Source organism: Ylistrum balloti, unplaced genomic scaffold (genome assembly GCF_031769215.1).
Source record: "Ylistrum balloti isolate Yb309-2 unplaced genomic scaffold, AGI_CSIRO_Ybal_v1 Utg370006, whole genome shotgun sequence".
Classification (NCBI taxonomy): domain Eukaryota; kingdom Metazoa; phylum Mollusca; class Bivalvia; order Pectinida; family Pectinidae; genus Ylistrum; species Ylistrum balloti.
In genome coordinates, this window is record NW_026782081.1 from 2,155,885 (window position 1) to 2,216,832 (window position 60,948).

Below are 60,948 nucleotides of genomic sequence, written 5' to 3' on the forward strand. Positions count from 1 at the left end.
CTTCAAATAATAACGATTATTTCATCGGGACTAATACCATGTAAGTATCTGGATCGTTGTTATTTTATTTTCTATCTGAATTTTCATTTAATGATAATTTATACCACTGTTGAAGATAATACGGCATGTCCCGGTGTACTTGTAGATATACAATTCCCACTTGATTAAATGTAGTTTTTAGTATATCATTAATCAGATGAATATTGACTACCTACAATGTCTTTCTATATCGAGTTGTGAGTGTACCTTCACGGAAAAATTGGTAAGACCACTGGTACAAGACTAGGGGCACTGTCGCGGGTAAAGTGTAGGGGCTCTACCAGTAAAAGTGCAGGGGTATATATGTAAAGGTACAGAGGCACATACAGGTGTAGGGAGCAAGATGAATTCAACACTATAGTAAGTAAATCTCCTAAATAACAGGTATTACGTAATAGGTTTCGTCTAGTTACAGAAATATGGAAAGAATGTTTGTTGTTAAAATTTCTTCATGTACCAAGCTAGTACTAAAACCATCACATAAATGTTGGACAGTCACTGTAACCTCCTCTAGGTTAAGAATGTAGGATATGTTGTAATGCAGCCCCGATTTTATAAATGTTGGACAGACACTGTAACCTCCTCTAGGTTAAGAATCTAGAATCTGCTGTAATGCAGCCCCGATTTTATAAATGTTGGACAGACACTGTAAACTCCTCTAGACTAAGAATCTAGAATCTGCTGTAATGCAGCCCCGATTTTATAAATGTTGGACAGACACTGTAAGCTCCTCTAGGTTAAGAATCTAGAATCTGCTGTAATGCAGCCCCGATTTTATAAATGTTGGACAGACACTGTAAGCTCCTCTAGGTTAAGAATCTAGAATCTGCTGTAATGCAGCCCCGATTTTATAAATGTTGGACAGATACTGTAACCTCCTCTAGGTTAAGAATCTAGAATCTGCTGTAATGCAGCCCCGATTTTATAAATGTTGGACAGACACTGTAAGCTCCTCTAGGTTAAGAATCTAGAATCTGCTGTAATGCAGCCCCGATTTTATAAATGTTGGACAGATACTGTAACCTCCTCTAGGTTAAGAATCTAGAATCTGCTGTAATGCAGCCCCGATTTTATAAATGTTGGACAGACACTGTAAGCTCCTCTAGGTTAAGAATCTAGAATCTGCTGTAATGCAGCCCCGATTTTATAAATGTTGGACAGACACTGTAAACTCCTCTAGACTAAGAATCTAGAATCTGCTGTAATGCAACCCCGATTTTATAAATGTTGGACAGCCACTGTAAGCTCCTCTAGACTAAGAACGTAGAATCTGCTGTAATGCAGCCCCGATTTTATAAATGTTGGACAGATACTGTAACCTCCTCTAGGTTAAGAATCTAGAATCTGCTGTAATGCAGCCCCGATTTTATAAATGTTGGACAGACACTGTAACCTCCTCTAGGTTAAGAATCTAGAATCTGCTGTAATGCAGCCCCGATTTTATAAATGTTGGACAGATACTGTAACCTCCTCTAGGTTAAGAATCTATAATCTGTTGTAATGCAGCCCCGGTTTTATAAATGTTGGACAGTCACTGTAAACTCCTCTAGACTAAGAATCTAGAATCTGCTGTAATGCAGCCCCGATTTTATAAATGTTGGACAGACACTGTAAACTCCTCTAGACTAAGAATCTAGAATCTGCTGTAATGCAGCCCCGATTTTATAAATGTTAGACAGATACTGTAACCTCCTCTAGGTTAAGAATCTAGAATCTGCTGTAATGCAGCCCCGATTTTATAAATGTTGGACAGACACTGTAAACTCCTCTAGACTAAGAATCTAGAATCTGCTGTAATGCAGCCCCGATTTTATAAATGTTGGACAGTCACTGTAAACTCCTCTAGACTAAGAATCTAGAATCTGCTGTAATGCAGCCCCGATTTTATAAATGTTGGACAGTCACTGTAAACTCCTCTAGACTTAGAACGAAGAATCTGCTGTAATGCAATCCCGATTTTATACAACTTTTCTCCTTCTGTTTCAGACAGATGATTTTACCATAAATATTTGTAATGAAATAATCATAATATTAATTTCAGTTCATATTTAATTTGTTTGTGATACTAAGGTCCGGTTTTGCAAGTGCTGCTAGGGGAGATGTAGCAACATATACGTGTGCTGAAATTATGAATAGGAGTATGTATTGCTTCTGTATAATTACTTGGTAGATAAATATTCCGAAGCTGCCCTGCACCAAGACTGAATCCGGATAATTGAGGTCGGGGTGAAGGAATGTATCCTCACTATGACACTAGTGTTGTATATGTCCATGTTAATATCTATAAGTTATTATCATTGTTGTTAAAATGTGCCTTATTAGTTCATTTATATATACGTAGGTGTGAGAATATGATGTCTGACATCACTTGTTATGTGGTTATGGGGTTAAACCATTATCCTTGATTTTGTAGATTGAAGAAAAATAAAGTAAAACGATTATAAAAACATGCATGAATGGTTGTTTACTTTAAAATGTCTCAGTTTTACAAAACTGGTTTTCGAAGAGTCATTGTCATGAATTCACATATATAAATTTAATTAGGGAAATTGAATATGTATGCATGCCCATGAAAGTGTAGAATAGATCGTACTGGTTATGTACAGTAACAATATATTAATATATATATATATATAATTCTGATTTTTATAATGTAAACTCGAAAAACAAATGTGGATAATATAAGATGAGGAAACACTAAAAATGTGGGACATATAAGCTAGAGAAATAAGCGGTATTTCCAAAATAGAATACAAGAAATTGGGAGATAGGAAAACAGAAAATATGAACTATAGAGACAAAAAATGTGATAGGGAGATATTAAAAAGGAACAAAAAAAACCCCATGAAATATAGAGACATCAGAATAGAAAAACACGTGTAAAATAAAGAAACATTAAAATAGAAAACCATGTGAAATATAGAGACATTAAAATAGAAACAAAGGAAATATGAAATAGATACAATAAAACAGAAAAAAAAAGGAAATGTGAGATAGATACAATAAAACAGAAAAAAAAAAGGAAATGTGAGATAGATACAATAAAACAGAAAAAAAGGAAATGTAAAATAGATACAATAAAACAGAAAAAAAGGAAATGTAAAATAGATACAATAAAACAGAAAAAAAAGAAAATGTGACGAGAAATCGAGTAAAAACCAAATACCGATAGATAAAAAGAGAAATTTAAAAAAATGAAGACAAAATATTCAGAACTACCAAGAAAAAGGCAATTTACATAATAAAAAAAGACATTGGTAGACATAAAAATAGGAGACGAAATATACAATAGGCATACAACAAAAGAAACCATGTGAAATAGGAGAACAAAAAACGCAAACAAAAAGTAAAAAATAAGCTGCTATAGAGAATTGACTAAAACAATGTTCAGTGATAGAGAGTTTATCAATAACGGACGCAACATAACCGAGAAGCCGATATAAAACTTGAAACAAAAATAATAGGAATTAGATATCAAAACAAAACTGGACACCCAAGGAAGAAAGACTGAAACTGGGACGCACCAATAGAAAAGAACAACGAAACAAAACGGAACGCATCAGTAGGAAATCAATTTGAAATAAAACGACACTAAGAGGAACCAAGATTGAAACAAAACAACACACATCAATAAAAAAGATTAACGAAATGAAACGGAACGCATCAGGAGGAAAGTAGACTGGCCAAATGGATACCAAGTGCAAACTTATGAAAAAATAATGATCTTTAGTTGAGAAGCCACGGAAAATATGTGGACTCAGGAGACGATCAAACGAAATGGGGGTACATGCCAAATGAGATAGGTAGGTAATGATTAGAGAATACTTGAACATTGTACATTAACAATAAAAGTAAAACGAATTAGAGTGTTGCAAGTTAGATCAAATGAACTGTACATTTACGGACTAGAATAAACAAAAAAGGAAGTCAAACAAATAATGACAATATCAGTAATAGAGAAATGACGCACAGATAGCTAGATAATCTAAATTGTCCTATAACAAAACCGCTCCATAATATACATATATTATAACACGATTTTTCAAAACATCTACGCATCCCTCATCGTCGGAAACCCACAAGACAGAGCAGAGTATCGTGGGTTTTCGACGACTCGCCTCCTTCTATGTTTAGTGCAGTCGATGTGTCTTAAAAACCGCACCGCATTCAGGAAAGCACGGTAATCTAGGAGGAGTTAGCTCCCATGGCAAGATTAAATCAAAAAGTGTAGCACCCGAAAAAATATTATATTTGAGACATTTCTTCAAATTCATTTAATTCAACATACACATCTTCAAGTCTTATCAGCACTTGCAGAATGGTGTAATTTAAACCAACTGTATATAGTTATCAATATATTCTACATCTGATACAACACAGGTTGTCTATTATTTGATTTCAGTCTTAATAATTGTAGGTTAATCAAAGGTCGATAATCAACACGAGGAAGGAGAACGCTATTATTTAGCCTCGTCATCATTAATTGGTCACATTTTTCATGTAATTACAATATAGGAGATATATATATATATATCGAAGACATACGGATATATATGTTATATCATACGTCTCTATATCTCTGGTAAATGATACTTATTTCATTACAAGGAGCGGAAATCAAATTCGATCAAACTTTAAGGCAAGTATTTCTATTTAAAAGATTAGAAAAAAAGTTTTACAAATAAATTAAGATTATCTCTTGGCCGATGCAGGAGTCGAATTCAAAAGGCTACGTTTACAAACGTGTACAAGTGTCCCTTTGAAAGCATCAAGCTTCTTAAAATCTTCATGTAGACTTAAAAAGGAGTTCTTAATAATTGTAGGTTAATCAAAGGTCGATAATCAACACGAGGAAGGAGAACGCTATTATTTAGCCTCGTCATCATTAATTGGTCACATTTTTCATGTAATTACAATATAGGAGATATATATATATATATATCGAAGACATACGGATATATATGTTATATCATACGTCTCTATATCTCTGGTAAATGATACTTATTTCATTACAAGGAGCGGAAATCAAATTCGATCAAACTTTAAGGCAAGTATTTCTATTTAAAAGATTAGAAAAAAAGTTTTACAAATAAATTAAGATTATCTCTTGGCCGATGCAGGAGTCGAATTCAAAAGGCTACGTTTACAAACGTGTACAAGTGTCCCTTTGAAAGCATCAAGCTTCTTAAAATCTTCATGTAGACTTAAAAAGGAGTTCTTAATAATTGTAGGTTAATCAAAGGTCGATAATCAACACGAGGAAGGAGAACGCTATTATTTAGCCTCGTCATCATTAATTGGTCACATTTTTCATGTAATTACAATATAGGAGATATATATATATATATATATCGAAGACATACGGATATATATGTTATATCATACGTCTCTATATCTCTGGTAAATGATACTTATTTCATTACAAGGAGCGGAAATCAAATTCGATCAAACTTTAAGGCAAGTATTTCTATTTAAAAGATTAGAAAAAAAGTTTTACAAATAAATTAAGATTATCTCTTGGCCGATGCAGGAGTCGAATTCAAAAGGCTACGTTTACAAACGTGTACAAGTGTCCCTTTGAAAGCATCAAGCTTCTTAAAATCTTCATGTAGACTTAAAAAGGAGTTCGCCAGATCAACCTGTCACGGTACCATGAATTGTTTTAATCTTGCAAATGTATGCGAAACCCACATGATATTTCTTTACTTTTGGTCAATATTTGAAGTTTCGAAATATTTCTTTGAAACATATTCGAAATAACATTCAACAAAACACAGAACACCGTCTTTATGATATATCTATATTTATATACAGCAGAAATGATTATCAGTGTCTTTTTTTAAAGATCATGTCATCCTTGATTGTACAACTGAATCACACATGTATATTTGTTCGATGTCAGAAATTACAAACAAAACATTCCTGTCTACAATTTATACTCCTAATATCTCGTGCATTTAGTTTAATCCAATAATGTTCAAATGTTCAATGACTGGGTCACGCTGCGGAATAACACCAGACAGGAAAAAAAATTCCATGGGTGATCACGTGACTGCTTTTTCTACGTGACGTCACGTTCTAGAACTCCGTCTGTATCGAGAATGACTTAGGACTAGGTCCAACGTGTTGTATTTCTATTCCCGGAGAAAGCATGGCAGCAAAAATGAAGACTTTGAAAAATATTACAAGGACTAAAAAATACCTTGATTTGTATTCGACATACACTCCACAGCCAGTGTCTATGAAATTATTCGTAGATTTCGGTAAGTAAAACTGATGTTTACAAACGTAATCGTGCTTGCGTGACTTGGTTTATATCCATAATGGAAACCTAACGACAAAACGCATCAGATCGGGATTAATATATTGTAAATAATGCAACTTTCATAACTGAACACACAAGACGGGTTTTTGTTTTGGTAAAAATGTGTCCGTAAACCTCGAATTCCTAATTCGTGTTTCGTTTGAAAATCGTATATTTTTCCATTGGGGGTGTGTCTATTCATAATGTTTTCATTGGCTTTCGTCAAAATCAAAAATAGTTCAACAGAATACCACCTTTTCAAATAATTCAAATCTTCTCGGAATTATCATAATTTCTTTGCAAGAAGATCCAAAGTGTGTTATGATATGAAGATTGTGAATTGCAACTTTTGTTTCGTGGATATTGGCTTGTTGTGATGATTTTGAGGGGGTCTTTTTTGTGAGGGTAGTTTGTTGCATAGACACACAAAACATTAGCTATCGGTGCAAAGTCGTGATCTTGATGAACAAAATGGACTGAAAATGGATGTTTTGATGTTTACAGGTTAAAGAATGATACTCATTGATTTATAGAGTTTCAAGTATCGGTTATGGTAATTCAATTTGAACTAGCAGTTGAGATTGAAACTAACGTTATGATGTAATCTTCCAAGTGGTCAAGAATAACATAGGAAGGAAACAAAGTGATATTTGGATAAATGACGTCATTGAAACAAATAACGTATATTATCTGATAGGCCCGAATATATGTGTCAAGTTTTTTTTTCCAAAATGCGCATTACAAGAAGATATTTTGGGGTTTACAAAGGGGCTTTTGACAAATATGCATCGTTTAGCCCATCGCCGATGTCACTGAAAAAATTGTTGGAGTTCGGTAAGTTTATAATTGATTCTACTTTGCAGTTGTGTTATACATGCATTAGTATGATTAATTATAATATGCATCTTCCATTTCTACTGATAGAGTATGAACTGGTTGCCTTGTACGTTTCCTGATATGGCATATATTGTTATCGGTTGTAAATATTAAACAAAATTAGATGCATGCTGTTAGACCAACATGGAAAAAACCTGCAAAGTACCTGAGTTGGCTAGCAAAAAGTATCAGTTAAAGGCAAATTCAAACAGCTGAATATTCATGTAAGACTGTGATCTAGACATGCACTCTATTTTTTGCACTACTTCCTCTTTCACTTATTTGTCTTTGCCCCCTCCTCCACCAAATTTGCTTCCAGACAAAAGCATCCAGGCCAATCAGTTCACAAAAATATCCGTACTTTCTTTTCCTCATAGATAACACTTGAAGTAGTCAATGGTAAATGACACAAAATATGTAATAGTATGGGAGTATATGTAAAATGACTTGTGCTTCTATTATATTCAATTCATATGCCTAGTTTAAAGTGCTGAACAAATCAGACTTCAGCTTTATCCCTACTTGCTTTCTACTAGGCTCCCCAAGAAAGACACTTTCCTGTCAAGTGCTGTGACAGACTGTATGTACAGTGTATACCACAGCTGACTGTCTCTTTTACACTGACTAGTATTCCCTCTGATTTCTTGAGATTGCCCAAATCTCATCCCAAGACTCTTAATTCAACAGCCTATGGAATTTTGTTGCATGTCAAATAAGCAAGCTTCAACATAACAGCCAAGGCCATATGCAACTTCATGGCAGAATCATTTTTTGGTCATTTTGGGATGTGGTATAGCTGCCATATTGAAAAATACATTTTGTGAACTTTCACTATAGCACATTTAAGTTGAAATTAATAAGGGATGTAGGAAAACTAAAATGATGTTTGTAACAAAAACTTTTACCCTTTGATAATTGGTCCCACTACCATTATTGCTATTATACCGTTGGTATGACTTTATTAAGGCTCAGAGGCCTCTTGTTAAATTTAATGCATTGTTGTAATTTTTAAATATAACATTATCACCAACTACTGAAGGGGGCATTGAAGATCACTAATTCCACCTGTTTTCACTATAATCATACCGCCATCATATCGTACTACATTCCACCTTGCAGGCAGTTCATATTACACTAGAAAAGTCATGTGATTATCATACCATCACACGCACTCATACACTGAATGCAAATTCAACTTTATTCTTCTATTTTCTTTTTAGATAAAGGTGACTGTGCAATATTTAAATGTCGTTTGTGATTTTCAAACTGGTTGCATAATGAAAACATAGTAATGGATGAGATACATCATATAAAAATGGGAAACTAGTCAGTCAGACCTTCAACATGCTAATAATAATACTTACATGTCATTTATTCAATATACATTATTTACTGGAAGAAAATGCTTGACTATAAGCGATATCAGGACAATTTAATTGTAATTGAAATCTCATTCTGAATGAAAGATACAGACAGCTTTTTCAGAGTATTAACATCACTATACATATCTGGTTTTGGTATGTATATGTACTGAAAGATCATAACTTGTAGCTCCAACACAAGTTTTACTTCATTCAACTTGCATGTACAAACAATACAGGGCTCTCACACCCCATTTTGGGACTGGGGCCCGGGGCCCTTAGAATTGGGAAAAATAATGGTGTTTTCCTTAGAATTGGGAAAATGTCGGGTCTAAATTGGGAAAAAAGATACTATTTTGCATTGGGAATAGGGCAGAATATCGGCCCCAAATCTGGCAGATCGAGAGCCCTGCAATATATTTGTACATCATAAGTTTGCATGCTGTAAATACATTTAAATTGTATATTTTTTTCATGATGACAACTAAATAATTGAGGTAAAGGCCCAGTCATATCAGCTTCAAGACAGGTCGATGTTAGTTCCAGGCCAGATACAGTCATCATTGCCAACCTGCATGCTACATGCATGATACCTGCATGGGAGTTGCCTGTAGTAGTATATAAATACAAGTGGAAGAGGTGGTGGGGAAGAAACATCCTCATTTCTTGGCCAGGTCATGTTAAGATGCCCTGCCAGTCAACCAAGCTGGGCACCAATGGCAGGAATATCTCATTGGTGTCTTCAGAGGGCTCCTACAAACTGCTGTACAGCCAGAACAACCAGAAGTGGTGGTTGACATCAATCATCCAAATGAGGCCCAGTGTGAGGAGGTCCTCTGTGCCACAGAGCAATGGACATCAAACAATCCTTTTGAGATGGAAGTCCTGGAGATAAGAGAATATGAGGAGTCAGAAGGGGCCTACAAGGTCTTCAAAACCAGACTGACTACTGAAGGAATTCTGATGTGACTGTTTATATTGAAAATTTCTCACAGAATGCCAGCAAGTTAGCTGTAGCTGACCCTCAGATTACTAAAAAAACAAGGCAGTAACTGGACCTCATTATGTCATCTCTTTCCTCCTATAACTCACTTCATGCCTCGTGCCTGCAGAAATGACAGGTCACATGGGAGTAGATAGTACCAACACCGTTCTTTGACATGCAGACTGCCTTGAAATGGCTTGCATTTGCGTGACATAGCCAGAGGTCCTCAACCAGCCTTCTTTCTCCGAGTGGGTTAACTGCCTTTGACTAGCATAAACTATGGGCCTCCTGCTTGTTTTCCTTGTGAACCTGTACCAGCAAACTCCCGCACTTGAGCAGTAACAAGTTTTGAGCATGTTCAAATCTTGGTTGTTGGCTTCTCATACTTCTTTGCATATCTGTGGGCAAGTCCAGGCAAGATTGATGCAAGATACTGGATGGTGTGGGTAATTTGTGGAGAGCTCTAGTTAGTGAAAATTGCCTCATATAAGTTGTATGCAAGGTTGGTGTGACTGGACCTTGAGACTTGGGTCTTAACAGATTACTGTTTCATTTGTAGTTGTGTATGAATTGATTGAGAAAAGAAAATAATACTTAAAAAAATCACTTATTTTTTAGGCAATGATAAAAATTTTGCATTTTGGTCTCTTTTTATCCTCACTGGATTGTTGATATAACAGACTACTGTTTGTATGAATATAAGAATAGAACAGGAAAATGTCACTTAAGGCTATGTATTGTTGATTACTGAATGAGATAAATGTACTTCTAGTTTGTTTTGTGAAATGTGTCCTTCTGTAGATCCTTGCAGCTCTGCATTAACATCTACAAATATAAAAATATCATCAATGGACAGCTGCTTCAAGCCTTAATACATCACAGATTTTAAATGACAGCTAGGCTGTATATTATTTTATATACAGCATTCATTGATGCAGTTTTATCAGCTTTCATAAAACTGCTTCTACACTTCATATGAACTGTATATTTAATATTATTTAGGCATTCAAAGGCATTAAAAAATATATGAAAAGGTATATCATATTAGTTGTATGTCATATAGAGAATCAATACCCCCCACCCAACAAAGTTGGCAGTAGATATTCAAATGGCTTCCATCTGCCTGTCCTTCTGTCTGTTCGGGTGTTTCTTTCTGCACGATACCTTTTGAAGGACTGGTCGGAATTTGATGAAATGGTTTTGGTATACTAGATACCTGAATCCCTTGGCCAGGTTTGACTAACAGCAGATTCTGCACACTTTTAATCAGGCTGCTGTGACCTGATTGACTGATTTCTTAAATCACTCTATAGGAAATTTTTCTCCCCAATATCTTATGAAGGAATGATAAGATTTTTAGGAAACTTGCTTTGTTGACTTATCACCCGAGTTTCTTGTTCAGGTTTAATTATTGGCAATTTCTGTGCATATTTTATGAGACTGCTGTGACATGATTGGCTGATATATTTTTCCAGTTTTCCATGTTGCTCACTTTAAATGTATATATTTTACAAATGAGCATGGGCGGGGGATCTTGATTACTATGTCACTGTTCATACTTGATTCTGCAAATTTGATCTTACCTGAATTTTAATACCCGACACATTGACTTGCACATGCATAACAGGAAGTAATGTCATTCCAGTCTTCTGCATTACCAATACAACATTTTAGTAGTAAAGTTTTCATGTACACATTTCAAACATGGATGATTGTCTGGTGATGAAATATAGGTATGAGAAAAACAGAAAAATGAGTGAGGTGTTTTACTAGAATCAGTCCATAGACAGAAGACATAATCTTTCGTATATCAAGGGGTACCTGGGCCACATCTTTGAACCCAGTTACTCCTTTAACCCAATCTGTGTCTAGGTACTGTTTTAAGAGCTCTAATAAAAACTCACATTCATTTTGGATATTTGAATAACACATATTAAGAATGATTTGAACCTTAGCTCAGTGAGGATATGTCCGGTCATAGGATATGCCTCCATTCTCCAAATTACAGGGGTAGATTATCACAACATCTATAAGCATCGGTCAGTTTTAGTGTTTTTGGAATCAGGAGCCATTCATATTGGAAACCCTAGTCAAAATACTCATTACAAGTTTATTATGGCAAACATAATCTCAAGTGAATAAAAAAACCATGTATAGTAGTTATGTACAATGTATGTCAAATAAATGCAAATTTGGCAAATGTCCGGTAAATATCTATATATTTGGAATGTTTCCAATATGAAACCGTATTGACATTTAAAAAAGAATAAACCTGTTTAATACATTCTGCAATAGAAGAAACAATATGTGTCCATTGAAACAACAGCTCTTGATTTGTAGTGACTTGTATATCTGTAGCTTGGATCAGCTCCACTTCAGTAACTTGTGACTGTGACGTTAGTATAATGATGATCATATTGTAATGTGTCATACATATAAACTGTCTCAGCCACGACATGGAAATGTTGGTAGTTGATGCAAGTTAAGTATAAAATCACCCTATATGTCTTGCCACAAGATGCATGTGCATTACATATATAGAACACAAAAACACCTAACACACAGCAGCAATGCTATATCCCTGTACAACTTGCTTCTAGAAGATAACAAGGCATTGCAAACCATACAAATTCCTTTCGTTTCAACTTTGACCGATGTCCAATAAATGATGGTCAAGTACATGAGGTGTAATCCATGTTTGGATTGCCATTAACATTTAACAAGCTACTCATCCTTCTGTCATTATTTCTTCATTGGTCAGATATATAAATTTTGTAATAACAAAATTCGATCCAGGCGATATTCGACTAAATACAACAAATTTTATATAGTTTATTGCATATGTACCAGTGTAATGTATGGACATGGATTCCAAAAGTCCTTTAGCCTTCTGCAAATCCAAACGATAACTATGCTACCATATTTGTGTACAACTACAGCTTCAAGTGATCAAGACCTAGTGCTAAATTCAATAATCCCATCAATCTAATTATGGTACGGCACATCAATAAAATATACTGGATAATTATATAAGCCAGCATATAGTCCCAAAGGATGCTGGTCACCAAATGACCATGGAGTTTGTTACCAGCTGGTACAGTTGACCATGCAGAATGTGGATTCTGTAGTATAACATACCAGGTATATGTCTTAATTATAAATCATGAATACTAAGCCTACAATCTATTACAACCTCAGAATTATTAGAGTATATACTGTGTATAGGTGTAAAAAATGAAACAAATTAACCAAAACAGAAGTTGCCAGAGTTGAAGTTGACCAGTAGGACAGTAGAGGATATATCATGTAGTGTTGGAAATAGGGCAGAAGGCACATTTATCAATGATGAAACAGTTTAGTGTGGTATCATGAAAGACCACCAAATGGGCTTACTCACACTTAAGGCCAATAACCACGCTCATTATATATGAATCATGTGAGCTGAGATCTTTCAAACTTTGTTGGCTTAATCACTTAAACAGGAAGTTATGTTTTCCTGAATGTCACTTTGATTCACCTATATTTGGAAGAGTTATAGCCCTGCGATGTTTTCTTTGTCTTAGAGATCTCCTCTTTCAGTTTTCGGCTGATTTCTTTCTTGGTAGTCTTAATCACAATGACATGAAGTTATTCAAGCTTCATAATTGGCAAACCAGCATAACTTTTTGACAAAAGCTGATTGCCAAAATTTTGAGAGGAACTAATTTCTGTGTTTTAGTTTTGTTTTATTGCTGTTCCTTTGTGCTTAGAGTGTACACATGTATGGGACAGAATTAATTAAGTGCCATATTTTCTGGATTATAAGCCACACCTTTTTCCTTGTTAGTCCAGCATGTGGCTTGTATACTGTTGTGGCTGACACATGGATCAAATGGAAAAAAAACTGGTAAAAAACCAGGAAAATACAGTACAAATATGGTATTGTTATTACATGTTTTGTTATTTGGATGAATAAACAAGAAAACAAGAAAGTAGAAATATAACTTTCTGTTTATTCACTTCCCTTTCAAAAAACATTGTACCATTTTAATAATTTGTGTTAATATTCCCATTTAAATTTTTAGCATTTGTCTTTTACCTTTTGGTTTGTTTAATGTTATTTCCTTTTGGATCGCTGTGTGTTTTACCGGTTGATGGCCCTAATGACCTTTGATGTGTTGACGGGCATGTCATAATAATAATAATAATAATTCAAATAACATATTAGATTACGCTGTTAGTACCATGGTGTACAGTGCTATCTTAGCCCATACTTCGTTCATCAGTAATCAATGTCGGGAAACTGATGATAACAACTTTATATTGGACACATTGTTTGAGTTGAAATTCAGATAGGTCAAAATATTTTTCACAGTTCCTTGAATTATGAAATAACAAGTCTTAACTGTACATTAGTCATGTAAATACGATGTGCAGTGTGCCAAATTCAAAGCCCTCTACCCCTAAATTACAGAGTGACTGACCTTTTTTAATATTTTTTGTCCAGAGCATAACTTTGCTCACATTTAAGCTGGATAATGAATCTTGATATATAAAGTGGTCATGCTAAAATGATGTGCAGTGTACCAAATTCAGGGTCCCCAACCCCTTAATTAGAGAGTTATTGTCCTTTGTTAAAACTTACGTTATAATATGCTTTGAAGTGAAACTTAAGTTGACCGCTTTCGCTGAAAAATATTTTATCATTTTTGCTTTAGTTCATTTGTATTATCTATGTGACTAATACATTTGTATTTGGGTGTATACAATACTATTGTTAGTAAAACAATTTTATCATTTTCTCTTTAGTGTCTATATCTCAGTGACACATACAAATTTTTGTTCAGAGTCATATGGCATACACTTAAAGTAAGGAGTACATGGGGGTGTTTAGACATTAGTATATATAGCACATGGTTGTGACAATTATCTCAAACAAACTCCAAAATAAGGTAAGTAGGTCAGACATTGCCACCTTGTACACAAACTCCTAAATAAGACAAACAAGTCCACATAGCCACATGGAACACTGTGAATCAGGTCACCTTGTTTACAGATCTGAAACATTATACACCCTAGACAGCAATATCATTATATAGGTCAGACCCTCAAATAGCTGCATCTTTAGAAGGTTATTTAAGTATACAGTAGACCCTCATTGTTAAATTTTATCTAGAAACCAGGGTGGGAAATTAAAAAAAAATTCAGGAATTTATGTGATGAGCAGTTTAATGTGGTTTAACAGTGTGTTTGGGTCATCGGATCAGATGCTAATACAGCTGTATATGATACATACCTGGTATATGAAATATATAAAATTTATGACTTTTAAGAACTGGCTACCTTATATCTTATTGTAACTACATAACTGGTTTACAAAATGTAGGATATTTACAGGTATTTTAGGAACTGGTTAACCTGTATCATACCTGTTGTTTAACATTTGTATACCTGTGATGGCGTATTCCTTCAAATACAGCTGGTGGTTCATCATAGATATTGACTCCTGTGCATAAATCTTGGTCTGCTGTAGGTCTGTGCTAACAGTCCCATTAAGTCACTCTATTTGGTAAATATTATTCAAGATTTATGAAGAACTTTATTACATTTATAAGTTGATAGCAAATAATCCAAGTCATAAAATTAAAACTTTAAAGAAAACAATACACATGCATTTTGTGTGCCAGGTATGCATACAGAGTTCGATTCTAGTTTGATGCTTGGACATCATTAACTAGTAACAGTTGATTACTTAAAATATGAAACCAGACTGAGAGAATGTCTGATTTGTAGATTTCATTATTAATCTGACAACAGATTTGTACACCAATCATAACAATGTACACTACTTGTTTTTACTTACCACTCAACTGTACCCACCTCTTAAATACATATATGCTTCTATTGCCTCGGAAATTGTTTGTGAAACATCCAATAAAAATTTGAAGGCTGGTATTAGAACATTTATCATAGGTCAAAGTTATTTTATTGTGAATAAGATTTTTTTATATGAATAGAATGACCTGATAGTGAACATAAATATTCACATTGTAAGTGACCAAACAATCAATAACTTGAAATGACAACTGTTAAAAATAACTTTTAACATACATATTATTTACAGGATGCTAACACTGCTGATGCAAAATCAAATACATTCTGATTTTACAAAAAAACAAGATTATATGAGGGTCTATGTAAAGGTTACTCATCATGTGAGGGTCTGTGTAAAGGTTACTGGGCATGTGAGGGTCTATATAAAGGTTACAATTCATGTGAGAGTCCATATAAAGGTTACTGGTCATGTGAATGTCCATGTAAAGGTGACTAGTCATGTGAGAGTCTATGTAAAGGTTACTGGTCATGTGAGGGTCTGTGTAAAGGTCACTCATCATGTGAGGGTCCATGTAAAGGTGAATAGTCATGTGACGTTCGATGTAAAGGTTACAATTCATGAGAGGGTCTAAGTAAAGGTTACTGGTCATATGAATGTCCATGTAAAGTTAACTGGTCATGTGAGGGTCCGTGTAAAGGTGACTAGTCATGTGAGTGTCTATGTAAAGGTTACTGGTCATGTGAGGGTCCGTGTAAAGGTGACTAGTCATGTGAGTGTCCGTGTAAAGGTGACTAGTCATGTGAGGGTCCGTGTAAAGGTTACTGACTAGTCATGTGAGTGTCCGTGTAAAGGTGACTAGTCATGTGAGGGTCCGTGTAAAGGTGACTAGTCATGTGAGTGTCCGTGTAAAGGTGACTAGTCATGTGAGGGTCCGTGTAAAGGTGACTAGTCATGTGAGGGTCTATGTTAAGGTAACTGGTCATGTGAGGGTCCATATAAAGGTGACTAGCCATGTGACATTCCATGTAAAGGTTACAATTCATGTGAGGTTCCAGGTAAAGGTTACTGGTCATGTGAGGGTCTGTGTAAAGGTTACTGGTCATGTGAGGTTCCATGTAAAGGTGACTAGTCATGTGAGGTTCCATGTAAAGGTTACTGGTCATGTGAGGGTCTGTGTAAAGGTTACAATTCATGTGAGGTTCCATGTAAAGGTTACTGGTCATGTGAGGGTCTGTGTAAAGGTTACTGGTCATGTGAGGGTCCGTGTAAAGGTTACAATTCATGTGAGGTTCCATGTAAAGGTTACTGGTCATGTGAGGGTCTGTGTAAAGGTTACTGGTCATGTGAGGTTCCAGGTAAAGGTTACTGGTCATGTGAGGGTCTGTGTAAAGGTAACTGGTCATGTGAGGGTCCGTGTAAAGGTTACTGGTCATGTGAGGGTCTATGTAAAGGTGACTAGTCATGTGAGGGTCTGTGTAAAGGTTACTGGTCATGTGAGGGTCTGTGTAAAGGTTACTGGTCATGTGAGGGTCCGTGTAAAGGTGACTAGTCATGTGAGGGTCTGTGTAAAGGTGACTGGTCATGTGAGGTTCCAGGTAAAGGTTACTGGTCATGTGAGGGTCTGTGTAAAGGTAACTGGTCATGTGAGGGTCCGTGTAAAGGTTACTGGTCATGTGAGGGTCTATGTAAAGGTGACTAGTCATGTGAGGGTCTGTGTAAAGGTTACTGGTCATGTGAGGGTCCGTGTAAAGGTGACTAGTCATGTGAGGGTCTGTGTAAAGGTTACTGGTCATGTGAGGGTCTGTGTAAAGGTTACTGGTCATGTGAGGGTCTGTGTAAAGGTTACTGGTCATGTGAGGGTCTGTGTAAAGGTAACTGGTCATGTGAGGGTCTGTGTAATGGTTACTGGTCATGTGAGGGTCTGTGTAAAGGTGACTAGTCATGTGAGGGTCTATGTTAAGGTAACTGGTCATGTGAGGGTCCATATAAAGGTGACTAGCCATGTGACATTCCATGTAAAGGTTACAATTCATGTGAGGTTCCATGTAAAGGTTACTGGTCATGTGAGGGTCTGTGTAAAGGTTACTGGTCATGTGAGGTTCCATGTAAAGGTGACTAGTCATGTGAGGGTCTGTGTAATGGTTACTGGTCATGTGAGGGTCTGTGTAATGGTTACTGGTCATGTGAGGGTCCGTGTAAAGGTCACTGGTCATGTGAGGGTCCGTGTAAAGGTTACTGGTCATGTGAGGAGCCACTTAAACTGATTCAGTACTGTATAGTATATATAGAGTTAAGTTATACCTGGTGAGGTAGTTATTAGTGTTCAAATGTCACATCTGGCAGTCATTACATGTTGTTAAGTGATCTGTTGCTACTTGTTATATATAATAAACACTCTCAGTCAGTGTTTCAGCGAGAAATTCATTCATTGACGTCATACATTGCCATTGATTCATGTTTTGTGCTTAACTTTAGATATTGTAGAAAAGGAACGACAATAACCAATTTCATTAAAAATATTACTGGTAGAAACAATAATGTTAGAAAATTGTTAATCATCAACCTAGGACTCTATAGACCAAGACAGATTTCAGTAAATAGACTCGGCTAATTATGGTGTAGTGTTACATTTAATGTGGAACACTGTCATCATTATGAAATATTTGTCTAGGAGAGTTTAAAAAACTGCATTGAGATAGATTCTTCTTTTAGTACAGAAAGACATTACGTATATATTCATTCATCTGAGAGCTAGATTGAGAGAGCTTTCTGCTGTTAAATTAGATGATGTGGTGCAATGAATTGATCCTGATATTGGCTCCAGTCTATTGATCTGATACAGTCTGAATATTTAACAAGTGTGGGGACTAGAATCAATATGTAATCAGTGAAGAATGAAATTTTTACCTGCAATTTTGATCTTGCCTTAAGTTTCTTAATGGAAGAAAATTTGTGTTTCATTGTTTAAATAATATTTTGTAGTAAGATAGACTAGAGTGATTTACTTTATTTTGAGCTAAATGAAAATTTCATATTGGGATCAGTATGATAATATACAGGGTTAACTCTATTTGTAAAGTCATCTAATTTTCCAAAAAAATAAATGACAGCTTACAAGCATTTAACTTATGAGAAGTGCAAATAAAACCTTGTTATGATATATAAACTCATATTTATATTGTAAATGCATAATCCTCTTCAGACTTTTAATATATTTTTTTCAGTTATCCAAAGTCACTGAATATACTATTGTATCTGTGGGTACTATATTGTCGCGTATGTTGATTTGGTAAACAGCCGTATGCATTGTGACATTGATGTCAACATTGCAGCAGTAAACCAATGTGTTTATTTCTATCAGGCCAAGGTTAGATCATTACTACTGTTGGGACTTGTTGTTCTATATATAATGCCTGGTTACTGAGCAATCTTATAAGATAAACTGTGTCATTGACCTACAGGTCAGAGTTTCAGATTGTATAAATAGAGACACGTTTGGGCTCACGTTTTTACTCACGTGGTTTTTATAGCGCACAGGCAGTTTTTAGGATGACCTATTGCATGACACACACAGTTGAAACTCGTCTCGAAATCACTTGCGTCGAAATTTCGTTTCAAGTCCCAATTTTTTTCCTTCTACTTCTTTGCAATTTTAGTTTGGAGTTGTTATTACATGTTTTGTTGTTTGAATGAATAAACGATAAAAGGAGAAAATAGAATAAAATTTATGTGTTTATTTACTGCCATTTCAAACACATAAAATTACGCTGCTTGTGTGCTATTGTAGCCCTACTGCGTACAACCATAATCAACATCAGGAAACTGATATCGTCAACCTTATTTATACACTTCATTTGAATCGAAATTCGAATAAGTTAAAATATTTTTCACAGTCCCTTGAATTTCGAGATAATGAGTTTTGACTATATAAAGTTGTCAAAACCGAGGTTGTTATTTGGGTATAATTTTGTTTGTGAATTTTCAGATCTGACTAGAATCATACATACTTTAGTGGCAGAAACATACCATTACCTGTGTATTATCAAAATGTGTTTTCGGCACAGTAGACACACATTCTTTAATTACTCTATTCCTGCATGTGTGTCCCTCTTTGAAAAAGGTCACTTTACCTAAAAACATTAATGTCTTTGCTGTAGCTATATATAACTGCAAATTATTTAGGGTTAATTCATTAAGATTAGGTCACTTCATAGTCCGAAAGATCGATGACGTTTGATATTGATTTCTTAACTAAGACAAAAGTAGAATTGCAGATAGAACCCCTCAAACTGGTCACTTCAGTGCTCTTCCCAGCAGGTGAAGACAATTTTGAAACTTTTATAAAAATCTGCCCATCATAATAACTGATTTTCATGTTCAAGGCATGTATATGGTAGCTACACATGTGAGAACAAGGGACAGACTTGGAGATCACATTTATAATTTATTGTTGGAATCACATTTGCTTTCCAGATTACATTGAAGCAGTAATGTTTTTTTTTTCTATTTCATTGTAGGCTCAAAGACTGGTTGTGAGAAATCATCCTATGTATTCCTTCGCCATGAGCTACCTGTTCGATTGGCCAATATCATGAAGGAGATCAGGCATCTCCCAAAAACCCTTCGTAACATGCCCTCGGTTAACCTGGTTCAAAGTTGGTAAGTTGTATCCCTGAAATAAATCCTAAATGTGATTGTTGTCTCAGAATCATCTGTACTATTTAATTGTTTTTCATTTAAAAATTTGGCTTTAGCTTTAATGCACACATAAATTATATAGATAGTACAGAGTTGATTATGATGATTATGAATCGTCCCTCAAATCCCTTTTGTCTTTTTCTTGTAAGCCTCCTTGAGGATACATGTCTTCAAATGTGGAAATAAATATTCATTTATTGAGGATGAAACTCATGAAAGACTTCAGCAAATTTATTATAAGATGATGTAAATTATTTTATTACAGGTATGATCAAAGTTTTGAGGAAATATTAGAATTTGAAGACAAGAAAGAAGCAGATAAGAAGGTGTTATCAGAGTAAGTGATATGTCTATGCATCTACTCATAAAACCTTTAATCGTCTTCCACTATTCAGACAAATCTTATCGAGGGACAGGCCACTTCTCATAGTACACAATCAATATGAACTCAACATAGGGAGATTAGATAGATATACTTTTGATCACTATCTCTTCAACATACACCATGTTTTTCGTTTATCATCTGTGTAGATGATAGACTAGTTAACTCTCATTGATATATATAAAGTATAGAAACAAAGCCATTTTATTCAGCCATTCTCCAGGTTCCTCCTTGTATTTTGAAAATAGAGTACAGTGTACCCCTAACGCATGAATTTCACTCATCTCCTATGAGGATGTTTGTTTTGATTGTGAGACTAAGGCACGTAAATGTTAATCACTCGAAGCTAGAACTTCTTGAAATGCAAATATGATCAGACGAAACCTAAACAGGTATATGATATACATTTGGTTCTAGACCTATCCTAGCTCTGACGGATAGGCCCAGGATTGTGCAATCCAGTCAGCTCATTGTGTTGTTTTATTCATGAACTTCAGCTCTTCTCATATGAGGTTTGAATCCTCAGTTGTCTAGTTTCTCTTAATAGTTTGAACATGACTAATATGTACATATACAACTCTATAGTGCACCACGATATTCATGAGATACTGTAATATTATTAATAATTGTTTTCTAAAGTTGTACAACATATTAAAATTGATGTTTAATTGAGAATATACCTTGTTCGGGAATCTTTTTGTTACAGAATCAATAATTGTATTCATTAGCTTACCTGGCCTAAAGGTTCAAGTGAGTTTATATGCTGTGGTGCGGTGTCCGTCTTCGTCTGTATGGTGTCCCCTTTTACCTTTGAACAACTTTTCTCAGCAAACATTCGGCCAATTTACCTTTGAATGACTTTATTCAGCAACCATAAGTCCATAATCATGATATATGATTGAAATAATCCTTATATGAAATCTGACAGAATTTGTGGAATTACAGGGTCACAGTGGCCAAATTTGTTAAAACTTTGAAACAACTTCTTTTCGGTCTTCAAAAAGCCTAGCTAAAGAATTACAATATTTGGCTTCAAGGTCCTAGGATAAATGCCAACAAAGTTCGCAAAAAGAAAGACCTTAAACCATATTCAGGATCACAAGTGTAAAATTTTTAGAAATCATTCAAACGCCTTCTTCTGATTAAATAAAAGATATACTGGCATGAACTCAGACAGAGTTGCAAAAAGAAAGGTCTTTTTGACCAATATTGAAGGTCACTAAGATCAAAGTTCTTTAAATTTTCAAACAACTTCTTCTGATTAACCAAAAGGCCAAGTGTCATGTAATTTGGCTAGGTTCCAGAGAAAAAGCTAAAAAAATTTGGGAAAAAAATGACTTATTATTATATTCAAGGTCATGGATGTCAAATTTGTTAGAATTAAACCTTTAGATGACTTCATTCTGACTAAAAAAAATGCCAAGAATTATGATATTTTGCTGGTAGGTTCTTGGATTGAAGTTGAGATATGTTTGAGAAAAGAAATTACCTTGACCAATATTCAAGGTTATAGGATAAAAATAGGATAAAACAACTTCAGTTTGATTAAGCAAAATGTCTAGAATCATGATACTCAATAGAATTCACAAAAAAACAAAAAACTAACCTTGAGACCTAAACTCATGTTCATTGTGAAAGGGAAATCAGTTTAAAACCTTGGTAGACCTTTTCTGATTAACCAAAGGGTCTCGTGTAATTATACTTGTTTGACAGACTCCTGGTCTACTCTACATAATTTGCCAAAAGAGATGACCTTGAATCATAATCAAGGCCACAGATGCTTAATAGCTTTAAACCTCCAAATGACACCCTTCTGATTAAATAAAATGCAGAGAATTATAATACCTGACTGATGACTGAGCCCTGATGAAGTTTGTAAAAATGTCTAAAATCATTACATTGACTGTCACTCCAGTAATGAAGCTGAACAAGATATGACACTAAGTTTGTGAAAAAAATGACCTTGACCCATTTTCAATAAGGCCGCAGAAATTTGAAATTTCAAATAATTGCTTCTAATTACCAAAACTTTGAAAGTCAATGATATAAGATGTAAATACATTTATGAAAAGCATTGGATACCAGGTGAGTGATGCAGGCCCATTAAGGGCCTGTTGTGTTTGAAAAGAAAAATGTGGTACCTCATTATGAGTAGAGCTGGAAATGGTGTGATGTTATGGAAGAGAAGATATTTTATGCTTTTCACAGGAACTTCCATTGCCACTTTGGTGCAATAATTGTTAGGGATAGGGACATGCCTTAACATCCATTAGTTGACTTTCAAATTTTACAGTTTCTCAGAAGGCCTGCAGAAAATCAAGAATCGCCATTCTAAAGTCGTGGAAACAATGGCCCAGGTTTGTATCTGTATAGAACGAACCTGGATTAACATAACATTTAAACAACCCTGTGTTAACCTGATTGAATTAAGTAGTGTATTTGATATTAACGTTTGGTGTGGAGCAAATGCTTTTATCACATCTGAGGGATATTCTGTCTTTAGAACTGTGTGATACAAGTTGTACTGAAATACAGATGTTGAGGATCAATAGATAAATATACTGACGCCCCTAGAAATGATTCATAACTTTGAGCTCAGGGCAGTTATCAAGTGAAAAATTATTTACCCAGCAATAAGCCCAGGGGCCATGCAACACATAATGTGATAATGAATTAACATTGGTTTGTGACATCATTAAAAAGAGATATACTGTATATATGGATAAGACTAATACCATGAATGGGGTTTATTGTCACATAATTACTAAAACTATGTGAAAAAATCCTTTTATACCAAATTACTAATAAAGAACACTGGATCCTTTTTCATGAAAAAAAACTCTCTAACAAATTACTAACATACACCGTGCACTAACAAAGTGACCATAACAAGCTACTAAAGCATAGGAAACAGGCCACAGACATTAAATGAAAGGTGTTTATTAACAAATTAATCGTAAAGTTGTAGGGTAGTCAATAAGTGTAATTTTCAGTCTAAAGTAAAGAGTGTACAAGTACTTGTCAGTCTCATAAGTTTCTTTCTTTTTCAAGGGAAATAATCCTAGCACTGCTTGTTGTTAAAGGAGAGAATAATTTAGATATTTAGGAGGGAGGCTTAAGATTGGAATTTAGCACTCACCACTATGTGTAGTGTACCTGTACTGATCTAGTCAAGTATGTGTAGTGTACCTGTACTGATCTAGTCAACTTCATGTAGTGTACCTGTACTGATCTAGTCAACTACATGTAGTGTACCTTCACTGATCTAGTCAACTTTATGTAGTGTACCTGTACTGATCTAGTCAACCTCATGTAGTGTACCTGTACTGTTCTAGTCAACTTCATGTAGTGTACCTTCACTGATCTAGTCAATTATGTGTAGTGTACCTGTACTGATCTAGTCACCTTCCTGTAGTGTACCTGTACTGATCTAATCAACTACATGTAGTGTACCTTCACTGATCTAGTCAACTATGTGTAGTGTACCTGTTCTGATCTAGTCAACTACATGTAGTGTACCTGTACTGATCTAGTCAACTTCATTTAGTGTACCTGTACTGATCTAGTCAACTATGTGTAGTGTACCTGTACTGATCTAGTCAACTACATGTAGTGTACCTGTACTGATCTAGTCAACCTCATGTAGTATACCTGTACTGATCTAGTCAACTACATGTAGTGTACCTGTACTGATCTAGTCAACTACATGTAGTGTACCTGTACTGATCTAGTCAACTACATGTAGTGTACCTGTACTGATCTAGTCAACTTCATGTAGTGTACCTGTACTGATCTAGTCAACTTCATGTAGTGTACCTGTACTGATCTAGTCAACTTCATGTAGTGTACCTGTACTGATCTAGTCAATTTCATGTAGTGTACCTGTACTGATCTAGTCAACTACATGTAGTGTACCTGTACTGATCTAGTCAATTTCATGTAGTGTACCTGTACTGATCTAGTCAACTTCATGTAGTGTACCTGTACTGATCTAGTCAACTACATGTAGTGTACCTGTACTGATCTAGTCAACTGCATGTAGTGTACCTGTACTGATCTAATCAACTATATGAAGTGTACCTGTACTGATCTAGTCAACTACATGTAGTGTACCTGTACTGTTCTAGTCAACTATGTGTAGTGTACCTTCACTGATCTAGTCAACTATGTGTAGTGTACCTGTACTGATCTAGTCAAGTATGTGTAGTGTACCTTCACTGATCTAGTCAACTTCATGTAGTGTATCTGTACTGATCTAGTCACCTTCCTGTAGTGTACCTGTACTGATCTAGTCAACTACATGTAGTGTACCTTCACTGATCTAGTCAACTTTATGTAGTGTACCTGTTCTGATCTAGTCAACTACATGTAGTGTACCTGTACTGATCTAGTCAACTTCATTTAGTGTACCTGTACTGATCTAGTCAACTATGTGTAGTGTACCTGTACTGATCTAGTCAACCTCATGTAGTGTACCTGTACTGATCTAGTACCTGTACTGATCTAGTCAACTATGTGTAGTGTACCTGTACTGATCTAGTCAACTATGTGTAGTGTACCTGTACTGATCTAGTCAGGTACACTGATCTAATCAACTACATGAAGTGTACCTGTACTGATCTAGTCAACTTTACGTAGTGTACCTGTACTGATCTAATCAACCTCACGTAGTTTACCTGTACTGATCTAGTGAACTATGTGTAGTGTACCTTAAATTAACTTAACGCGGCTTATATACAGGTGTAGCTTATAACCCGGCAAATATGATGCATATGGTCAACTGCTTAGTGTAATTGTATTCAGCTAGTTTTACATTGTTTACCTGAACAGAGCCAGTCAGGTACACCATGTACCTGTACCTATACAATAAAAAGTGTGGCATATACCATATTGTGTACAATTAATTAAATTGTAATGATACATGTAGTCTCTAGACGTAACCCTCCCACTATGTGTTAACTGAGACATTGAATTTTTACTAAACCTGATGACAGAATATTTTGATAATCTTACCTTGTAATTTGAAAAATTATTACTATACTCATGATTTATATTTTAATGAGAAAACTAAAATTATGTTTTTGTTTTGTGTCGCAGGGAGTGTTGGAACTGAAAGAGACATATCCTTCCTATTACAACTTCACAACAGTGAACAACAATACAACAGCCATACGATACTTCCTTGATCGCTTTCTGTTATCACGCATCAGTATACGAATGCTCATCAGCCAGCATGGTGAGGAAAAACTTGTTTTCACCAGGCCACTTGAATTCTGTACTCATCCAACTTTCTTTAAGTGGTGTTTTGATTATGGACTTTGAGGCTGTAATGATTTAGTCAGTAGAGCATTGGACTTTGGATATTGCATAGATGAGTGAAGTCCTGAATTTCTGTGGTTTGATAATCTCTGTTCAAGGCAGTTTGTACTTTTCAGGAAGTTGATGTCAAATTGACCTGTGCTGTTGTGTTTGTAGTTTGGGGGAGACACCCAATTTGCTTTGGATAGCTTGCAGCAAAACACTTTCATGTTATTCAGATGTAAACCACCCACCAATATAAAGGAGATCCTATCCAAAAATAACCCTAGCTGTTCAAGGGGAGACAAACCCAGCAAACAGATCAGTTAGGCACTTACCTAAGAATTGATTAGTGAGGTTGGTGATTGATCTAACTCAGGCTTCATAATCATTTTTTGTCGGAATGATCTTGTATAAATTTTGTTTAAGAGGTTTTAGTCAGATGAATAATGTGTTTTAAGCTAATTCTGTATTACATATCATTTTCAGTCTCTATTTCTGCTGTATTGACTCTGATGTAATTTTACTTTTAAACCTGTCATTAGGGAATCTTATATTATGACTTTGTTAAAGGGAGGTAATTTTGACAATGCAAATCTTGTTTTACAGTTATATAGTTGTTTAGCAGTAACAGCCATGGTGCATAAAACATCTCTGATTTTTTATCATCAATAAATCAATATTGTTGTTGTTTTGTCTGGCAGTATTCTCCTGGTAGAGTAGTGAGTTAATGTTGTCTCAACATAACTACTGATAACAATGATAGCCTTTGAAGATTTGTGTACAACTAAAGTATCATGTGTACTGAAACACACTGAATTTTTGTCACCATTGTATGTTGACATTATTTTATGACACGTTTGATCAGCAGTCAGTCTTGTTAAAGTAAATCCCTATAAGGCAGTTTTGAGTACAAAGTTTCAGTGCTACTTAAATGTGCTATAGCTTCAACTGTAGCACCTATTTTCTTGAATTTTTTCTTCAAGCATTCAACTTTGTCTTCCTCTGTAGTGAATCAGTTGTTATACACTTTTCCATTTGGTGATTCAGTGTAGTTTCAGGTAACTGCTCTGAAAGTAGGGCATAAGAACTCTATCTATCTCTCTTTTCTAGAGATTTCTTCTTCCCTATGTTGCCTCACTTTTGGCCTGTAGATGAGTGTTCGCCTTTGTGAGGAAGAATTTGGGCTCTGTACCTGGGCTAAGACATACCAGAGTCTTTTAGAATGGTAGTCTCTATATTTTATGGTTAACATTCAGCATTTTGGTAGAGTAACAACTGGTTTGCCCATTGTTAATATACTATAACCAATTTGGGTATCCTGCTGAAGGCTTTTGCAGTATGCTTTAGTGTGTGTGGTAGTACTATAAAGTTAGCTTAAGATCTTCACCATCACAAACAAGGTTACATTAACATATTGCAGCTTGTTACAAACACATGCACTTAAGATATACACACACACGTTGTTTACTCTGAACAGCCATAGGTAAACAACCATAGCTGTTGATAGGACAATAAAGAATAGAAACCAAACTTGTTAGATAAGGGGTAATACAGGTGGCTGACCTAACACCACCAGCTCTTAGAAGCTGACCTCATTTTCACTGCTTTGTATCCTGTGTAACAAGAAAGAAGAAATCAATAATTCAGTATAGTGTGATTAGAAAGGGTTCTTTTAACCTTTTACAATTCTAATGATGCTTCAGTCTGGAGACTTTCTGAGTCTCTTGACACTAAAATAACTTGAATCATTGAAGGATTGGTCCTATAATTGATCCATAGTTTGTTGTGTAGACGGACCTCATTATTAAGTACACTACCACTGGAGAGACTTTGCTATACAATGCAGCCTTTTCCAGGTCTATACTAGGAATTTGGTCAGGTGGTAAATGATGTTGCATGCAAAATGCAAGTTAACTTAGATTGGGTGATATTATACATTTCTTAAAACAATCTGAAGCTTGAGTACATATTGAAGTATTAAATGGGATGTAACTAGAATCTAGCACTACCTTAAAATATGGGTGGCACTGAGATGATCACAGTGTCACTCAGATGATGATAGTGCCACATCAATGATGGCAGTGCCACTGGAATAATGAGTGTTACGTCCATAATAGCAGTGTCACTTAGACAGTGATACTTAGATGGTGAGTGGCAATAAAATGATGATAGTGCCACTTAAATCATGACAGTGCTGCATCAATGATGACAGTGCCACTTAAATCATGACAGTGCTGCATCAATGATGACTGTGCTTCTTGGATGATGATAAAGCCACTAATATGATGACAGTGTTGTTTAGATGATGACAGTGCTAATTAGATACTAACATTGCCACATATAGTGTTACTGAGATGACAGTGCCACTTTGATGATGACAATGCTACTCAGATGATTTGATGTAATTTTTGGAGAATAGAGTTTAGACTTTGTTCGTCAATAGATGTTATTGATCTCGAGGTGGGCATGAGTCAAAGTATTGGTAGCTCATCAGCAAATTTGAATTTAGGCAAAAATAAGAGTAAAGGGTTGGATTTATTTGTGAAGTCACCACTTTAACCTCCCTAACACTCTAGTAAAAATGTTATGTTTCAGTGCTTTTGTATGGTTCCCGGACAGTAGATAACCCTCGTTATATTGGTGCAATAGACCCTTCCTGTGATGTCCTAGAAGTTCTACAGGGTAAGTAGATCTGGTTATCTAAACAGATTGTTACAAATTTGATATAGTACCCAGTACACGTATTTCCACTGTAAAGCATAAATGATAGTCAAGACACTACAAACGAAGTAATGCTCTCTCCATATTGTGATTAGATCAATGCAGTGTGAAGTGTAATTGAAATTACATTTGTATTTTTATTTTTTAAGATTTGATTTCATTTCAGAAGTTGACATACATCGTATTTGAAGTAAAAGTTCAGTGTGTTGTACTTTGAATTATTATTCAAGAATGGCTATAAATAATTTTATCAGACATCAGTATGATCATATTTCTCCTGTGGATGAACTGTGGGTTAGGAGTGTGGGTAGACTTACAGATATTTCACACAGAAATAAAGGAAGATCTTCTGTTTCAGCTGCCTATAGTGATGCTCGTTTCTTATGTGAAGGGTATTACTTAACTGCCCCAGACATGGTTGTGACGTGCCATAATCGTAAGTAAATTGTAAACTTGTCTTCTAAATGGCTTGGTAGGAAAAATGTGCCTGTATCTTAAAGCTTTATAAAATAAGACATGATATGAATAGGATTTCTATAACATTTTTGTACATCATTTGAGGTTGTGTTGAGAATCATTTCAGAGTCTGTGATCAGTCTTATCTCAATAAGTAATTGTTTGATCAAAAACTAGACAAGCTGAATGCAATGGTTTTCATCAAATTGCATAATAAGGAAAAGCAAAGTTATGTGAAAGGTTTAGACTGGCAGTAGCAGAAAGGGATGAACCCTGTTACATGCCTAAATTTATTGCTGTGTAGGTAAATATCAATATTGTGTAGAAAGGGGGAAAACAAATCTGTATATGTTTGTATTTTCAGCCTATGAGGATGGTAAAAAGGTACAGATCGCTTGTGTACCATCACATTTACTTCATATACTGTTTGAAATTTTAAAGGTAAGGAATTTTCTGATCAAAGAGAGACAAATACTATACAGTTGTAAGTTTGGTCAACAAATTTTGATACGTGAAGTATTGTTCATTTACCACTAGGATTTAAAATTAGGACACCTCTTCTAATGATGGGCTGATATAGCTAGTCGGTTGATTGAAATCACTGCGCTTGTGTCTGTTCCATACAAGACTGTGTAATGGCCATTTCTGTGCTTGATTATGTATAAGTATAACCAATTTTCTACAGAATTCCATGCGGGCTACGGTTGAAACCCATTCCAACAAGGACAACATCCCCAGTATATCAGTACTTATAACTAAAGGCAAGGAAGACCTCACTATCAAGGTAAATTTAATTACCTCCCTTCCATACCAGACTGTAGTGATGGACTTTTTTTTATTGAGTGGAAACCTCAATAGATTTTTCTTCTTTTACAAGTTTTAATGATACAAAGTCTCACCAATGTTTTACTGGATATAATAATTTAACCTAGAAATCGGTAAGAGGAGTATCTAATCACAATCAATGGTTCATAGACATCATAAGTGTTGATACAGTTACATGTCATTTTAAAGTTATTTGAAACTATACCTTACCATCTGATAATATCAATAATTCATTTTATTTAATTTATTCTTCAAATGTCTATTATTTTTACTTTCAGATATCAGATTGTGGTGGTGGTTTCTCCCAGGATATAAGAAAGCTAGTGTTTGAATACATGTATTCCACTGCGCCACGGCCAGACTATGTTGGAGAGGGAAACGCTCCAATGGTAAGATAGAAGAAAGCTAGTGTTTGAATAGGTATATACAACTACCCCTCAGCCAGACTTTATTGGCATTTGTGTTGCTGTGATACATTTAGTTCTATGAAGATTTTGAAGTGAGGTGAAGCCTGGTTTTGGTTTGTATTGTAGTGACTTCATTGTTGATAGTATTACAATTGAAGCCTTATTTGTATTTGTAGGCTGGTTATGGGTATGGATTACCTCTATCAAGGCTGTATGCAAGATACTTTGGGGGAGATCTACAGCTGAGTTCTGTAGAGGGTCATGGAACAGACGCATATATCTACCTTAAGGTATTGTATCAATTATTGCATGCTATTTTAAACCAATACTTGGAGATGAAAAATTGAAAGTCATTGTTTGAAATAGAAGTAGAGAAAGAATATCTAAAGAAGTGTACTTTGAAAAAAGAACATTTTAATGAACAATAACTGCATGCATGGTTGGATATAGATATATTTGAATTGCCCTCTCTGAGGATTGGAGATGGCAATATTTGAATTGCCCTCTCTGAGGATTGGGGATGACAGTATTTGAATTGCCCTCTCTGAGGATTGGGGATGGTAATATTTGAATTGCCTTCTCTGAGGATTGGGGATGACAGTATTTGAATTGCCCTCTCTGAGGATTGGAGATGGCTATATTTGAATTGCCCTCTCTGAGGATTGGGGATGGCTACATCTGAATTGCCTTCTCTGAGGATTGGGGATGGCTACATTTGAATTGCCCTCTCTGAGGATTGGGGATGACAGTATTTGAATTGCCCTCTCTGAGGATTGGGGATGGCTACATCTGAATTGCCTTCTCTGAGGATTGGGGATGGCTACATTTGAATTGCCCTCTCTGAGGATTGGGGATGACAGTATTTGAATTGCCCTCTCTGAGGATTGGGGATGGCTATATTTGAATTGCCCTCTCTGAGGATTGGGGATGGCTACATTTGAATTGCCTTCTCTGAGGATTGGGGATGGCTACATTTGAATTGCCCTCTCTGAGGATTGGGGATGGCTACATTTGAATTGCCCTCTCTGAGGATTGGGGATGGCTACATTTGAATTGCCCTCTCTGAGGATTAGGGATGGCAATATTTAAACTGCCTTGTCTTAGGATTGGGAATGGGTACATTTGAATTGCCCTGTCTGAGGATTGGGGCTGGCTATAGGGGATGACAGTATTTGAATTACCCTGTCTGAGAACATTAGGTAGATATATATGAATTACCCTACCTAAAAATTTGGGACAACATTATTTGAATTATCCTATCTGAGAGCAGGGGATGGATACATGGGATGGCTATATTTTAATTATCATGCTTTAGAACTGGGAATGACTTTATTTGAGTTACACTGCCTGAGGATTGGAGATGACCTTAGTGAATTACCCTATCTGAGGGCTGGCGTTTGCAATATCATGAATCACTCTGCCTGAGGGCTGGGAGTAGACATAACTAGAGATTTTGTTCTGCATGAAATTGTGTAATTTCAATCAATCAATACTCAATTTACCTTCAACAGAAAATGTAATTTCTTTACAGGTGATATTACAGGTGATACCTGGCAGTGTTTCTGAGTGTTTACCTGTGAAATAAGTACATATACTTTATGTTTTTCTCTGATGCCAGAAGTGTTTCCATCTGAAAGATGTTGATATACAGAGGATGTGTTTACCTATGAAATAAAAGAATAACTTATTTATATACAAGATAGGTTGATAATGTGAACAAGTGTTTACCTGAGAAATAAAAGTGTAATTTTTTGTTCACAGGTGATGTCTGACAATGCTAATGAGTGTTTACCTGTATATAACACGACAGCATCTCGAATGTACCAGTCTGATGTATCAGTATCTGATTGGAGCTCAAACAAACCCTGGCACGACTCCCATCCGCGAGGCTTCTCCACTCATGCTAAAAAAGTACAGTAGTTCAGTAATGGAGGTCCTTCAGGTGACTTTTGAAAGGTGTGACAGGGTTAACAAAGTTATTTCGCTTTTGCAGTTTATCGCTAGATTCATGTTTGGAACACATGGTTTTTCTTATGTCCATATATGGGTTCTTAACAATTTATTTATCTGATCATGAAGATATAATTATATGTCTAGTGTGACTTTTCAGGGACCTGTGAATTCAAGTGTCCATGGCTTAATATTTATCAGTATATGGTAATGCCACTGTATGGTACAGAATCCACTTGGTATCAATAATGGCAGGTTTTTACCAGTATACAAGCATTTAAAATTCATGGAATTTAATTTGAGTTGAAAGCAATTGAAACTCATTTTCTGTGAAATTCTATATTTATAGATAGTCATTATGTGTATTGAACTGCTGTCATTTGGCATAGAAATTGTGTAAAGTAAACATTTGTGTATCTGGCTGTATATGTCATGTTTTGTTCTGGTATATATCACATAGGGTAATTAAAACATCCACGTTTAAACTGAGATTCTGCTGAATTCAACTACAGTATAGGCTTCCATCTATAATATATAGTGTCGGTTCGTGTAAAGTTACAGAAGAAAAATATCATTTTTAATTTTACATATGCATTTCCTTTCTAATTGAATTGACTCCAAGTTAGTAAATCTAGATCCGTGGGATGTAGGTTATGTATATCCCTGACATGCTCAAATGTTATTGCCCTTTTAAAATTACAATTTTGTTTTGTTTGTTTTGCTGGATTGTATGGTCCAGCGAAAAGCCAGGGTAATTTTGAGGCAGAGTCTTCATGTAGTCGCTCAAGTGGAAACTGACCTAAAAATCATACATCTGCTTTGTACATAGTTGAGCCATGGACATTTGCTAATTCAGGAATTTAGTTGTTTTGCCATTAGAAAGATGTTATCAGCTTGAAGTGTGTTATGATCTAGAGATGGAGGGTGCAGTTGCTTGTCATTGTAATGAAATGTATTCATGAATATTTTTTACCACTTTTTATGTTTGTTTGGATTGTTTATTTTTACTCATTTTTAGTTGAAAATTAACACATATTTTGACATCATGAAAAATGCAGTGATTAAAAATATTAAAATATGATGCATTAAAAAATAACCTAACAAATTTTGTTTAAAGCTGAACTGTAGCATTTTTCTTTGTTTTCATGTATTAGCATTTCTGATATGATACAACAAAAAAGGAAAACTAGAAGATATTGTTTAAAATAATAGCATACATTTGTATATAGCAGTGTTTCCATTCATTATTTTACATCACTGAGTGATAAATATAATTGTATTAACTATGTAATGGAAATTTTATTAAAAATTTGTCAACAGTTGATGGGACTTAATGTCACCAAGGTTAGTAAAACCTTACCTGATAAGCATTGCTCTGTTGTCACTAGTTTTCGTAAAAAATGATATTTAAGTAATTAAATGTTTGATAATTTAAGGATGTGGTGTCAAGATTTAATTTATGACAAGGTAAAATGAGGAGCATTTTGCTAGACTGATACAAAATCTCATTTGCCTATACTTCCATTCTAACCTCATATTCCTTCTGTGACCTCAAAACACACATGATGTTATGAAAGGAAAGTTCCAGCAAGTCACATATTCCTTAGTTGTATTACATGTTCTTATATAACAAAGATTACTGGTATTAGTGATATTACATTGGTTATAAGATGTAAATAACCAGTACAAGTGACATACAGCACACATGTTTATTGTAGCCACATCAGTCATCAGTAATTATGCATCTTGAAAACTATCTTTGATCTATATGTATTCATCACATCAGTGTGTTGGTTTTTAACTTATTTTAACTCCAGGTTTCATCCTGAAATAAGGATGCCTCAGTCATTAATTAAGCTACACTCATTTGTTATAATACTATATTTATAGATGTCTACAACATGTTTCACAAACATTTTTTATTTAAAACATTTACGGTACAATTTCCCCACAATTCTGCTTCCCTTGAGCAAACTTGATAAAAACATCATGGTCTTATGTGATGTTGATTTAGTGTGCCAGTACTGTATATAATGTAGTAATCTCTTTGTATAAATTTAGGTAGAGATGTTAAATTATCTTTATTAAATGGACATATATATAACTATCATTAGTCTATTGTGTACTTCTCTCAACAACTTTTGAAAAGTGAGTGTAACTGTACAATAAATGTTTTCATTACATCTTAAATAATTTTGAAATGAGTGTTGATCTCTTGAGTGATTTTGTGTGATAATTCTAAGTTATTTAAAAGAAAAATAAATAGGATACCATATTTTCTGGACTATAAACCACACCCGAGGATTAGCCGCAGGGCTGGAATTTAGCAATTTTTTTCTATTTGATCCACATACATGACATACCATAATAAAACATTAACATAAGTTTGCAAATGAATTATATTTACATGTCCCTCCAAAAAAACCATGACACAATATTTTTATGTTATGTGTGGTTGACACCATGAAAAGTTTTGTCCTTATTAAAAAATGGAAATATCTGAAAAACCAACATATAAGTATTGCAAAAATGTTGCATTTGTGGATTTCATTCTTTTTTTAGCAGACTTCATACTCCGTTGATGGACTATAATAGCCCTTTTACACTATAGATGGATTTTAAAAGTGTAGTGATAATTAGAGAAGTGAACTATAAATTAAAAAATCAATACTTAACTTTGGAATCAGTTTGGCTGAATTTTGAAAAAAATATGTCTGAAATGTGTCGTGAGATTTATGGACCACAGCGTTGTTTTCAAGAATAAGACTATATTTTTGAATCCCGGTGAATATCGATATATGGCATCTATCAGTAGTATGTATTTTAAGTGGAGAGTGAAGCAGCAAGGTAGTATATGTTATGTATAGAGAATGTATGGAATGTTGTATGCAGTATAATTTGTATGGTAAGTTGTATGAAGTATGGGTTTGGTATGCTGTTTGGAGTGTTTGTATATATGTTAAGTAGTAAATAAAGTAGTATAATTTTAATACATGAGATGTACATTTACTGTACAAAATATATACATTAGTGTATATTGTTCAATATACTTAAAAATCAATAGCTTAGTACTAGCCTGCTAGACAAAGAGGAAAATGACCATTTTGTTACAAAAATTAAAAAAAAAGAAAGAAAAAGAAATCTTAGTAAATATTCCACACAATCATATTTCCATGTGCTTTTAAGTTGAAAGATATGAAAGCACTTATAAATATTACATCAGAATATGAGACATGTTGTATAAAAATAGTTGTACACTAGCTTCCCATTTTAACTACTGGTAATGGAAAATCAAACATGCTTTTATTTTTAAATATTACGGTACTTCATGTTGTAAAATGATAATAATCCAATTCTTACAGCCCGAAGATCGGGCCTAATCATGTAAAAAATGTTTGGATGATAGTTTCAAAAAGAGTCCCAGGCAATACACAGTGAATTACAATAGTGTATATTAGGAGTGTTTATGTATAAAATGTGTATTTATATATTTGTATGTATTGACTTTCACATTACATGTTTAAACACTGTGTGTCAGGAGTTACAGCCATATCTTCTGTATGATTTTATGATGTGCAGTATGTAGGATTTGTTGTGTAATGGTAATACCATTTATTAGAGTATTGCATAGTCACCCAGTTGTTTTGTTTATATGTCTGAATTCAGTACATACGTATTACATTGTTTTTGTATATCTATGGTGATATACTTGATAAGACTCCTCCCGATGTCTAGTCCCGTTCCCAATGATCTTGCTTTCCCTCTGGATAGGATGTACTTGATATCTACCCAACACATCTTTCATTTCAATATCAAACTCCAGCATATACATACTTGTGTTTCAACCTTTTGAATAATGCATAGATGTCTTAGCAAAATGATGGTTATCAAATATTGATATTACATCAACCTTATTTTAAAATAAAAATGGAGTTTATAAAAATTGGTCTTGTTTTTTGTCTCTGAAATGGAATCATATTAGTCTTGTTATAGAGTAAGGTGGTAATAACAACCCTGTTTCAGTCTGCATTTTATACATGTCTGTTAGTCTATCAGATTATTTTTCATCACTCTAAATTGACTGCATGGAAAGGAACTATTAGATGTTTTAAGCTGGTCTTCCAGTCCCAAGTATCATGATATTTGTAGGTTTAAAATATTTAAATTACTGACAGATTTTGATGAAAATTACAAATGTACTTGTATATTTGAATAATTGGACAAGTTTGAATGTGAATGTGATAGGGTCAAAGCTCAATCTTGTGGTCCCTAAGAGGCATTGGTTCTTTTGACAGACTTGTCAATAGAGAGGAATTCAGTCATATTTTCAAAATATCACATTGCTGATTTGCCTTTTAATTTCCAAATAACCATTGCAGATTTTTGACACAAATGGTAATTGATATTTGATTTTGTGAACCATCAAAATAATGTTTCTTTGATCAAGCAAAGTGCAAATGACTCAGTGTTGATGACAGTTCACCTTGGAGAATGGAAAAAAGGGTGAAGTCAATTATCTAATTGCCCATGTGCATTTCGTCCCAATAGCAGTCCTTTGTAACATCCAATCGGGGACAGAATGGAAGAAACATTAACCTTTCCTCAGACTGCCTGTAGCTGAAGAGTAATCGACAACAGAGTAATTTGGAAGTGACTATGAAAACGTTTAAGACAGTTAATACAGTGTAGTCATATTTTAGCACTTCAGCCCTTTAAATCAAGCAAGCTGAAAATAATTTCAAAACGTTTTCTTCAGGTTTGCAATGTTAGTGGAATAGAATTTTTCAAAATACAACCAGTGACCAAGTTTTAAACAAAGCCTAGCTGAATTGTCAACAGTACTTTTCTACCATGTACTATATTATTTAGTCTATAACCTGTTTACCATCTCATCACAATTTTCAACCTTAGCGTACATAGCACATTTATACAGCCAAAAAAGTTGGTTGATCCCTTACCCTCTCATACACTATGTACGTCGATGCTAGTACACTCCACAATGATCATTTTTTTGATGAAATTGACTGTGTAGTCATTGAAACATCACACATTTTCTGCTGGTTGTATTATAAAAACTTATCTTCTTAACTAAAAATATGTCCACACTGCTTACAAAGAAGGGACATCATTATTGACAAACACAGTTTTTACTTTGAAATATTTTAATCATGATAAAATAATAAAATTAGTTTGTATTCTTCAACCTTAAACAGTGTTATCCTCTCAATTCTTGCCATTTCCACACACTGCCAGAAGTTTTTCTTCCACATCACACAGATCTCACAGATATTAGTAAGAGAAATAATGTTCTCATTATCTAACTACCATGTATATTCTGTAACATTCTATATAACATCTTTTACTCAGATGTGTCCACCTTTTTATCCTAAACCTCTTTAAAATACTTTATCCATACCTTTCTAAACCAAAAACCCTTTCGTTCAATACCACATTCCTATTTTCACTCTACATGCCAGTCCCTATGTTATTATCCCCCTTGCCTGGGCATTTGTAAATCCCACTTTTGTCATTGCAACATCTAGTCACTCTTCCACTGACTTTAATGTGAATTTCTTTACACAGCACTCGAATACAAAAAAGTATCCAAACGTGAAATGATGAAAGTATCCCATCATGAAGTTTTCAATTACTTTTACATAATTTTAAGTATTTAAAGTAAAAAGAAGAAAAAAAAAAAAAAAACCCACCCTAATGATAATCATATCATATCTTAATAAATTCACTTCAGCAATCATGACAAAATATTCTCCTTTACAGAAATATTTCAAATATTCCAACAATGATACAGAATTAAGGTTTGACCTATGAGCAAGTCTTGCAACAAAAGATGGACCAATTCAAATTGGATCAAAGTTCCCTTTATCCACATAGGAGAAGAAGGTTACAGACCCGTCTTTGTACATTCTGACTCTTGTTGAACCCTTTCTTTCAAAAATTTGATCATTTTGACAGAAATTTGTCATACAATCCTTATCTTAATGGAAGGACAAGATAAAAAAAAAAAAAAAATCCTGTTTCCAATATATTCGTCCCTACCCACTGAGAGCTAGACCCTCTTTGTAAAACTGAGTCCCCTTTATTCATCAAATTTTGTTTCAGGCCTTATTTGGTCAAAATTCACAAAATATATACTTTTAAAATATACATCTTATGAACCCCATCAGATAGTAAGAAACCAGGCACAAAGAACACAAGTTCCTTCATAGGGTCTTGTGTCCTGCAGACTAAATGTTATGCCACTGATCCATTGGACCACGAAAACTAAAAACAAGTTATAACAAGAAAATCAACTTTAAAAAAAGGACATATAATGAAGAATCGTTCAATAAAATTCATTCAGGACGATAAAAAAAACCCATAAGATGATTTTGTTTCAGTACAGAACACACTATTGTCTATTTTTCTTTCCCCTTATTTACAGCTTGATTAGAAACATTTTGAAGACTTACTTGGTATATACCAGGTATATATATTACATTTGCAAACAACAAACAAGTTACAGAGGTTCACAGATCTGACGTAACTTTCAATGGTGCATACATTTTGCACCGGTTCATTTTAGTATTATATATCACAATCATATCAATAGTTTCATTGAAAAAAACATTTGTTATAGTCCTTGTTTTCCACTCGCTTTCTTCAATATGTGACAAGATCATTGGCTACAACAGTACAAATATTCTATAGACTTAAATATAAAGCCACTGAAATAGCTACAGTCAGATTTGTACCAGCTTATTTTCAAATTCCCCCCTCATCCATGCAAGGTTTAATTTTCCTTATTTTCTTTTGTATTTAACCTTTAAAAAGCACAAAAACAAAATAAAAAACCAGCAAAACAAATGCCCCATCAATGAATTGATTCAAATATTCTTTGGGACAATGATGGCATCATTTCATTGTGTTATATAAAGTACACAATGATTTGTATTACAAACCAACACATGACTTATACTTGACTAGGCATGCTTATGGTAATACTAACATTTTAATAAGCATTGTGTCATTGTCCTTTAAGAAACTCGCTAATAAAAATTCTGGTTTCATAAGTTATTCTGGCCTGGTTTATCGGGGAAGATGATTTTGTCCACAATAATCTGAGGGCTGGGCATAGGAGGCTTTGGTTTTTTCCCTGCAATCACTGCCTGCACATCCTCTTTGCTCAGTATTTCATACTTTAGTAGAGCAGCTGCTAATCGATTAAGTTCATCTCTGTGCTTTTTCAACAAATCCACAGCCCGTGCATAGGACTCCTATGAAAGCAGATCACATAAAATTAACAGAATCCATAATATTAACATCATTTATCATTATTTCCATTGTACAATAGCCAAGTAAACATCTTTTTTGACAATATACAACATCTTTTGTAACTTTGGTTTAATAAGGATATATGTTTTCTGATCAGAAATGGTTCTGCTTCTTCTGTGATAATGTTGAATTAATCAGAAGCAAATCTTCTTTAAAAAGTAACATCATACAAACTTCCAAGTAGGTTTTTTAAGAGTCTTTCAAAATTTTTTGTTAAGTCAGAGCCATCCATGAACTACCAAAGAAAATGAAATATACTAGCGACCAAATTTAGCTAGAATCCGGTCATTCAACTAATATATTTGAGGAAATACATATACTGACATATTGGACTGAATTGAGATGGCACAAACCAGTCCTTAGGAACAAACCAGGACAGTTCAAATTTTTCATCTGGGACCTCACCAACCATGTCAATTTATCAATTAATATTTTCAATGCAACATTGTACTAGTGTTATCCATGCCTAGTAGTTTCTTATTTGTTTGTTTGTGTTTTTTTTTTTTTTTTGATAACTTATCCCTAAATATCCTTCCAGCTGATTTAGAAATACTTTTGAATTAAAAGAAATTGTTAACAAACAGCTTTAAAAAAGTTAGATAGTACGTGATTAAGTTGATCTGAGCTTCTGCTTCCTAGGATTCCAAAATATTGGATGGTCCAATACCTCTGATACATGTATAATGTATCGTAAAATATAACCTTTCCCAACAAACATTTCCAAAGTTAAGATTAGTGAACAGTGAGATGGATAAAATTCAAAGTAAAAGTTCTTACATTGAGTAGACGTTGTACCTCCTGGTCTATAAGGTCCTGCATGGCCCCGGAAGGCTTGTCATTTTCAGAAAATACATGAATGCCAATCTGAAAGTAGACATCAAAAACACAGGAAGTGAATATAATTTGTTTATGATTTCTATATGCAATAATATCATAACATATTTAAAGCCAGAGATTGAAGACACTGTCAACTATCTCTGCAGAATCTGTAAATAATTGAAGGGACAATCAGTGATTCTCAGAGGATTCAAGTTTATTCACCTGGAAAATTGGATCCAAATTTCTATTGTTTTTCCTGACTTTGACACACTATCATATTCATCCACCAGGTTTGGTTGTTGTAGTGCTTTAGCTTTCTGAAAAACCTTACCTAACTGCTTCTTACCATTGGATGAAAAGTAAGTTAAGTCTCAAAAAATAGTCCTCAAATAGACTGAGTTTGTCCTTATGATAAGATCTTAAGATGTAATCAAACACTTGTAGGGAAATGCACTACTGATGAGCATGCACAATATCTATTATGAGATGCATATCAGCTGTTTATTAGTTTCGTTTTTTCTCAACCTTGAGATTTCTGTCACTAGATCAATATTTGTCAGTTTGATGCCACATTGAATACAAGACACAACCTAATAACCACCACACTGATAACTCTCTACATGGACAAGATTACTTGCTTTAGAACAATCTTTAACAGTTCTGTATTTCAGAATAATGAAGTTCTGTATTTTAGTATAACTTTGCTCCTCGTCATAATGATGTTGTGTTTTATTGTGTCCTGCAGAAATGTCATCCTATCAATTTTTAAAAGTTCAAACAGTACAGATTGAAAGCCTTGTGGTATTAATTGACAGGCAAATCTTTTGAGTGCCAGTGACAGTATGACAAGCTAAAAATTTTCAGCTCAACACTACTACATGTATCGATATAAATGAGAGTATGATGACAAGCTGAAAATGTTCCACTTTAATCTCCTTTCTGTACCCACCTTATCTGACATCCCATACTGTGTAACCATGGCTTGGGCGGTAGCTGTGGCCATCTGGAAATCTGATGACGCTCCTGTCGAAACAAAGTTTAATTTCATTTTATGTACTGAATTAGATTAAAAGGTTTTTCAATGAAAATATATCTGATGCTATATGTGAGCAATCGTTAAAAAAAGAAAATACTGAATAATGTTTATCAGATAAAGAAACACAGAATATCCTCTATATATTGATTTTTGGCTTTCCAATGTTCAATGATTTCATAGCTATGCTCATTTGTCATGGTTTTAAGTATTATTTGCAACTTTAGCTGTGAAAATTATGAAACAACAACTGACTGTAGGTTTCTACCCCCTTTTAAATGTGAAAAGTTAAACCAAGCATTATTTTCAAAAGACCACTTTCTAACTAAAGCTAAAATTGTTTTATGTGTTTTTCTATGACAATTTTCATAAATATATGTAGATATTTGATTTGGGAGAAAAAGGTTTACTGAATCTATGATAGCTGAGATTACTACAATGGATTCCTTTGCAGATGTGTGCACTTGATTACCCTTGGTTACTAATTATTGTATGTTTTTAATGTTGGGGAGTCTCTTTATTTGGTGGCTACTATACCAGAACAATACACTTATACAAGAGGCCTGTCAACTCTTATCTGCAACAATTAGGATAAAATATCTTGTCCAAGGACACAACCAGGAAAACACAGATCGGTCCAATTCTCAAATCCCTGAGAAATACAGAATGCTATGAGTAGAGAGCATCAAACCGTGCATCTCGGATCTTTTTCTGAGGTTACGTAGGTCAATGCTTCACCAATAGTAGCATTTGTTTCCATCACAAAATCAGATCTATTTATTAATTCATTGTTTTTAATCCTTAAACATCCCAGATAAAGACTTACTTTAGTATCTATATAACTGTGTAAAAAAGTATACAGTAGATTATATACATGATAATCATTTAATATATATTGTTTGAGGCAAACACAATACATATTGAAAGATACAGTCAACGTCATGATTGAGCATTTCTATTACCAGATCTTACTGTGTGTTGAAAAAGGTATAGGATTCTTGAATACATTTATTCAACTAGGAATAATAATACATTTTAAAAATAGATCAAGACCATCCAGAAGCTATAACAACCCTCAATGTTTTGTAGAGGAAAATAGCTTTCATACTTTTAAACTGTCCATACACCCTTAAATAAGAAGTAAGCCTTTATATAGACAAGGCAGCTTTTAAAGCATTCTTTTTTTATGGCAGAGGCATAATGACCGGAGTGGCCCAGATTATGAGAGAATCATGGACATATGTGACAATGTGTAAATAAAAAAAAAGGCTGAAACATGTCTGCAACCAGCTGTAGAAGAAAGAATATAGTCTTTTGAAACTTGGCTTCAGTGTCCGCCCCTTTTACTCTATTATTCTTATCTAGCAGATTAACCACAACAAATATGAACGTTGTAAAACATTGGCTCTTGGAGAATTTCTCCAACTTATGATTTTTCTCATCTGGATTTATATAAAAATGTCACTTTGGGTTAAAGATCACCTCCAATGAAATACGAAAATTGAAGAAGTTTTTATTATGGGTTAGCCTTAGCTCAACTAATAGGTGTTCAATATGAAGAGGCAGGAAGGGGACTTTTTTTTTCATTAATTATTTTACAATGAATGTTGAGAATTAAATGCTTATGGTATTGCTATGTAAATAAGTACCAAATACTCAGTAGAATTATTTGTGAAAGTTTTCTTTGGATCACTTGAATGTATGTAAATGGATATATAATTCATTACTGGTGTGAATAACACAAGACAGCTTTGTGGAAGTTTCCATACAGAAAAGGGAACAGCAGTTGATATTTCATTTACGAACTTGTAAATTTCTTAGAAATTGTGAAAAATCATAGAGGTCTTGGAATAAATCCTAAGATGAGCGAGTTCGGTTGGAGCTGGAGATGGGCATTCCCTTGGTTAACAAATTAACCTACCTATGCATGGAACTGGCATGATTCAATTTAACCTTTTTAGCAAACTATTTTGTCTTGGAATGTATTACCTTTGTGGAATTCTGATTAAACTGTTCATTGTGGAGTGGTTTTCTCATATGTCTAAGATTGTTTGTCAGTTTGTCTACTATTGTGAAATCAGTCTTACCCAGTATCAATTCACTCTTTTTATCTAAATCATTATTTATTTACAATACCCTACAAATAAATATTACATTCAGAGTTTATTTCTGTCATGTCAAATTAGTGTACTTTAGAAAAAATTTTGAAATTTCAAGATCTGAATAAAAGAATACATCTCACTTTCACAAACATTGCTCTTGAATGTTCATGTGTGTCAAAGTCATCTGTTTAAACATATGCTAAAAAACCTTCACCAAACTAACAAACTAACAAGCTAACATCTATTCAATCTTTTTTTTTGTGTGTGACTAATTTGGCAGTTTTCATCAAAGGAAGCTGTGTACCAAATTATGAAATAAGGCTGTGTAAACCTATAGAAATCATTTGATGGAATATTAATAGATGATGTTAACATGTCAACGCATGTCAATCTTATGCTTATAACGAAAAACAATGTATTTAACCATGGAAACTTGAAATTTGTACATCACTAGTTAATATATGACTAAATACTTCACACACCAGTGCTGACTTTGTCTGATCCGAACACTAGTTCTTCTGCTACGCGACCTCCCATAGCTACATCCATCCTTGCCATCAGCTGTGCCTTGGAAACATTATATTCATCTTTATCCAAACTGAAGGCAGTCTGCAATAACAGATTCTAAACATTGTACATTTCATCAAAGCAGTTACTGAATAAGAGGATTGTTCAGGAGATTAGCATTATGCTAAATTATGTTTCACATCCTGAATACAGAAGGATTCACCTGAGTTATTGTTGAATATAAATAGTTTCAATTACAACATACCCCAGTTAAGCCAGTTTGTGGGTTATTTTTGGTCTAATTGTTTCCCCTCTAAGGGCGAGGTTTCATCAGGGTTATTGTTCTTGGTGAGATATAAATAAGATTTTAATAACAGCCAGCTTAAAATAACGCTTTTTATAGGTTTGAATGTATCTTGAGCACTATCAAATGATACTATTTTAAAGAACATGACTCACTATTACATATATAGTACAAGCATTTGTGATTTCTGTTCTACTTAACAAGTAAGACTATACAAAACAAGAGTTGGATTTAATTCGTTAGTCTATTTGAACCATACAAAGTCAGAGAAGATGAATAACCTATCTTAGTCTATGTAAACCATATGAAATTACAGAAAAAGGATGATTTATTTGAGTCTATGTAACATATAACAGAAGATGGACCATTTATCTTAGTCTATGTTAACCAAATAAAATCACATAATATAAATGTCAATATGCTTAATACGACAAATACTTCTGGTTATTTTGTATGATTACAACTACATACATGTCCCAAAGTCTGGCCTCGTGCCTGAATGGTGACTTTGTACAAGGGTGCTGCATTCGGTGTGAACAAACTGACAATAGTATGGCCAGCTTCATGGTATGCTGTCACACGATTAGTGTTCTCATCTGGTATTTTGTGCTTCATAGCAGGACCTGAGGGTATGTAAATACAATTACAAAATTATCATCTACAGAGTAACAGATAAGAGAAAACACTTTAACACAGCCAGATGAAATGCTCTTTAAACATGTATTGACAAGAAAAATACAAATTTAGATAAAGAAATATGTATCATGTTTTACCCAAGACTTACAACATAGAATTTGTATTTACTTCAAGCAATCCTGCTGTTATTTAATACTGTGTCAACGCCAGAAAGTATTAATGGTAATGGATGTACACCTTTAAAAAATTTTTTAACAATAAACTTGACACAGTCAAGGAACCCTGATGTACAGCTATAGCATGAAACTTTTAACAAATTCACTGGTTGGTCATTCAGGTCCTATCAGAAAACTGACAACACCATCATGTTTCACATGTCATGCACCCACATACCAAATTTCACTAAAATGAGACAATATCTAAATTTCTACCAATCAGAAGCCTCCATTTTGATGACAATGGATTTTTTTTTATAACGCCCCTTACCTAAGTCCCCCAAACTACCTGGTGTTCACCTTTGAAAATCTTACACTATAAACTTGACAGGAAGGGAACTCAAATGTACAACTATAAAAAATTGAAACTTTTAACTAACCCAATGGTTGGTCATTATAGTCTAATAAAACGAGTAAACAATATTGAAGAACCAACACTCTATATGTCTAAGATTGTGGCTAGGTTCTGAATGGATATCAGAGATATTCTATAGAGCCCCTTACAATTTGGTCAACATATTGAGAAAATGAAGGATTAACAACATTCAGGAACACTTGTTGTAGTTTAATTATGGACTGATTCATCGATATAACGAAACGTTTCAACATTATATAAGACTTACTTGCTGATATATATTACCTCAAGGCCTGCCACTTTGTAAACACTAGAGTATCTGTGCATTTGAAAGTGTCATTATTGTATAGCTTCTAAACGACTCAGAAACATTTATCTCTGTGGTTCACTACTCCAGAAACTTATTGGCTACTTTTGCCTTTTGAGCATGCTACTTATGAGTTACTCATAGTTTAACTGTTTATGCTATGTGGAGCAAACAGTCAACAAATACGTCGTGCCTTAGCTTTCTAGTTTTAAACAAGGAACCACTTCACTGGTCTCAATTGTGGCTGGAGGGTTTGAAATTCAGTCAATACACTTCTCATCCACTTTGTTTTCTTGTTTTATTTCATTTTTATTCACTCATTTTTTTTCCAAGTCTAATATTATTTACTTTGAAACTGGTAAATACCAAATAATTTAATAAAAATTCTTAGCACAAAAGCTTTTTTTTTGTTTTGTGTTGTTTTTTTTAAACCCCCGACGGCTGGGTCACCTGTTACAGGAGCTCTATATTTGGACAATTTTAGTATAATAAATCTTTTGTTAGACACAGTGGCATTCTAAATACACTATAAATGTGTAAATACTTATTAATGGTTAGGTTGTAATAATAAGAATAGATGTAAAATCATTTCATTTCACTCAATAAAAAAAGATCTTAAAGAGATCTTTGCATCTATCATTATAGGATCTTTATTGAAGCTTAATTTCTTTTCTTTCCTCTGCTTTCCCAATAATGACTGATTTGATAAAGATGCATTAAATATTTCTCAAGAAACACAAATAACAAACTTCAACCTAAAGAATACAATATGGTTGCCTGTTGGTTGTTATGTTTTTGCAATCAATACCAAGTTGAACATGCAAAACTAGGAACCAAGGAGAATCTACATACAAGATTTGAGACAGATCCCTCCAATACCTGTTAAAGGACAGACACACGACAGACCACAAATGAAAGGTGAGCTAAACAGCCCTCCATCTGATGATGGTGGGCTGAAAATTGGTACAAGTTCTTTGAATGAGAGACAAACTTGCCCATTGTTACTTTGTCCTTAGCAAAATCCAGGTCCTGTTGGCAGATGACGTTACTGTTGCGGAGAGCACAGTGGAGAGCTGCCTGATTGACCATGTTTTCTATATCAGCTCCTACAGAAAAACAAGGCAACAGAAAAATACAATCATGGCAAAACAATCATCAAAACCACAACAAATTTCCTTCATTTATGAAAGAATATCTAACAAGCAGGCATTTTTGATTTCTAAAACAGAACTACATCTTTCATAATTCTTACAACCACAAAAGCCTATAGTTCATTAGAACATTCTTTTCAACAATTACATAAAATTTAATTGTGGTCACATTGATCAGAATCTTTTGTTGATGACTGGATCCACTTCAGTGGTACATAACTTTTCTATAAAGATTTCCAACAAAAGACTGATGACTTACCTGTGAACCCCACACTGGTTCTGGCCAAATCATCGATGTTCACATCTGTAAAACCCCAACAACAACATTACAAGCTACGCCGCATAAAACCAAGTGGTATTTCTACCAATCTGTCAGAATGACATGGCAGCTTTGAAATAACAGTGAAAATTTTATGAAATTAAAAACTGCACCACAATAATATCAGAAATTACACCCACCTCATCCACACCATAAGTGTAATTATGGCATAGTCAATAAAAAATTAGACAATGGGAGTTCCCAAAGCAATCTTGGCACCCACCATTGCATCAACTTCATCTGTTCTTTGAACCAGTTGAATCTTTTCCCATCTTTTCTGTTCTTTGTGATTTGTCCCCATATAAAATATACAAAACTTAGGGACTAAGGGAAACCTACATATCTTAAATGTGAGAATGATCCATCAAACACTTCCAAAGAAAACCAATAATGTAGTATAATTGTTAAAATCCAAGATTGCCCCATGTCAGCCATTCGTTTTTCCAATTATCATTATATAAAAAGAAAGGAAAAATAATTAGGGACATATATGTGGGACCATGGGGGAACCTACATCTGAAATATGGGAATGATTCATCAAGAACTTCTCTCAAGAAATAGTATTAACAAGAAAGGTGGATGGAACACGGATGGAGAGCGATTTACAATCCACCATCTGATGGCGAATGAGGGATAAAAACATATTGCAAATAAACTGAAATTGACGGAACATTAATTCATGCTACCAATAACCAAGTCCTGATATAGAAATTTAAAGTCCAATATGACACCAAGCAATCAGTGTACTCATAAAACTACCTGTTTCCTTCCCCATCCACAGTGAGGAAACTTTCAGTACCAGAATATTTTGCTTCACACTTTGTGCGTAAACCACTTCTGTGACAACATAATGATTCAGTACTACAACAATGATGCCTTCAGCCATTGCCTTACCTTGATGCAGCGTTATATTTGGTTTGTTCAGAAAGTATTCAAATAACTCTCTCCTTTCTCTCAAAGGAGGTACACGAACTTTTATTTCCACATCAAAGCGACCTGCACGTACAATGGCACTGAAACAAGAAAAGTATTCATCGCATAAATGAAATTTTCCAAAACGATATGTATATTCACATACTGTTGTTCAAACTTTTGATTTCTTTTCCAGGGTTTTCCATAAGAGCCGGTCGCCGGCCAATTTGACTGGCTACTTTGATCATTTGGCTGCCTACAACAATCCAGTTCCGTATTAATGTTCCGTACACGACTACACATACACGGCAGGCCACCCCCACCTCGCCGCATTGCGGCTTGGGTCGGCTAGCTTCGCCAGCCTCCTACTTTCACTACACAGCCTACTACTAACAAAATTATGGAAAACCCTGCTTTTCACAGTGAAGGTACCTTATGACCTAGACATTGTAAATCAAAATATTGTAAATATGAGGTAAAATAGGCCCGTACTTTCACCTGATACAATGTTTATCAAAGAACATCTCTTACACTAAAAACTTAACATATTTTTGTTTTCAAATTTTATAACACTTCAGTTCAAAGACCCAATAGCAAATTGATCTATGACCTCTACTACTTTATTTCAACATTATTACATTATTCAAGTGATTTTGACAAATCAAACCTATGTCATAATGAATTAATATCTACTCCTATTCACGGACAGCTTGAATTCATTTCTACATGTATCCACAGAAAGCTACTGACCACATGCCAAAAACCTAAGGTTTTTATTGGTTTACGAAGAAATTTGGCATTAAAAAAGCTTGACTCCTTTGACTCTGAATTATATTTAACAACACTTTTTCTAGGACTGAAAGAAATGGCCTTGATCAAAACCAAGCGCTTATATCTACACTTGTCCTGTATTATGATAAAGGGAGATAACTCTCAAATCTTTGTCCCTCTTACCTGTCCAAATGTTGGCTTCTGTTTGTAGCTCCAATCACTATTACTCCACTATTGGGCTGAAATCTGTATTGAAAAAAAATGTTGGGGATCAAAATAAAAAAAAATTATTATATCCTGATCATACCTATGACCCCCTCAATCAACCTGAGTATGAAGTGTCATATTTACACATGCACTATCAACTTTCACTACAATTTTTGTAATTTATATGAAACAATATTTTTTCAAGCTGAATGTTTCCATTTTGATAAACTGTATTTTCCAGATTGTAAGCTGCAGCTTTATTCCTTGGCAGATGGCATATATACCAGTGCGGCTTATATGTGGATGAATAAAATTGGCAGATTGAAGAAAAAAAAAAAAAAAAAATGAAGTGTACTAGTACACCAGTACCACAAGTATATATAGACTCAAATTTCATTAGCACTTAAAAATAACAAACCAAACAACAGCCTTATCAAAACTTAACGGTCAACAACTTCTCAAGTGTATGATCTAGGTCACTGCCTACCCCCTTGGAGGAATCCCTGTTTTTTCTCAAAAAGGCGAAATATTCATGCTACAGGCCAACCTGTCGTTAATTCACAAATGATTTTTCTTCACAGCCAGCCATGATTTATTTTTTAATATGCACACATCACTCAGAATTTTTTATCCAAACTCGGACTGGGCTATCTTCAAGATAGCCATGCAGTTGTTATTATAAAGCGCTTCCAGCGCCAGGCTATGCGGAGAAGGCAGATAATAAGTATGAGATGGTATCAAGTTTTTACAAGTATCTGTCCATCACATGTTTGTGATGATTTTAAGATTGAAATAAAAATAACATTAATAATTTCTTTTCATGTGAATCAATAATATCTTCTGAAATTTCGTGGTTGCTTCAGAAGTCATAGGGGAAATTTTCAATAGCCTCAGGTTATGGATCAAATTCTAGAACAACCGCCTTGTTTGTTTACAATAAAAATGGCTTTGTGTAACTTACAAAAAGCAATATGGGACTACAAGAATTTTGTCAGCAAGTAAAGACCTTTGCTAATATTTAACAGTAAAGACACAAATGGAGATATTGTTAGTAAACTATATGTAACATCAGGCCATATATCTGTGCGTAGACAATCTTTGAAGGCTCCCAAACCAAACGACTTAGATAATTGCTATTTTACATTCTTGAAACTCATCAAGAAAATAAAGAATTGTCTGTGTATAATTTATTTGCAAACTTATATTGTTTCATTGACCATCTTGATAAATTGCCCTCTATTGTCTGTTATATCAACATAAGGGTTACCACATCGTAAGAATGGGTGGGGCTTACACTCAAGTGCCGCTAATATGTGGATCAAATCTTAAAAAAACTGATAAAAATTCGCTTAGCAGCTTATATATCTGTTCGGCTTATAACCATGAAAATACTGTAGGTGTAAAGATATCTGAGACCTACACTCTCTGCTGGATAATATACCATATTCTTTCAGGGACTAAACTAACATGAGAGTTGATAATTATATGACCTCTTTGGTTATAAGTTTTCAAGTAGACAAGAATTGTCAGTGAAAATTGGAAGGGTAAAAAAGTGGTTTGCTATCTTCAAAGTGCAACAAAGAAATCAACACCCATACTTGAATATCCAACACTTGGTGGAACCCTGGAATGGACATACAGACTCTTAAAACAATGACTTTATAGATGAAACCACAAGATATTAAGGTTTTAGATATATAATTATTACCACACTGACAGAATAGGCCACATAACAGAACGATGTAACATAAAATACTTTACCTTAAACCCTACAGAAGTTAATCAAGGGTAAAGTTTTGTAATAAATTTTTGAAAAGGTTTCATTAAATTGTTTGTCTCTTACCCATCCATCTCTGCAAGCAGCTGATTTATAGTCTGATTAGCATAGGGATGCATTCCGGTATTAGCCCTTTTACTACCAACACTATCAAGCTCATCGATGAAGACTACACAGGGTGCAACACTCTTAGCAGTTTCTGCAAATGAAATTTTTTCATCAATAACATTGTTCCCTAGAAAGTTCATGACAAGTTAGGAAAGTCTCCAGCAGAAAGAAATGCCTGTAAAACTAAGAGGTCCTCCCCCCCCCCCACCCCACAAAAAAAAACAAAAAAAAACAAAAAAACCCAAAAAAAACCACTGAAAGTAGTCTAAGCTGAAGTTAAACTCACTGTTATGCCTTATGCAACATAAACACTAATAATTAAGATATTGCAATTGAAGTTTCTGATCTTAAACACTTCAAATACATATCTTAACAAGAGTATTGCAAATGCCATGGTGACTACATCAGCCCCACTACTCTTTAAACAGGTGAGCTAAAAAATATCCACAAGTTAACTGACAAACAAATTGGCCTTTTCCTTGGAAGACCTTACATTTGACCCAGTTGGTCAGCTGGCTTATTACTTGATTTTGACTAACATTGCTGTAGTCTAAAAGTAGCATTCTTTGAAGCTGAAATATCAACAATGTGAGTTTGGTTACTAAGCTGAACAATTAATTGAAACAAAATTAGTGCCATCTCTTAAACCCATATCAACTTGTTCATGTGAGCTAAATGTAATATAAAAAAACTGTTAAAATGAAATTACATAAAATGAAGGAAAGTGTCCTTGCATTTGACATCTGAGAACAAATAACTTACTGAAAAGAGTGCGGACTTTCTTAGCCCCTGTGCCTACAAACATTTCATCAAATTCTGAGCCTGTCACTTGGAAAAATGGAACGTTAGCTTCTCCTGTTAAAGAAACGAAAATCAATGGTTATATGCCTCCTATAACAAATAAACATCTCTATGAAGCAAGGCTTTGTTTTCACACTGTGACCAAATGCTGTTTTCAATAGAATCTAACATCATTAGGATTCAGAAACGAGCAAAACATAAAAGGGATGAACACACCATGTTTGACCTAAAAAATATCTGCTATACTGCATTCAAAGTTGTACTCTTTTTCCATAGTGAAAAAGTGTTAAGTTTTAGGATGGATTTTTTTATCAACCAAATTGATAAACAGTTCTCAATGTGATTTATCAACCACATTGATTAACAGTTCTCAATGAGACATGTTATATTTTGTATTTATCATTTACAAAAAACAGATAATTTTTAGATTTCAGTCAAAATTAAATCAGTTTCCAAATACTATGACAATCAAAGCAAGGACATTGTGAAGCAATATAAAGAAGTGTCAAAAGATCAGTAATGAAGACACAAGGATGACAGAAAAACATAATTTACTTCTTCTGCCTTAATCTTACCAGCTACAGCCCTGGCCAGCAGAGTCTTCCCAACTCCTGGAGGTCCAGATAACAATACACCTGACAAAATATCATTGAAATAAAGGTATCAACTCTGATATAATTCCTTTCTGTAACGAAGTGTGTATTTGTGTATCAAGTATATTAATGACCTAAACAAATGTGACAACCACGTCAAACCGAAGTCGGAAATATGTTTTCTAAACAGTCATACAATCGATTACAAAGAGATATTCTGAAATTCTCCTTCATATTTATCTGTGTATGATTTAAGAAGAGCTCAAGTGAGCAGGAGCATAGGAACCAATTAATCCCTTTTAGAAAATTAAGATATTTTCCTGATAATATATTACTGACCTTTTGGAAGCTTTGCACCGACAGAAGTGAAACGGATGGGGTTCTTCAGAAAGTTGACAATGTCAATTAATTCCTGTTTTGCTTCATAACACTACAACAAATATTTGTATATAATACAGTGTAACCCATGATAATATACTAGGCATGTAAGGTATGTTATACAGCCTGTCAGAAATCCGTACATATCTAAAATATCTATTTTTTTCTTTTAAAAACATTGTTGTCATTCAACCCTTGTATTTCTATAAATTCTGTTCCAACCATTTCAGACAAAGTGAGTTAAAGCTATCCTTGTGTATAAAAACAGTTTCAATAAATCTTTCATCATCTTGTCACCAATGTTTATTGTATCCTCCATTTATTCTGATCTTTGAGTGATTCGTGTAATGATAGAAATATTCTATTTATAGTAATAGAGAGTGACCTTGACTTTAGCTATCAATCATACTATAGCATTAACAAAAGTCCATTTTTTAACAGGAGTTTAGTTAGAGTTTGATTTTTTACATACCCCCTGTACATCATCAAAGCATGTGTTTGACCTAGTAGGCTTTATTTCAAAATCAAACAGCATCAATCCTGGTCCAGATAGGTATCCTACAAACACATATATAAAACAAGGCTGTTGTAATGGGTTACATAATAATACAACACAGTCAAATAACACAATGTTTTCAATAAATCAAACATAGGTTTTTTTATACATACCTATTGGGGTTTCTGATGAACAAGAGGCCCATGGGCCTTAAAAGTCATCCGACTATAAAAACATTAAATGATTAAAACCATTCCATATATGTAGTAAAGGCAACAGAAACAATTCTCTTTATTTCAGTTTCTCGACAATTCAACAAATTTTGGCAGCCAAAATGGATTTTGGATTGACCCAAAAATAACCAATTCTAGGTCATGAGATTTTCAGGGAAGTGTAAGCTGAATCCCACAGGTGGAAAATGGAAAGAATTTTGAAACAGGAGTTGTTCAAAAAACATGATTGTGTGATCATGTTATGAAATGACTACCATGTGAAACTTCTGACGAGGTAAAAAAATGAAAAACATTTTTTACTTCCTTTCCTTAACATCCCATAAATTTAAAGTTCAATGACATTAATGGAACTTGATAAAAACTTTGAAATATCTTATTCAACACTTTGGTCATGATGGCCATATTGTACAAACTGGAAAAACAGCACAGAGGAACATTTCAAACAAGTCTGAGCTGAATCCTACAGATGGAGCTTGAGAAATTTTAAATGCAAGAAGTCTTATACACAGTCAGGGCACACAACAATAGACAAAACGCAATGACTATAGGTTATCCTGGACAACTGGATAAGATGAGACAACAAAACAGTGTATGTGGTAGCATTTACACTAAAATACCTAACAAGCACGACCTCAAAAACTATTTCACAAAAAGAATATGACCTCAAAAACTATTTCACAAAAAGAATATAACTTTCAAAATGAGAGCTCCAGGCAAGATAGATGCTATATATATTTGTGATTTGACAATAATGGGCTAAGAAATCAAAAATGATTTCTGTTGATCATAGTCTGGAAAATCATACTTACGTATGATAAGAAATACCAATAATCCTATAAGGAAAATCCGTGTAAGTAGTTGAACAGACTTTTTAGATGCATCCTTCATCTCGTCTTTTACAGTCTCCTGAAAATTATCAAACACTTTCAGCTACATACTTGGTTGTGATAAAATCAGTTAAGCACACTCAACTTTATAATGATAAAATAGTTTCATTAAGCACAATAATATACTAATTGTGGTTTGAGGTTTTGAAATCTTATTATGATATATTCCACAGATGTAATTAAAGGAATGTACTAGCATATTGAGCAAATATGATGTACCTTACAACTGCCATAAAGAGTCTTTACATGTGAATCAATTTGGCCCCTCAATGACACTTATTTGGAAGATTTGACTCAATAAAATCGACCTCACTTGTGTTACTGAATTTCATTGATGGTATGAATAGAATAGAAAACACATTTTTTACCACCAAAAATCAATCAACCATGAAGTAATTGATACCTTTGAATTTGCTTCCTCTGCAGCTTCTTTTCTTCTCTTCTTTGATTCAAATCCTCTCCTTTGTTCAAACACTGTAACCAACAAATAGAGGTGTATCTAGACATTTATATGTAAATGATGAGACAGCAATAACTTATATTAATCTCAAAAATATGGCCAATGTCTTAAAGCTCTAACAGCATACCAGAAATAAAATTTAAACTTATCTTACAACTATTGTGAGAAATGTTATTTCAACTTATACTAATCACTTTTGTTGGCCAAGATTGAAGTGCACAAAAGGCCTTAATTACTGTTAGAGAAAACTGGACTAATACTTTTCCTGGTAGAGCTATAACACTTAATGATACTGTTCCTGGTAGAGCTACAACACTTAATGATACTGTTCCTGGTAGATCTACGACACTTACTGATACTGTTCCTGGTAGAGCTATAACACTTAATGATACTGTTCCTGGTAGAGCTATAACACTTAATGATACTGTTCCTGGTAGAGCTACAACACTTAATGATACTGTTCCTGGTAGAGCTACAACGCTTACTGATACTGTTCCTGGTAGATCTACAACACTTACTGAAACTGATACTGGTACAGCTTCATTACTTACTAATACATGTATGGTTCCTGGTAGATTGAAAACACTTACTTATACTGTTCTGGGAAGATCTACAACACTTGCTTATAGGGTTACTGGTAAAGCTACAACACTTGCTTATAGGGTTACTGGTAAAACTACAACACTTGCTTATAGGGTTACTGGTAAAGCTACAACACTTGCTTATAGGGTTACTGGTAGAGCTACAACACCGGCTTATAGGGTTACTGGTAGAGCTATAACACTTGCTTATAGGGTTACTGGTAAAGCTACAACACCGGCTTATAGGGTTACTGGTAAAGCTACAACACTGGCTTATAGGGTTACTGGTAAAGCTACAACACCGGCTTATAGGGTTACTGGTAGAGCTACAACACTTGCTTACAGGGTTACTGGTAAAGCTACAACACTGGCTTATAGGGTTACTGGTAGAGCTACAACACTTGCTTACAGGGTTACTGGTAAAGCTACAACACTGGCTTATAGGGTTACTGGTAGAGCTACAACACTTGCTTACAGGGTTACTGGTAAAGCTACAACACTGGCTTATAGGGTTACTGGTAAAGCTACAACACTGGCTTATAGGGTTACTGGTAAAGCTACAACACTGGCTTATAGGGTTACTGGTAAAGCTACAACACTGGCTTATAGGGTTACTGGTAAAGCTACAACACTTGCTTATCGGGTTACTGGTAAAGCTACAACACTTACTAATATTGGTCCGAGAAGAACATATAAGGTGTTGAAGATGCATCTGTCCTGGAAATGGTGACCTCAATAATGATTCTGGGAAACCTGTATTAAAACAAAATTGGTACATGACTCCTCTTAAATTATTTTTTTTTAACATACAGGATAAATATCTTGTTAAGTTGTACTTAAACTATAGACTTCTTTTTCAATTTCAGAATTCATTCCATTCGTTTTTCTTTAAACGGAATTCAAATTATTTTTGGACCATCACTAAGCATATTTACTGACTCAATGAAACATAAGTGCAAACTAGCTCTATATAGTTGTTCCACATTCTACATTCCAAATGATTTATACTGTAAGACATTTGCATGATATAAACATATACACAATAAAATGTTTGTCATTCAACTGTGATTTTGTAGAATGCATGAAGTCAGACATCACTAGATAGATGACTATGTTTATGATCCTGTGCTGGGCTCTCACACCCTATATTTTGGGACTGGGGTCCGGGGCCCGGGGCCCTTAGAATTTGGAAAAATAGCGGCGTTTTTCTAAGAATTGGGAAAACTTGGGGTCTAAATTGGGAAAAAGATACTATTTTGCATTGGGAATATCGGCCCCAAACCTGGCAGATCGAGAGCCCTGCTGTGACTTGTCTTTTATGTTTTCCTTTGGTTAAGAAGTCTGATGTTGAATCTATTTGAGGAAAAGTAATATGCAAATGGACCGAGAGAAATTTGATTAAGGTTTATTCTTACTAATTGTTAGGTCTACTTATTATATATTGACATACTTAATAATTAAAATAATGCTTCTAGCTAGTTTACATACAACAATATCAAAACATGTTTTTGATATTGAAACCGTATTTGGAGGCATAGCTTCTTTCTTGCACAGTGCATACTGATTAAAATCAACACTGTTTGCTTTGTGTAAATACATGGGACAAATGAATCAGAATTTAAAGACCAGCTATCTTAAGAAGTGGGGATGGCACCTTAATAACAAACATCCATTACTCATTTCATTGATCACTTCTATTGCTTCCTTAAACAAACGCCAATCCCTAATAAATTCTTGGTTTTCCCCCCAAGTCCATAAGCTAACCCTATACGGAAGGCTGGCTTCAGGTTCAATATTTCTTAGATTTAGCCACAGAAGATCAATGCGATCTTTCTTATGCTTGAAAACAGTGAAGCAGTTCTTTAGCTCCATAATGTTAACAACATCTTTCTTATTCTTGAAAGCAACAGTGAAGCAGTTCTCTGTGTATAATGTCATCAAATCTGAAGTTCAAATTTTGTATCTATAAACAAATAATCTGAATTTTGAACCCAGTGAAATTGCATGTTAAAAATGATACATATAAGAGTATTCCTCATTAAATAACAATACACCTAGAAAAGCACTGGAGGCTTCTAAAATTTTATTAGCATATTTGTATTCACTGTATGATACATGTAGTTATGTGATTGTTAATCATAACACACTATACAGGTAAAGTCTTGACTGTGTGCATGTGATAAAAATAAATAAATGTTTCTATGAATATCAACTTACCTGTTTTATTTTCAAAAAACGTAGGTGCAGAAATATGAGAGTTAGATAATCCAAGCATGCTGCTCCTCAGTGGATTGTTCTGATACACATTGAGAAGTTCTGCTTTTTTCACTGTTTGTGAAATAATCTGAACATCTTTGGCATCCAAGCATTCCTGGAATTGAGAATGTACAACCAAATCTTATCTTGTAATATATAGTAAAAAGCTACTAATGCTCATAAATCCTGGAGTTGAAAGTATGCCGTAAATATTTATCCTCGTATAATATCAAACTAGCCTTAAAAATCCAGAATTGGGGTAGTATTTTAATGATCAATTGGTTTAATGGTCTCACAACATACCCCTGTGGGATGTCCTTTTTCAATGGTCTTTCTCTATTGCCATCACATACCATTAATGTTTTTGTCTCAACATTTATTACTGTTACATGATGATTTTTTTGGTTAAGTCAGTCCAATACTTACAATAAGCTCTTCCATAGTCTGTGCTTTATGTTTTGCAGCATGTCTGTTATAGTGAGGTCTGTCCTTTCTGTTGGGTAGTGGTATGTGTGAAGTCGTGCTGAGAGTCTTGGTTAAACTGAAGTTTCTAGCATGGTTTAATAATGCTGGAATCTGGGCAAGTGCTGTGACAACCTATAATGTAAAAACCATGAAAGATAATGTATACACCGTTCCTGAATATCTTCTGCTATCTTATTACCCTGAATACTTTAAAATCACAACTAGCACCAGCTTGTACAGGGTAAGGGGCTGTAATTCTACAGACTTCTGGTGACTTTATAGTCCTCATCCCTTGTTTATCTTTACAACCAGAATGATGAGAAACCAGACTCAGTCCCAATCAGTCGTAAAGCTGATACATTTACCATATATATGTACAAGTGAAGAACAGTAACCTTACTGAAAAATATGAAATAGGTAAAGAGACAATTACATTTCTAGTCAAACGTGTGATTAATTTTCAATATTAGTATGCATTATCAAGACTTGAACATCTTCCGTAATTACACTAAAATAAATAACATTTATAGTTAGATTAATTATACATATATTTACATATTACATAGAGTGCATGGATAACCTACTGATAAGCAAAATACATCAAACATTTTACAGAATTATTGATCTTTCAAAATGTTTTCTTACAAAAACTCTAGTAAAAGAGTGAAATTCTTCGGGCACCTTTGGTGAGGGAATTAAGCTCTCTATCTGTAATATGTGTCAGACCATTAAGACCTGTTCTTTTCATGCCTAGGACGAGAGGTCTTAGGATTTTATAAACCCAAGAAATTCTACTGGAAGTAAAAGTCGTGGAGTATCCGAAAGTGAAAGGCATAGAGCATAGGTGCTCTGCACTTTAACCATAGCTAATGTTAATCAAGAGTACTATGGCTGCATTTTTTTCCCTTAATTTGTTTGACTTACTTTTAATCATTTGATTTTTTACAATGAAATTGGTATGAATTAAATTTTTTTTTATTCCTCAAAGTATTCAGCCTATAACACCAACCAGTGTCATGATTTAATAATGCACTCACTGTAACACACCAAATTGTCTTCATTTCTTTATGTACTAACCAGCTGACCAAAATTTATTGTTGTTTTATCTTCTTGATACTATCAAACCAGAATGTCATTATGGCATGTAAGCTTTGCTGATTCTTATCAGTTATATTAATTTATTTATTCTGCAACTGATGCTGCCTTATTCGGAATACACATGCCACAGATATTTTTACATATTCAGCAGTGACCGATAACTGTGTTTTAGCATGTAAATTCAACAGAATTACTTTCTGAATTTACAAAAATTAAGTTTAACAATATGACGAAGTGTTGAAATATGTGATTTCATATGTTGTAATAAACATGGTAACATCAAAGAGATTGAACAACAAAACTGTTGAAGCTTTGATGGTGTGATTTTCAATTAAAGTTGCGGGATAGATAGAATATATGGTCAGTGTCTTAAAATATCTGCTCGCCACATTTGTCTTTCATCTTTGTCGCCATAATGCAGCTCATGTTTTTAGACACTGACCATCCATTCTATATATTTCGGTAACAAATAAGTCGTCATACAAATGTTTTACGAATAACAATGCTTATTTTATGTAATCAGGGACGTCCCTGATGTTATGTATGATAAAACAGGTTATATAACCACGTATTATCAGTCATAGTTATATGAAATAGAAAAAAAAAGATTAAATAATAATAATAAACAGAAAGCAGGAAACATTCATTATATAAGCCTTCTCAAGAATCAGAGGATAATAGTGTATTTTCTACAAGTAACTGCCTAGTTAAAAACCATTTCCAATATCAGTGTAAAGGAACGTATTTGTTATTTCAACATCTGCCAATTTCATCAGATGACATTTCCTCAATTTGTTTAGTTCGCCTTGGACAAACAGTGTTATCAATGCATTGTTGTTATAAAATATACATTATCTTACCTGAGGTACTGTAGAATTTGCGGAAAACATATCGAGCTGAAAGTGTTGTGATCAAATATATCTTCTGCTTACGAAACTTGCTTTATTAGCATGGCTGACCTAAGTCCGATAACTCTCATATTGCACTTCGGAATATGAAAGAGTCATCCATTACTAATCAAGTAAAGGTATGAGGTGTCCCGATAGTAAAAGGATGAACACAGTGGTTTTATTAGTTGGGATTATTGTTTCAAGCACGCGTAATCGTTATTTGCATTTGTGTTTGTTAACAATGTAGAAAAATACTGTTATTTATCTAAGTAGCTCTTCTAAAGACCTGAAATTTCGTATGATATTCATAAGTGACCATTGGAACTCATATTTTAAAAGCATTCATTTGGTGTTATTCCTTGTGAACATACTCAAGCAACCAGTGATTTGAAAAAGAACGATCAGTACTTACAAGATATTTTAAAATATTTATAAACATTTGTGCATGGCCTCGACCGAACACCCCTTACTGAAAATACCGATATTGATAAAATGCTTTTACAAAGGTGTCCAAGCTCAGAACCTAATGCCTTCAATTTATCAGATCTGCGTTTTTGCCTAACTTTTTAACAATGAAAAAGGTAAGGTTCATAAGTCTGAACATTTTTTTCTTTTTTAAATACGAACAGCGTTTGTCCAATTTACACATTCTTTTACTAGCAAAACCTCCATGAAATAGATGTTTTCATGAAATAAATTTGAAGGACAACAAAGAACATCAATAAAGAAGACCATGTTATGGGGTCCTGCTGATTTAGCGATCGGATAAGACACAAGCAATGCATTCACAATTCTGTTGCACATTTTTTTTTTATCGTGTCAGTCAAACTAGCGC

At 34.3% G+C, this 60,948-nt stretch overlaps 2 protein-coding genes across 3 annotated transcripts; one reads left to right on the forward strand and one right to left on the reverse strand.

The window, feature by feature from the left end:
* Positions 1 to 6,162: 6,162 nt before the first annotated feature.
* Positions 6,163 to 36,063, forward strand: LOC132548267 (pyruvate dehydrogenase (acetyl-transferring) kinase isozyme 3, mitochondrial-like). 2 transcript variants are annotated; one of them, XM_060212118.1, is made up of 12 exons: positions 6,163 to 6,302; positions 19,898 to 20,039; positions 20,344 to 20,415; positions 22,754 to 22,817; positions 25,558 to 25,696; positions 28,357 to 28,443; positions 28,841 to 28,918; positions 29,303 to 29,379; positions 29,624 to 29,722; positions 30,042 to 30,152; positions 30,347 to 30,460; positions 31,932 to 36,063. In XM_060212118.1, exons 1-12 carry the CDS (start codon positions 6,191 to 6,193, stop codon positions 32,088 to 32,090), a joined length of 1,254 nt encoding a protein of 417 aa, XP_060068101.1. In that variant the 5' UTR covers positions 6,163 to 6,190; the 3' UTR covers positions 32,091 to 36,063. The 2 variants fall into 2 exon arrangements, with proteins under 2 accessions (XP_060068101.1, XP_060068100.1); XM_060212117.1 differs by lacking the exon at positions 6,163 to 6,302 and adding an exon at positions 6,798 to 7,177.
* Positions 36,064 to 37,264: 1,201 nt separating this feature from the next.
* Positions 37,265 to 60,172, reverse strand: LOC132548124 (ATP-dependent zinc metalloprotease YME1L1-like). The gene is made up of 20 exons (XM_060211945.1): positions 60,084 to 60,172; positions 58,087 to 58,257; positions 57,622 to 57,775; positions 56,074 to 56,157; positions 54,767 to 54,837; positions 54,286 to 54,382; positions 53,220 to 53,305; positions 52,709 to 52,799; positions 52,352 to 52,411; positions 51,738 to 51,830; positions 50,934 to 51,066; positions 49,067 to 49,129; positions 48,095 to 48,213; positions 47,141 to 47,185; positions 46,726 to 46,836; positions 44,689 to 44,840; positions 43,889 to 44,015; positions 41,221 to 41,294; positions 40,230 to 40,316; positions 37,265 to 39,394 (listed from the first exon to the last, which is right to left on the reverse strand). The coding sequence occupies exons 1-20, from the start codon at positions 60,111 to 60,113 to the stop codon at positions 39,185 to 39,187; spliced, it is 2,058 nt and encodes a 685-aa protein (XP_060067928.1). The 5' UTR covers positions 60,114 to 60,172; the 3' UTR covers positions 37,265 to 39,184.
* Between the last annotated feature and the right edge of the window lie 776 nt (positions 60,173 to 60,948).

Bases quoted from the DNA above. Each gene is read 5' to 3' on its own strand.
- LOC132548267 (XM_060212117.1), top strand. From the start codon at position 7,051: ATGTGTCAAGTTTTTTTTTCCAAAATGCGCATTACAAGAAGATATTTT. The intron at 20,040-20,343 runs GTAAGTTGTATC...ATTTTATTACAG, and splicing joins GTTAACCTGGTTCAAAGTTG to GTATGATCAAAGTTTTGAGG. The intron at 20,416-22,753 runs GTAAGTGATATG...CAAATTTTACAG, and splicing joins GATAAGAAGGTGTTATCAGA to TTTCTCAGAAGGCCTGCAGA.
- LOC132548124 (XM_060211945.1), bottom strand. From the start codon at position 60,113: ATGTTTTCCGCAAATTCTACAGTACCTCAG. The intron at 56,158-57,621 runs GTAAGTTGATAT...GTTTTAATACAG, and splicing joins GTTTTTTGAAAATAAAACAG to GTTTCCCAGAATCATTATTG. The intron at 51,831-52,351 runs GTAAGATTAAGG...TTTCTTTAACAG, and splicing joins GCTGGCCAGGGCTGTAGCTG to GAGAAGCTAACGTTCCATTT.